At 32.1% G+C, this 72,089-nt stretch overlaps 1 protein-coding gene across 3 annotated transcripts; it reads left to right on the top strand.

Moving 5' to 3' along the window:
- The first annotated feature begins 38,074 nt into the window (after positions 1-38,074).
- On the top strand, positions 38,075-71,854 carry LOC148179471 (uncharacterized). 3 transcript variants are annotated; one of them, XM_088030811.1, is made up of 5 exons: positions 38,075-38,412; positions 59,792-59,924; positions 65,271-65,534; positions 68,874-69,028; positions 70,295-71,854. In XM_088030811.1, the coding sequence occupies exons 2-5, from the start codon at positions 59,840-59,842 to the stop codon at positions 70,895-70,897; spliced, it is 1,107 nt and encodes a 368-aa protein (XP_087886937.1). In that variant the 5' UTR covers positions 38,075-38,412; positions 59,792-59,839; the 3' UTR covers positions 70,898-71,854. The 3 variants fall into 3 exon arrangements, with proteins under 3 accessions (XP_087886937.1, XP_087886936.1, XP_087886938.1); XM_088030810.1 differs by having other exon boundaries at positions 68,856-69,028; XM_088030812.1 differs by lacking the exon at positions 59,792-59,924 and having other exon boundaries at positions 68,856-69,028.
- Positions 71,855-72,089: the final 235 nt, after the last annotated feature.

Raw genomic sequence — 72,089 nt, 5'->3', positions numbered from 1 at the left:
CTTGCCAAATTTGAAATCTATCGAACAAATAGTTTACAAGTTATGGCCAAAAATCAAAAAAATGAAAAATTTTTATCGTTTGAGTCGGAATTTTTTTTCGCGAAAAATCGACTATCGAATTTTGGGCTTTTGAGAACACTTTCTAACGTAAAATGAACCGAGAAAAAGAATGGCGCAAACCGCGTCTCAATATCTCAAATAGTTTCTGAGATATTTAACTTTGAAAATTACGAAAAATGAGAAAAAATGAAATTCAACTTTCCGAAACTTTGATCGGCCATAACTCAGTTATTTGTTGTCGGATCTGAATTTAAATTTCAGATTTGGAATCTGCGGAAAATTCTGCGTACAATGGTGTATAATAACTTAAGTTTACTCTAAAAAATAAGCGAGATATCGATATCAAAATTTTGGCATAGTTTTAGTTATGAAGTTTTGCGAAAATTTGCAAATTTCGACTGTAAAAAAATCAAAGAACTTTTTCTTACGTAAAAAATTGCGAGAAAAACGATGGCGCAAACCGCATCTCAATATCTGAAATAGTTTCCGAGATATCGAGCACGAATTGTTTTGAACCGTCAAAAATTTGGGCCTCTAGCGACAACCCAAAAATTCAAACGGCCATAACTCATTTATTTGTTGACGAAAATTTAAAAATTATCTTGTTTTTGAATTCAGCGTAAAATTCTGCGTAAAATGAAACCCAAATTTGTTAAGTTTGCTTAATAAATAAACCAAAACTGGCCAAAAACTGTTTTGAAAACATCATTTTAGGGTGATATTCAATCAATGTTTTCAAAATAACAACGACATTTAATAGCTTTGAATTTTCCATCAGTCGAAAGAGGAGCTCGAAATCTATCTACTTGCCAAATTTGAAATCTATCGGACAAATAGTTTACAAGTTATGGCCAAAAATCAAAAAAATGAAAAATTTTTATCGTTTGAGTCGGAATTTTTTTTCGCGAAAAATCGACTATAGAAATTTGGGCTTTTGAGAACATTTTCTAACGTAAAATGAGCCGAGAAAAAGAATGGCGCAAACCGCATCTCAATATCTCAAATAGTTTCTGAGATATTTAACTTTAAAAATTACGAAAAATGAGAAAAAGTGAAAATCAACTTTCCGAAACATTGATCGGCCATAACTCAGTTATTTGTTGTCGGATCTGAATTTAAATTCCAGATTTGGAATCTGCGGAAAATTCTGCGTATACTGGTGTATAATAACTTAAGTTTACTCTAAAAAATAAGCGAGATATCGATATCAAAATTTTGGCATAGTTTTAGTTATGAATTTTTGCGAAAATTTGCAAATTTCGACTGTAGAAAAATCAAAGAATTTTTTCTTACGTAAAAAATTGCGAGAAAAACGATGGCGCAAACCGCATCTCAATATCTGAAATAGTTTCCGAGATATCGAGCACGAATTGTTTTGAACCGTCAAAAATTTGGGCCTCTAGCGACAACCCAAAAATTCAAACGGCCATAACTCATTTATTTGTTGACGAAAATTTAAAAATTATCTTGTTTTTGAATTCAGCGTAAAATTCTGCGTAAAATGAAACCCAAATTTGTTAAGTTTGCTTAATAAATAAACGAGGTATTGGCCAAAAACTGTTTTGAAAACATCATTTTAGGGTGATATTCAATCAATGTTTTCAAAATAACAACGACATTTAATAGCTTTGAATTTTCCATCAGTCGAAAGAGGAGCTCGAAATCTATCTACTTGCCAAATTTGAAATCTATCGGACAAATAGTTTACAAGTTATGGCCAAAAATCAAAAAAATGAAAAATTTTTATCGTTTGAGTCGGAATTTTTTTTCGCGAAAAATCGACTATCGAAATTTGGGCTTTTGAGAACATTTTCTAACGTAAAATGAGCCGAGAAAAAGAATGGCGCAAACCGCATCTCAATATCTCAAATAGTTTCTGAGATATTTAACTTTAAAAATTACGAAAAATGAGAAAAAGTGAAAATCAACTTTCCGAAACATTGATCGGCCATAACTCAGTTATTTGTTGTCGGATCTGAATTTAAATTCCAGATTTGGAATCTGCGGAAAATTCTGCGTATACTGGTGTATAATAACTTAAGTTTACTCTAAAAAATAAGCGAGATATCGATATCAAAATTTTGGCATAGTTTTAGTTATGAATTTTTGCGAAAATTTGCAAATTTCGACTGTAGAAAAATCAAAGAACTTTTTCTTATGTAAAAAATTGCGAGAAAAACGATGGCGCAAACCGCATCTCAAAATCTGAAATAGTTTCCGAGATATTGAGCACGAATTGTTTTGAACCGTCAAAAATTTGGGCCTCTGGCGACAACCCAAAAATTCAAACGGCCATAACTCATTTATTTGTTGACGAAAATTTAAAAATTATCTTGTTTTTGAATTCAGCGTAAAATTCTGCGTAAAATGAAACCCAAATTTGTTAAGTTTGCTTAATAAATAAACGAGGTATTGGCCAAAAACTGTTTTGAAAACATCATTTTAGGGTGATATTCAATCAATGTTTTCAAAATAACAACGACATTTAATAGCTTTGAATTTTCCATCAGTCGAAAGAGGAGCTCGAAATCTATCTACTTGCCAAATTTGAAATCTATCGGACAAATAGTTTACAAGTTATGGCCAAAAATCAAAAAAATGAAAAATTTTTATCGTTTGAGTCGGAATTTTTTTTCGCGAAAAATCGACTATCGAAATTTGGGCTTTTGAGAACATTTTCTAACGTAAAATGAGCCGAGAAAAAGAATGGCGCAAACCGCATCTCAATATCTCAAATAGTTTCTGAGATATTTAACTTTAAAAATTACGAAAAATGAGAAAAAGTGAAAATCAACTTTCCGAAACATTGATCGGCCATAACTCAGTTATTTGTTGTCGGATCTGAATTTAAATTCCAGATTTGGAATCTGCGGAAAATTCTGCGTATACTGGTGTATAATAACTTAAGTTTACTCTAAAAAATAAGCGAGATATCGATATCAAAATTTTGGCATAGTTTTAGTTATGAATTTTTGCGAAAATTTGCAAATTTCGACTGTAGAAAAATCAAAGAACTTTTTCTTACGTAAAAAATTGCGAGAAAAACGATGGCGCAAACCGCATCTCAATATCTGAAATAGTTTCCGAGATGTCGAGCACGAACTGTTTTGAACCGTCAAAAATTTGGGCCTCTGGCGACAACCCAAAAATTCAAACGGCCATAACTCAGTTATTTGTCGACGAAAATTTAAAAATTATCTTGTTTTTGAATTCAGCGTAAAATTCTGCGTAAAATGAAACCCAAATTTGTTAAGTTTGCTTAATAAATAAACGAGGTATTGGCCAAAAACTGTTTTGAAAACATCATTTTAGGGTGATATTCAATCAATGTTTTCAAAATAACAACGACATTTAATAGCTTTGAATTTTCCATCAGTCGAAAGAGGAGCTCGAAATCTATCTACTTGCCAAATTTGAAATCTATCGGACAAATAGTTTACAAGTTATGGCCAAAAATCAAAAAAATGAAAAATTTTTATCGTTTGAGTCGGAATTTTTTTTCGCGAAAAATCGACTATCGAAATTTGGGCTTTTGAGAACATTTTCCAACGTAAAATGAGCCGAGAAAAAGAATGGCGCAAACCGCATCTCAATATCTCAAATAGTTTCTGAGATATTTAACTTTAAAAATTACGAAAAATGAGAAAAAATGAAAATCAACTTTCCGAAACTTTGATCGGCCATGACTCAGTTATTTGTTGTCGGATCTGAATTTAAATTCTAGATGTGGAATCTGCGGAAAATTCTGCGTACAATGGTGTATAATAACTTAAGTTTACTCTAAAAAATAAGCGAGTTATCGATATCAAAATTTTGGCATAGTTTTAGTTATGAATTTTTGCGAAAATTTGCAAATTTCGACTGTAGAAAAATCAAAAAACTTTTTCTTATGTAAAAAATTGCGAGAAAAACGATGGCGCAAACCGCATCTCAAAATCTGAAATAGTTTCCGAGATATTGAGCACGAATTGTTTTGAACCGTCAAAAATTTGGGCCTCTGGCGACAACCCAAAAATTCAAACGGCCATAACTCATTTATTTGTTGACGAAAATTTAAAAATTATCTTGTTTTTGAATTCAGCGTAAAATTCTGCGTAAAATGAAACCCAAATTTGTTAAGTTTGCTTAATAAATAAACGAGGTATTGGCCAAAAACTGTTTTGAAAACATCATTTTAGGGTGATATTCAATCAATGTTTTCAAAATAACAACGACATTTAATAGCTTTGAATTTTCCATCAGTCGAAAGAGGAGCTCGAAATCTATCTACTTGCCAAATTTGAAATCTATCGAACAAATAGTTTACAAGTTATGGCCAAAAATCAAAAAAATGAAAAATTTTTATCGTTTGAGTCGGAATTTTTTTTCGCGAAAAATCGACTATCGAAATTTGGGCTTTTGAGAACATTTTCTAACGTAAAATGAGCCGAGAAAAAGAATGGCGCAAACCGCATCTCAATATCTCAAATAGTTTCTGAGATATTTAACTTTAAAAATTACAAAAAATGAGAAAAAATGAAAATCAACTTTCCGAAACTTTGATCGGCCATAACTCAGTTATTTGTTGTCGGATCTGAATTTAAATTCTAGATTTGGAATCTGCGGAAAATTCTGCGTACAATGGTGTATAATAACTTAAGTTCACTCTAAAAAATAAGCGAGATATCGATATCAAAATTTTGGCATAGTTTTAGTTATGAATTTTTGCGAAAATTGCAAATTTCGACTGTAGAAAAATCAAAAAACTTTTTCTTATGTAAAAAATTGCGAGAAAAACGATGGCGCAAACCGCATCTCAAAATCTGAAATAGTTTCCGAGATATTGAGCACGAATTGTTTTGAACCGTCAAAAATTTGGGCCTCTGGCGACAACCCAAAAATTCAAACGGCCATAACTCATTTATTTGTTGACGAAAATTTAAAAATTATCTTGTTTTTGAATTCAGCGTAAAATTCTGCGTAAAATGAAACCCAAATTTGTTAAGTTTGCTTGATAAATAAACGAGGTATTGGCCAAAAACTGTTTTGAAAACATCATTTTAGGGTGATATTCAATCAATGTTTTCAAAATAAAAACGATATTTAATAGCTTTGAATTTTCCATCAGTCGAAAGAGGAGCTCGAAATCTATCTACTTGCCAAATTTGAAATCTATCGGACAAATAGTTTACAAGTTATGGCCAAAAATCAAAAAAATGAAAAATTTTTATCGTTTGAGTCGGAATTTTTTTTCGCGAAAAATCGACTATCGAAATTTGGGCTTTTGAGAACATTTTCTAACGTAAAATGAGCCGAGAAAAAGAATGGCGCAAACCGCATCTCAATATCTCAAATAGTTTCTGAGATATTTAACTTTAAAAATTACGAAAAATGAGAAAAAATGAAAATCAACTTTCCGAAACTTTGATCGGCCATAACTCAGTTATTTGTTGTCGGATCTGAATTTAAATTCTAGATGTGGAATCTGCGGAAAATTCTGCGTACAATGGTGTATAATAACTTAAGTTTACTCTAAAAAATAAGCGAGTTATCGATATCAAAATTTTGGCATAGTTTTAGTTATGAATTTTTGCGAAAATTTGCAAATTTCGACTGTAGAAAAATCAAAAAACTTTTTCTTATGTAAAAAATTGCGAGAAAAACGATGGCGCAAACCGCATCTCAAAATCTGAAATAGTTTCCGAGATATTGAGCACGAATTGTTTTGAACCGTCAAAAATTTGGGCCTCTGGCGACAACCCAAAAATTCAAACGGCCATAACTCATTTATTTGTTGACGAAAATTTAAAAATTATCTTGTTTTTGAATTCAGCGTAAAATTCTGCGTAAAATGAAACCCAAATTTGTTAAGTTTGCTTAATAAATAAACGAGGTATTGGCCAAAAACTGTTTTGAAAACATCATTTTAGGGTGATATTCAATCAATGTTTTCAAAATAAAAACGATATTTAATAGCTTTGAATTTTCCATCAGTCGAAAGAGGAGCTCGAAATCTATCTACTTGCCAAATTTGAAATCTATCGGACAAATAGTTTACAAGTTATGGCCAAAAATCAAAAAAATGAAAAATTTTTATCGTTTGAGTCGGAATTTTTTTTCGCGAAAAATCGACTATCGAAATTTGGGCTTTTGAGAACATTTTCTAACGTAAAATGAGCCGAGAAAAAGAATGGCGCAAACCGCATCTCAATATCTCAAATAGTTTCTGAGATATTTAACTTTAAAAATTACAAAAAATGAGAAAAAATGAAAATCAACTTTCCGAAACTTTGATCGGCCATAACTCAGTTATTTGTTGTCGGATCTGAATTTAAATTCTAGATTTGGAATCTGCGGAAAATTCTGCGTACAATGGTGTATAATAACTTAAGTTCACTCTAAAAAATAAGCGAGATATCGATATCAAAATTTTGGCATAGTTTTAGTTATGAATTTTTGCGAAAATTGCAAATTTCGACTGTAGAAAAATCAAAAAACTTTTTCTTATGTAAAAAATTGCGAGAAAAACGATGGCGCAAACCGCATCTCAAAATCTGAAATAGTTTCCGAGATATTGAGCACGAATTGTTTTGAACCGTCAAAAATTTGGGCCTCTGGCGACAACCCAAAAATTCAAACGGCCATAACTCATTTATTTGTTGACGAAAATTTAAAAATTATCTTGTTTTTGAATTCAGCGTAAAATTCTGCGTAAAATGAAACCCAAATTTGTTAAGTTTGCTTGATAAATAAACGAGGTATTGGCCAAAAACTGTTTTGAAAACATCATTTTAGGGTGATATTCAATCAATGTTTTCAAAATAAAAACGATATTTAATAGCTTTGAATTTTCCATCAGTCGAAAGAGGAGCTCGAAATCTATCTACTTGCCAAATTTGAAATCTATCGGACAAATAGTTTACAAGTTATGGCCAAAAATCAAAAAAATGAAAAATTTTTATCGTTTGAGTCGGAATTTTTTTTCGCGAAAAATCGACTATCGAAATTTGGGCTTTTGAGAACATTTTCTAACGTAAAATGAGCCGAGAAAAAGAATGGCGCAAACCGCATCTCAATATCTCAAATAGTTTCTGAGATATTTAACTTTAAAAATTACGAAAAATGAGAAAAAATGAAAATCAACTTTCCGAAACTTTGATCGGCCATAACTCAGTTATTTGTTGTCGGATCTGAATTTAAATTCTAGATGTGGAATCTGCGGAAAATTCTGCGTACAATGGTGTATAATAACTTAAGTTTACTCTAAAAAATAAGCGAGTTATCGATATCAAAATTTTGGCATAGTTTTAGTTATGAATTTTTGCGAAAATTTGCAAATTTCGACTGTAGAAAAATCAAAAAACTTTTTCTTATGTAAAAAATTGCGAGAAAAACGATGGCGCAAACCGCATCTCAAAATCTGAAATAGTTTCCGAGATATTGAGCACGAATTGTTTTGAACCGTCAAAAATTTGGGCCTCTGGCGACAACCCAAAAATTCAAACGGCCATAACTCATTTATTTGTTGACGAAAATTTAAAAATTATCTTGTTTTTGAATTCAGCGTAAAATTCTGCGTAAAATGAAACCCAAATTTGTTAAGTTTGCTTAATAAATAAACGAGGTATTGGCCAAAAACTGTTTTGAAAACATCATTTTAGGGTGATATTCAATCAATGTTTTCAAAATAACAACGACATTTAATAGCTTTGAATTTTCCATCAGTCGAAAGAGGAGCTCGAAATCTATCTACTTGCCAAATTTGAAATCTATCGAACAAATAGTTTACAAGTTATGGCCAAAAATCAAAAAAATGAAAAATTTTTATCGTTTGAGTCGGAATTTTTTTTCGCGAAAAATCGACTATCGAATTTTGGGCTTTTGAGAACACTTTCTAACGTAAAATGAACCGAGAAAAAGAATGGCGCAAACCGCGTCTCAATATCTCAAATAGTTTCTGAGATATTTAACTTTGAAAATTACGAAAAATGAGAAAAAATGAAATTCAACTTTCCGAAACTTTGATCGGCCATAACTCAGTTATTTGTTGTCGGATCTGAATTTAAATTTCAGATTTGGAATCTGCGGAAAATTCTGCGTACAATGGTGTATAATAACTTAAGTTTACTCTAAAAAATAAGCGAGATATCGATATCAAAATTTTGGCATGGTTTTAGTTATGAATTTTTGCGAAAATTTGCAAATTTCGACTGCAGAAAAATCAAAAAACTTTTTCTTATGTAAAAAATTGCGAGAAAAACGATGGCGCAAACCGCATCTCAAAATCTGAAATAGTTTCCGAGATATTGAGCACGAATTGTTTTGAACCGTCAAAAATTTGGGCCTCTGGCGACAACCCAAAAATTCAAACGGCCGTAACTCATTTATTTGTTGACGAAAATTTAAAAATTATCTTGTTTTTGAATTCAGCGTAAAATTCTGCGTAAAATGAAACCCAAATTTGTTAAGTTTGCTTAATAAATAAACGAGGTATTGGCCAAAAACTGTTTTGAAAACATCATTTTAGGGTGATATTCAATCAATGTTTTCAAAATAACAACGACATTTAATAGCTTTGAATTTTCCATCAGTCGAAAGAGGAGCTCGAAATTTATCTACTTGCCAAATTTGAAATCTATCGAACAAATAGTTTACAAGTTATGGCCAAAAATCAAAAAAATGAAAAATTTTTATCGTTTGAGTTGGAATTTTTTTTCGCGAAAAATCGACTATCGAATTTTGGGCTTTTGAGAACACTTTCTAACGTAAAATGAACCGAGAAAAAGAATGGCGCAAACCGCGTCTCAATATCTCAAATAGTTTCTGAGATATTTAACTTTGAAAATTACGAAAAATGAGAAAAAATGAAATTCAACTTTCCGAAACTTTGATCGGCCATAACTCAGTTATTTGTTGTCGGATCTGAATTTAAATTTCAGATTTGGAATCTGCGGAAAATTCTGCGTACAATGGTGTATAATAACTTAAGTTTACTCTAAAAAATAAGCGAGATATCGATATCAAAATTTTGGCATAGTTTTAGTTATGAACTTTTGCGAAAATTTGCAAATTTCGACTGTAAAAAAATCAAAGAACTTTTTCTTACGTAAAAAATTGCGAGAAAAACGATGGCGCAAACCGCATCTCAATATCTGAAATAGTTTCCGAGATATCGAGCACGAATTGTTTTGAACCGTCAAAAATTTGGGCCTCTAGCGACAACCCAAAAATTCAAACGGCCATAACTAATTTATTTGTTGACGAAAATTTAAAAATTATCTTGTTTTTGAATTCAGCGTAAAATTCTGCGTAAAATGAAACCCAAATTTGTTAAGTTTGCTTAATAAATAAACCAAAACTGGCCAAAAACTGTTTTGAAAACATCATTTTAGGGTGATATTCAATCAATGTTTTCAAAATAACAACGACATTTAATAGCTTTGAATTTTCCATCAGTCGAAAGAGGAGCTCGAAATCTATCTACTTGCCAAATTTGAAATCTATCGGACAAATAGTTTACAAGTTATGGCCAAAAATCAAAAAAATGAAAAATTTTTATCGTTTGAGTCGGAATTTTTTTTCGCGAAAAATCGACTATCGAAATTTGGGCTTTTGAGAACATTTTCTAACGTAAAATGAGCCGAGAAAAAGAATGGCGCAAACCGCATCTCAATATCTCAAATAGTTTCTGAGATATTTAACTTTAAAAATTACGAAAAATGAGAAAAAGTGAAAATCAACTTTCCGAAACATTGATCGGCCATAACTCAGTTATTTGTTGTCGGATCTGAATTTAAATTCCAGATTTGGAATCTGCGGAAAATTCTGCGTATACTGGTGTATAATAACTTAAGTTTACTCTAAAAAATAAGCGAGATATCGATATCAAAATTTTGGCATAGTTTTAGTTATGAATTTTTGCGAAAATTTGCAAATTTCGACTGTAGAAAAATCAAAGAACTTTTTCTTACGTAAAAAATTGCGAGAAAAACGATGGCGCAAACCGCATCTCAATATCTGAAATAGTTTCCGAGATGTCGAGCACGAATTGTTTTGAACCGTCAAAAATTTGGGCCTCTGGCGACAACCCAAAAATTCAAACGGCCATAACTCAGTTATTTGTCGACGAAAATTTAAAAATTATCTTGTTTTTGAATTCAGCGTAAAATTCTGCGTAAAATGAAACCCAAATTTGTTAAGTTTGCTTGATAAATAAACGAGGTATTGGCCAAAAACTGTTTTGAAAACATCATTTTAGGGTGATATTCAATCAATGTTTTCAAAATAAAAACGATATTTAATAGCTTTGAATTTTCCATCAGTCGAAAGAGGAGCTCGAAATCTATCTACTTGCCAAATTTGAAATCTATCGGACAAATAGTTTACAAGTTATGGCCAAAAATCAAAAAAATGAAAAATTTTTATCGTTTGAGTCGGAATTTTTTTTCGCGAAAAATCGACTATCGAAATTTGGGCTTTTGAGAACATTTTCTAACGTAAAATGAGCCGAGAAAAAGAATGGCGCAAACCGCATCTCAATATCTCAAATAGTTTCTGAGATATTTAACTTTAAAAATTACAAAAAATGAGAAAAAATGAAAATCAACTTTCCGAAACTTTGATCGGCCATAACTCAGTTATTTGTTGTCGGATCTGAATTTAAATTCTAGATTTGGAATCTGCGGAAAATTCTGCGTACAATGGTGTATAATAACTTAAGTTCACTCTAAAAAATAAGCGAGATATCGATATCAAAATTTTGGCATAGTTTTAGTTATGAATTTTTGCGAAAATTGCAAATTTCGACTGTAGAAAAATCAAAAAACTTTTTCTTATGTAAAAAATTGCGAGAAAAACGATGGCGCAAACCGCATCTCAAAATCTGAAATAGTTTCCGAGATATTGAGCACGAATTGTTTTGAACCGTCAAAAATTTGGGCCTCTGGCGACAACCCAAAAATTCAAACGGCCATAACTCATTTATTTGTTGACGAAAATTTAAAAATTATCTTGTTTTTGAATTCAGCGTAAAATTCTGCGTAAAATGAAACCCAAATTTGTTAAGTTTGCTTAATAAATAAACGAGGTATTGGCCAAAAACTGTTTTGAAAACATCATTTTAGGGTGATATTCAATCAATGTTTTCAAAATAACAACGACATTTAATAGCTTTGAATTTTCCATCAGTCGAAAGAGGAGCTCGAAATCTATCTACTTGCCAAATTTGAAATCTATCGAACAAATAGTTTACAAGTTATGGCCAAAAATCAAAAAAATGAAAAATTTTTATCGTTTGAGTCGGAATTTTTTTTCGCGAAAAATCGACTATCGAATTTTGGGCTTTTGAGAACACTTTCTAACGTAAAATGAACCGAGAAAAAGAATGGCGCAAACCGCGTCTCAATATCTCAAATAGTTTCTGAGATATTTAACTTTGAAAATTACGAAAAATGAGAAAAAATGAAATTCAACTTTCCGAAACTTTGATCGGCCATAACTCAGTTATTTGTTGTCGGATCTGAATTTAAATTTCAGATTTGGAATCTGCGGAAAATTCTGCGTACAATGGTGTATAATAACTTAAGTTTACTCTAAAAAATAAGCGAGATATCGATATCAAAATTTTGGCATGGTTTTAGTTATGAATTTTTGCGAAAATTTGCAAATTTCGACTGCAGAAAAATCAAAAAACTTTTTCTTATGTAAAAAATTGCGAGAAAAACGATGGCGCAAACCGCATCTCAAAATCTGAAATAGTTTCCGAGATATTGAGCACGAATTGTTTTGAACCGTCAAAAATTTGGGCCTCTGGCGACAACCCAAAAATTCAAACGGCCGTAACTCATTTATTTGTTGACGAAAATTTAAAAATTATCTTGTTTTTGAATTCAGCGTAAAATTCTGCGTAAAATGAAACCCAAATTTGTTAAGTTTGCTTAATAAATAAACGAGGTATTGGCCAAAAACTGTTTTGAAAACATCATTTTAGGGTGATATTCAATCAATGTTTTCAAAATAACAACGACATTTAATAGCTTTGAATTTTCCATCAGTCGAAAGAGGAGCTCGAAATTTATCTACTTGCCAAATTTGAAATCTATCGAACAAATAGTTTACAAGTTATGGCCAAAAATCAAAAAAATGAAAAATTTTTATCGTTTGAGTTGGAATTTTTTTTCGCGAAAAATCGACTATCGAATTTTGGGCTTTTGAGAACACTTTCTAACGTAAAATGAACCGAGAAAAAGAATGGCGCAAACCGCGTCTCAATATCTCAAATAGTTTCTGAGATATTTAACTTTGAAAATTACGAAAAATGAGAAAAAATGAAATTCAACTTTCCGAAACTTTGATCGGCCATAACTCAGTTATTTGTTGTCGGATCTGAATTTAAATTTCAGATTTGGAATCTGCGGAAAATTCTGCGTACAATGGTGTATAATAACTTAAGTTTACTCTAAAAAATAAGCGAGATATCGATATCAAAATTTTGGCATAGTTTTAGTTATGAACTTTTGCGAAAATTTGCAAATTTCGACTGTAAAAAAATCAAAGAACTTTTTCTTACGTAAAAAATTGCGAGAAAAACGATGGCGCAAACCGCATCTCAATATCTGAAATAGTTTCCGAGATATCGAGCACGAATTGTTTTGAACCGTCAAAAATTTGGGCCTCTAGCGACAACCCAAAAATTCAAACGGCCATAACTAATTTATTTGTTGACGAAAATTTAAAAATTATCTTGTTTTTGAATTCAGCGTAAAATTCTGCGTAAAATGAAACCCAAATTTGTTAAGTTTGCTTAATAAATAAACCAAAACTGGCCAAAAACTGTTTTGAAAACATCATTTTAGGGTGATATTCAATCAATGTTTTCAAAATAACAACGACATTTAATAGCTTTGAATTTTCCATCAGTCGAAAGAGGAGCTCGAAATCTATCTACTTGCCAAATTTGAAATCTATCGGACAAATAGTTTACAAGTTATGGCCAAAAATCAAAAAAATGAAAAATTTTTATCGTTTGAGTCGGAATTTTTTTTCGCGAAAAATCGACTATCGAAATTTGGGCTTTTGAGAACATTTTCTAACGTAAAATGAGCCGAGAAAAAGAATGGCGCAAACCGCATCTCAATATCTCAAATAGTTTCTGAGATATTTAACTTTAAAAATTACGAAAAATGAGAAAAAGTGAAAATCAACTTTCCGAAACATTGATCGGCCATAACTCAGTTATTTGTTGTCGGATCTGAATTTAAATTCCAGATTTGGAATCTGCGGAAAATTCTGCGTATACTGGTGTATAATAACTTAAGTTTACTCTAAAAAATAAGCGAGATATCGATATCAAAATTTTGGCATAGTTTTAGTTATGAATTTTTGCGAAAATTTGCAAATTTCGACTGTAGAAAAATCAAAGAACTTTTTCTTACGTAAAAAATTGCGAGAAAAACGATGGCGCAAACCGCATCTCAATATCTGAAATAGTTTCCGAGATGTCGAGCACGAATTGTTTTGAACCGTCAAAAATTTGGGCCTCTGGCGACAACCCAAAAATTCAAACGGCCATAACTCAGTTATTTGTCGACGAAAATTTAAAAATTATCTTGTTTTTGAATTCAGCGTAAAATTCTGCGTAAAATGAAACCCAAATTTGTTAAGTTTGCTTAATAAATAAACGAGGTATTGGCCAAAAACTGTTTTGAAAACATCATTTTAGGGTGATATTCAATCAATGTTTTCAAAATAACAACGACATTTAATAGCTTTGAATTTTCCATCAGTCGAAAGAGGAGCTCGAAATCTATCTACTTGCCAAATTTGAAATCTATCGGACAAATAGTTTACAAGTTATGGCCAAAAATCAAAAAAATGAAAAATTTTTATCGTTTGAGTCGGAATTTTTTTTCGCGAAAAATCGACTATCGAAATTTGGGCTTTTGAGAACATTTTCTAACGTAAAATGAGCCGAGAAAAAGAATGGCGCAAACCGCATCTCAATATCTCAAATAGTTTCTGAGATATTTAACTTTAAAAATTACGAAAAATGAGAAAAAATGAAAATCAACTTTCCGAAACTTTGATCGGCCATGACTCAGTTATTTGTTGTCGGATCTGAATTTAAATTCTAGATGTGGAATCTGCGGAAAATTCTGCGTACAATGGTGTATAATAACTTAAGTTTACTCTAAAAAATAAGCGAGTTATCGATATCAAAATTTTGGCATAGTTTTAGTTATGAATTTTTGCGAAAATTTGCAAATTTCGACTGTAGAAAAATCAAAAAACTTTTTCTTATGTAAAAAATTGCGAGAAAAACGATGGCGCAAACCGCATCTCAAAATCTGAAATAGTTTCCGAGATATTGAGCACGAATTGTTTTGAACCGTCAAAAATTTGGGCCTCTGGCGACAACCCAAAAATTCAAACGGCCATAACTCATTTATTTGTTGACGAAAATTTAAAAATTATCTTGTTTTTGAATTCAGCGTAAAATTCTGCGTAAAATGAAACCCAAATTTGTTAAGTTTGCTTAATAAATAAACGAGGTATTGGCCAAAAACTGTTTTGAAAACATCATTTTAGGGTGATATTCAATCAATGTTTTCAAAATAACAACGACATTTAATAGCTTTGAATTTTCCATCAGTCGAAAGAGGAGCTCGAAATCTATCTACTTGCCAAATTTGAAATCTATCGAACAAATAGTTTACAAGTTATGGCCAAAAATCAAAAAAATGAAAAATTTTTATCGTTTGAGTCGGAATTTTTTTTCGCGAAAAATCGACTATCGAAATTTGGGCTTTTGAGAACATTTTCTAACGTAAAATGAGCCGAGAAAAAGAATGGCGCAAACCGCATCTCAATATCTCAAATAGTTTCTGAGATATTTAACTTTAAAAATTACGAAAAATGAGAAAAAGTGAAAATCAACTTTCCGAAACATTGATCGGCCATAACTCAGTTATTTGTTGTCGGATCTGAATTTAAATTCCAGATTTGGAATCTGCGGAAAATTCTGCGTATACTGGTGTATAATAACTTAAGTTTACTCTAAAAAATAAGCGAGATATCGATATCAAAATTTTGGCATAGTTTTAGTTATGAATTTTTGCGAAAATTTGCAAATTTCGACTGTAGAAAAATCAAAGAACTTTTTCTTACGTAAAAAATTGCGAGAAAAACGATGGCGCAAACCGCATCTCAATATCTGAAATAGTTTCCGAGATGTCGAGCACGAATTGTTTTGAACCGTCAAAAATTTGGGCCTCTGGCGACAACCCAAAAATTCAAACGGCCATAACTCAGTTATTTGTCGACGAAAATTTAAAAATTATCTTGTTTTTGAATTCAGCGTAAAATTCTGCGTAAAATGAAACCCAAATTTGTTAAGTTTGCTTAATAAATAAACGAGGTATTGGCCAAAAACTGTTTTGAAAACATCATTTTAGGGTGATATTCAATCAATGTTTTCAAAATAACAACGACATTTAATAGCTTTGAATTTTCCATCAGTCGAAAGAGGAGCTCGAAATCTATCTACTTGCCAAATTTGAAATCTATCGGACAAATAGTTTACAAGTTATGGCCAAAAATCAAAAAAATGAAAAATTTTTATCGTTTGAGTCGGAATTTTTTTTCGCGAAAAATCGACTATCGAAATTTGGGCTTTTGAGAACATTTTCTAACGTAAAATGAGCCGAGAAAAAGAATGGCGCAAACCGCATCTCAATATCTCAAATAGTTTCTGAGATATTTAACTTTAAAAATTACGAAAAATGAGAAAAAATGAAAATCAACTTTCCGAAACTTTGATCGGCCATAACTCAGTTATTTGTTGTCGGATCTGAATTTAAATTCTAGATGTGGAATCTGCGGAAAATTCTGCGTACAATGGTGTATAATAACTTAAGTTTACTTTAAAAAATAAGCGAGTTATCGATATCAAAATTTTGGCATAGTTTTAGTTATGAATTTTTGCGAAAATTTGCAAATTTCGACTGTAGAAAAATCAAAAAACTTTTTCTTATGTAAAAAATTGCGAGAAAAACGATGGCGCAAACCGCATCTCAAAATCTGAAATAGTTTCCGAGATATTGAGCACGAATTGTTTTGAACCGTCAAAAATTTGGGCCTCTGGCGACAACCCAAAAATTCAAACGGCCATAACTCATTTATTTGTTGACGAAAATTTAAAAATTATCTTGTTTTTGAATTCAGCGTAAAATTCTGCGTAAAATGAAACCCAAATTTGTTAAGTTTGCTTAATAAATAAACGAGGTATTGGCCAAAAACTGTTTTGAAAACATCATTTTAGGGTGATATTCAATCAATGTTTTCAAAATAACAACGACATTTAATAGCTTTGAATTTCCTATCAGTCGAAAGAGGAGCTCGAAATCTATCTACTTGCCAAATTTGAAATCTATCGAACAAATAGTTTACAAGTTATGGCCAAAAATCAAAAAAATGAAAAATTTTTATCGTTTGAGTCGGAATTTTTTTTCGCGAAAAATCGACTATCGAAATTTGGGCTTTTGAGAACATTTTCTAACGTAAAATGAGCCGAGAAATAGAATGGCGCAAACCGCATCTCAATATCTCAAATAGTTTCTGAGATATTTAACTTTAAAAATTACAAAAAATGAGAAAAAATGAAAATCAACTTTCCGAAACTTTGATCGGCCATAACTCAGTTATTTGTTGTCGGATCTGAATTTAAATTCTAGATTTGGAATCTGCGGAAAATTCTGCGTACACTGGTGTATAATAACTTAAGTTCACTCTAAAAAATAAGCGAGATATCGATATCAAAATTTTGGCATAGTTTTAGTTATGAATTTTTGCAAAAATTTGCAAATTTCGACTGTAGAAAAATCAGAGAACTTTTTCTTACGTAAAAAATTGCGAGAAAAACGATGGCGCAAACCGCATCTCAATATCTGAAATAGTTTCCGAGATGTCGAGCACGAATTGTTTTGAACCGTCAAAAATTTGGGCCTCTGGCGACAACCCAAAAATTCAAACGGCCATAACTCAGTTATTTGTCGACGAAAATTTAAAAATTATCTTGTTTTTGAATTCAGCGTAAAATTCTGCGTAAAATGAAACCCAAATTTGTTAAGTTTGCTTAATAAATAAACGAGGTATTGGCCAAAAACTGTTTTGAAAACATCATTTTAGGGTGATATTCAATCAATGTTTTCAAAATAACAACGACATTTAATAGCTTTGAATTTTCCATCAGTCGAAAGAGGAGCTCGAAATCTATCTACTTGCCAAATTTGAAATCTATCGGACAAATAGTTTACAAGTTATGGCCAAAAATCAAAAAAATGAAAAATTTTTATCGTTTGAGTCGGAATTTTTTTTCGCGAAAAATCGACTATCGAAATTTGGGCTTTTGAGAACATTTTCTAACGTAAAATGAGCCGAGAAAAAGAATGGCGCAAACCGCATCTCAATATCTCAAATAGTTTCTGAGATATTTAACTTTAAAAATTACGAAAAATGAGAAAAAGTGAAAATCAACTTTCCGAAACATTGATCGGCCATAACTCAGTTATTTGTTGTCGGATCTGAATTTAAATTCCAGATTTGGAATCTGCGGAAAATTCTGCGTATACTGGTGTATAATAACTTAAGTTTACTCTAAAAAATAAGCGAGATATCGATATCAAAATTTTGGCATAGTTTTAGTTATGAATTTTTGCGAAAATTTGCAAATTTCGACTGTAGAAAAATCAAAGAACTTTTTCTTACGTAAAAAATTGCGAGAAAAACGATGGCGCAAACCGCATCTCAATATCTGAAATAGTTTCCGAGATGTCGAGCACGAATTGTTTTGAACCGTCAAAAATTTGGGCCTCTGGCGACAACCCAAAAATTCAAACGGCCATAACTCAGTTATTTGTCGACGAAAATTTAAAAATTATCTTGTTTTTGAATTCAGCGTAAAATTCTGCGTAAAATGAAACCCAAATTTGTTAAGTTTGCTTAATAAATAAACGAGGTATTGGCCAAAAACTGTTTTGAAAACATCATTTTAGGGTGATATTCAATCAATGTTTTCAAAATAACAACGACATTTAATAGCTTTGAATTTTCCATCAGTCGAAAGAGGAGCTCGAAATCTATCTACTTGCCAAATTTGAAATCTATCGGACAAATAGTTTACAAGTTATGGCCAAAAATCAAAAAAATGAAAAATTTTTATCGTTTGAGTCGGAATTTTTTTTCGCGAAAAATCGACTATCGAAATTTGGGCTTTTGAGAACATTTTCTAACGTAAAATGAGCCGAGAAAAAGAATGGCGCAAACCGCATCTCAATATCTCAAATAGTTTCTGAGATATTTAACTTTAAAAATTACGAAAAATGAGAAAAAATGAAAATCAACTTTCCGAAACTTTGATCGGCCATAACTCAGTTATTTGTTGTCGGATCTGAATTTAAATTCTAGATGTGGAATCTGCGGAAAATTCTGCGTACAATGGTGTATAATAACTTAAGTTTACTTTAAAAAATAAGCGAGTTATCGATATCAAAATTTTGGCATAGTTTTAGTTATGAATTTTTGCGAAAATTTGCAAATTTCGACTGTAGAAAAATCAAAAAACTTTTTCTTATGTAAAAAATTGCGAGAAAAACGATGGCGCAAACCGCATCTCAAAATCTGAAATAGTTTCCGAGATATTGAGCACGAATTGTTTTGAACCGTCAAAAATTTGGGCCTCTGGCGACAACCCAAAAATTCAAACGGCCATAACTCATTTATTTGTTGACGAAAATTTAAAAATTATCTTGTTTTTGAATTCAGCGTAAAATTCTGCGTAAAATGAAACCCAAATTTGTTAAGTTTGCTTAATAAATAAACGAGGTATTGGCCAAAAACTGTTTTGAAAACATCATTTTAGGGTGATATTCAATCAATGTTTTCAAAATAACAACGACATTTAATAGCTTTGAATTTCCTATCAGTCGAAAGAGGAGCTCGAAATCTATCTACTTGCCAAATTTGAAATCTATCGAACAAATAGTTTACAAGTTATGGCCAAAAATCAAAAAAATGAAAAATTTTTATCGTTTGAGTCGGAATTTTTTTTCGCGAAAAATCGACTATCGAAATTTGGGCTTTTGAGAACATTTTCTAACGTAAAATGAGCCGAGAAATAGAATGGCGCAAACCGCATCTCAATATCTCAAATAGTTTCTGAGATATTTAACTTTAAAAATTACAAAAAATGAGAAAAAATGAAAATCAACTTTCCGAAACTTTGATCGGCCATAACTCAGTTATTTGTTGTCGGATCTGAATTTAAATTCTAGATTTGGAATCTGCGGAAAATTCTGCGTACACTGGTGTATAATAACTTAAGTTCACTCTAAAAAATAAGCGAGATATCGATATCCAAATTTTGGCATAGTTTTAGTTATGAATTTTTGCGAAAATTGCAAATTTCGACTGTAGAAAAATCAAAAAACTTTTTCTTATGTAAAAAATTGCGAGAAAAACGATGGCGCAAACCGCATCTCAAAATCTGAAATAGTTTCCGAGATATTGAGCACGAATTGTTTTGAACCGTCAAAAATTTGGGCCTCTGGCGTCAACCCAAAAATTCAAACGGCCATAACTCATTTATTTGTTGACGAAAATTTAAAAATTATCTTGTTTTTGAATTCAACGTAAAATTCTGCGTAAAATGAAACCCAAATTTGTTAAGTTTGCTTGATAAATAAACGAGGTATTGGCCAAAAACTGTTTTGAAAACATCATTTTAGGGTGATATTCAATCAATGTTTTCAAAATAAAAACGATATTTAATAGCTTTGAATTTTACATCAGTCGAAAGAGGAGCTCGAAATCTATCTACTTGCCAAATTTGAAATCTATCGGACAAATAGTTTACAAGTTATGGCCAAAAATCAAAAAAATTAAAAATTTTCATCGTTTGAGTCGGAATTTTTTTTCGCGAAAAATCGACTATCGAATTTTGGGCTTTTGAGAACACTTTCTAACGTAAAATGAACCGAGAAAAAGAATGGCGCAAACCGCGTCTCAATATCTCAAATAGTTTCTGAGATATTTAACTTTGAAAATTACGAAAAATGAGAAAAAATGAAAATCAACTTTCCGAAACTTTGATCGGCCATAACTCAGTTATTTGTTGTCGGATCTGAATTTAAATTTCAGATTTGGAATCTGCGGAAAATTCTGCGTACAATGGTGTATAATAACTTAAGTTTACTCTAAAAAATAAGCGAGATATCGATATCAAAATTTTGGCATAGTTTTAGTTATGAAGTTTTGCGAAAATTTGCAAATTTCGACTGTAGAAAAATCAAAGAACTTTTTCTTACGTAAAAAATTGCGAGAAAAACGATGGCGCAAACCGCATCTCAATATCTGAAATAGTTTCCGAGATATCGAGCACGAATTGTTTTGAACCGTCAAAAATTTGGGCCTCTGGCGACAACCCAAAAATTCAAACGGCCATAACTCAGTTATTTGTTGACGAAAATTTAAAAATTATCTTGTTTTTGAATTCTGCGTAAAATTCTGCGTAAAATGAAACCCAAATTTGTTAAGTTTGCTTAATAAATAATCGAGGTATTGGCCAAAAACTGTTTTGAAAACATCATTTTAGGGTGATATTCAATCAATGTTTTCAAAATAAAAACGACATTTAATAGCTTTGAATTTTCCATCAGTCGAAAGAGGAGCTCGAAATCTATCTACTTGCCAAATTTGAAATCTATCGGACAAATAGTTTACAAGTTATGGCCAAAAATCAAAAAAATGAAAAATTTTTATCGTTTGAGTCGGAATTTTTTTTCGCGAAAAATCGACTATCGAAATTTGGGCTTTTGAGAACATTTTCTAACGTAAAATGAGCCGAGAAAAAGAATGGCGCAAACCGCATCTCAATATCTCAAATAGTTTCTGAGATATTTAACTTTAAAAATTACGAAAAATGAGAAAAAATGAAAATCAACTTTCCGAAACTTTGATCGGCCATAACTCAGTTATTTGTTGTCGGATCTGAATTTAAATTCCAGATGTGGAATCTGCGGAAAATTTTGCGTACACTGGTGTATAATAACTTAAGTTTACTCTAAAAAATAAGCGAGATATCGATATCAAAACTTTGGCATAGTTTTAGTTATGAATTTTTGCGAAAATTTGCAAATTTCGACTGTTGAAAAATCAAAAAACTTTTTTTTATGTAAAAAATTGCGAGAAAAACGATAGCGCAAACCGCATCTCAAAATCTGAAATAGTTTCCGAGATATTGAGCACGAATTGTTTTGAACCGTCAAAAATTTGGGCCTCTGGCGACAACCCAAAAATTCAAACGGCCATAACTCATTTATTTGTTGACGAAAATTTAAAAATTATCTTGTTTTTGAATTCAGCGTAAAATTCTGCGTAAAATGAAACCCAAATTTGTTAAGTTTAATAAATAAACGAGGTATTGGCCAAAAACTGTTTTGAAAACATCATTTTAGGGTGATATTCAATCAATGTTTTCAAAATAACAACGACATTTAATAGCTTTGAATTTTCCATCAGTCGAAAGAGGAGCTCGAAATCTATCTACTTGCCAAATTTGAAATCTATCGGACAAATAGTTTACAAGTTATGGCCAAAAATCAAAAAAATGAAAAATTTTTATCGTTTGAGTCGGAATTTTTTTTCGCGAAAAATCGACTATCGAAATTTGGGCTTTTGAGAACATTTTCTAACGTAAAATGAGCCGAGAAAAAGAATGGCGCAAACCGCATCTCAATATCTCAAATAGTTTCTGAGATATTTAACTTTAAAAATTACGAAAAATGAGAAAAAATGAAAATCAACTTTCCGAAACTTTGATCGGCCATAACTCAGTTATTTGTTGTCGGATCTGAATTTAAATTCTAGATTTGGAATCTGCGGAAAATTCTGCGTACACTGGTGTATAATAACTTAAGTTCACTCTAAAAAATAAGCGAGATATCGATATCAAAATTTTGGCATAGTTTTAGTTATGAATTTTTGCAAAAATTTGCAAATTTCGACTGTAGAAAAATCAGAGAACTTTTTCTTACGTAAAAAATTGCGAGAAAAACGATGGCGCAAACCGCATCTCAATATCTGAAATAGTTTCCGAGATGTCGAGCACGAATTGTTTTGAACCGTCAAAAATTTGGGCCTCTGGCGACAACCCAAAAATTCAAACGGCCATAACTCAGTTATTTGTCGACGAAAATTTAAAAATTATCTTGTTTTTGAATTCAGCGTAAAATTCTGCGTAAAATGAAACCCAAATTTGTTAAGTTTGCTTAATAAATAAACGAGGTATTGGCCAAAAACTGTTTTGAAAACATCATTTTAGGGTGATATTCAATCAATGTTTTCAAAATAACAACGACATTTAATAGCTTTGAATTTTCCATCAGTCGAAAGAGGAGCTCGAAATCTATCTACTTGCCAAATTTGAAATCTATCGAACAAATAGTTTACAAGTTATGGCCAAAAATCAAAGAAATGAAAAATTTTTATCGTTTGAGTCGGAATTTTTTTTCGCGAAAAATCGACTATCGAAATTTGGGCTTTTGAGAACATTTTCTAACGTAAAATGAGCCGAGAAAAAGAATGGCGCAAACCGCATCTCAATATCTCAAATAGTTTCTGAGATATTTAACTTTAAAAATTACAAAAAATGAGAAAAAATGAAAATCAACTTTCCGAAACTTTGATCGGCCATAACTCAGTTATTTGTTGTCGGATCTGAATTTAAATTCTAGATTTGGAATCTGCGGAAAATTCTGCGTACACTGGTGTATAATAACTTAAGTTCACTCTAAAAAATAAGCGAGATATCGATATCAAAATTTTGGCATAGTTTTAGTTATGAATTTTTGCGAAAATTGCAAATTTCGACTGTAGAAAAATCAAAAAACTTTTTCTTATGTAAAAAATTGCGAGAAAAACGATGGCGCAAACCGCATCTCAAAATCTGAAATAGTTTCCGAGATATTGAGCACGAATTGTTTTGAACCGTCAAAAATTTGGGCCTCTGGCGTCAACCCAAAAATTCAAACGGCCATAACTCATTTATTTGTTGACGAAAATTTAAAAATTATCTTGTTTTTGAATTCAGCGTAAAATTCTGCGTAAAATGAAACCCAAATTTGTTAAGTTTGCTTGATAAATAAACGAGGTATTGGCCAAAAACTGTTTTGAAAACATCATTTTAGGGTGATATTCAATCAATGTTTTCAAAATAAAAACGATATTTAATAGCTTTGAATTTTACATCAGTCGAAAGAGGAGCTCGAAATCTATCTACTTGCCAAATTTGAAATCTATCGGACAAATAGTTTACAAGTTATGGCCAAAAATCAAAAAAATTAAAAATTTTCATCGTTTGAGTCGGAATTTTTTTTCGCGAAAAATCGACTATCGAATTTTGGGCTTTTGAGAACACTTTCTAACGTAAAATGAACCGAGAAAAAGAATGGCGCAAACCGCGTCTCAATATCTCAAATAGTTTCTGAGATATTTAACTTTGAAAATTACGAAAAATGAGAAAAAATGAAAATCAACTTTCCGAAACTTTGATCGGCCATAACTCAGTTATTTGTTGTCGGATCTGAATTTAAATTTCAGATTTGGAATCTGCGGAAAATTCTGCGTACAATGGTGTATAATAACTTAAGTTTACTCTAAAAAATAAGCGAGATATCGATATCAAAATTTTGGCATAGTTTTAGTTATGAAGTTTTGCGAAAATTTGCAAATTTCGACTGTAGAAAAATCAAAGAACTTTTTCTTACGTAAAAAATTGCGAGAAAAACGATGGCGCAAACCGCATCTCAATATCTGAAATAGTTTCCGAGATATCGAGCACGAATTGTTTTGAACCGTCAAAAATTTGGGCCTCTGGCGACAACCCAAAAATTCAAACGGCCATAACTCAGTTATTTGTTGACGAAAATTTAAAAATTATCTTGTTTTTGAATTCTGCGTAAAATTCTGCGTAAAATGAAACCCAAATTTGTTAAGTTTGCTTAATAAATAATCGAGGTATTGGCCAAAAACTGTTTTGAAAACATCATTTTAGGGTGATATTCAATCAATGTTTTCAAAATAAAAACGACATTTAATAGCTTTGAATTTTCCATCAGTCGAAAGAGGAGCTCGAAATCTATCTACTTGCCAAATTTGAAATCTATCGGACAAATAGTTTACAAGTTATGGCCAAAAATCAAAAAAATGAAAAATTTTTATCGTTTGAGTCGGAATTTTTTTTCGCGAAAAATCGACTATCGAAATTTGGGCTTTTGAGAACATTTTCTAACGTAAAATGAGCCGAGAAAAAGAATGGCGCAAACCGCATCTCAATATCTCAAATAGTTTCTGAGATATTTAACTTTAAAAATTACGAAAAATGAGAAAAAATGAAAATCAACTTTCCGAAACTTTGTTCGGCCATAACTCAGTTATTTGTTGTCGGATCTGAATTTAAATTCCAGATGTGGAATCTGCGGAAAATTTTGCGTACACTGGTGTATAATAACTTAAGTTTACTCTAAAAAATAAGCGAGATATCGATATCAAAATTTTGGCATAGTTTTAGTTATGAATTTTTGCGAAAATTTGCAAATTTCGACTGTAGAAAAATCAAAAAACTTTTTCTTGTGTAAAAAATTGCGAGAAAAACGATGGCGCAAACCGCATCTCAAAATCTGAAATAGTTTCCGAGATATTGAGCACGAATTGTTTTGAACCGTCAAAAATTTGGGCCTCTGGCGACAACCCAAAAATTCAAACGGCCATAACTCATTTATTTGTTGACGAAAATTTAAAAATTATCTTGTTTTTGAATTCAGCGTAAAATTCTGCGTAAAATGAAACCCAAATTTGTTAAGTTTGCTTGATAAATAAACGAGGTATTGGCCAAAAACTGTTTTGAAAACATCATTTTAGGGTGATATTCAATCAATGTTTTCAAAATAAAAACGATATTTAATCGCTTTGAATTTTACATCAGTCGAAAGAGGAGCTCGAAATCTATCTACTTGCCAAATTTGAAATCTATCGGACAAATAGTTTACAAGTTATGGCCAAAAATCAAAAAAATGAAAAATTTTTATCGTTTGAGTCGGAATTTTTTTTCGCGAAAAATCGACTATCGAAATTTGGGCTTTTGAGAACATTTTCTAACGTAAAATGAGCCGAGAAAAAGAATGGCGCAAACCGCATCTCAATATCTCAAATAGTTTCTGAGATATTTAACTTTAAAAATTACGAAAAATGAGAAAAAATGAAAATCAACTTTCCGAAACTTTGATCGGCCATAACTCAGTTATTTGTTGTCGGATCTGAATTTAAATTCCAGATGTGGAATCTGCGGAAAATTTTGCGTACACTGGTGTATAATAACTTAAGTTTACTCTAAAAAATAAGCGAGATATCGATATCAAAACTTTGGCATAGTTTTAGTTATGAATTTTTGCGAAAATTTGCAAATTTCGACTGTTGAAAAATCAAAAAACTTTTTTTTATGTAAAAAATTGCGAGAAAAACGATAGCGCAAACCGCATCTCAAAATCTGAAATAGTTTCCGAGATATTGAGCACGAATTGTTTTGAACCGTCAAAAATTTGGGCCTCTGGCGACAACCCAAAAATTCAAACGGCCATAACTCATTTATTTGTTGACGAAAATTTAAAAATTATCTTGTTTTTGAATTCAGCGTAAAATTCTGCGTAAAATGAAACCCAAATTTGTTAAGTTTAATAAATAAACGAGGTATTGGCCAAAAACTGTTTTAAAAACATCATTTTAGGGTGATATTCAATCAATGTTTTCAAAATAAAAACGACATTTAATAGCTTTGAATTTTCCATCAGTCGAAAGAGGAGCTCGAAATCTATCTACTTGCTAAATTTGAAATTTATCGGACAAATAGTTTACAAGTTATGGCCAAAAATCAAAAAAATGAAAAATTTTTATCGTTTGAGTCGGAATTTTTTTTCGCAAAAAATCGACTATCGAAATTTGGGCTTTTGAGAACATTTTCTAAAGTAAAATGAGCCGAGAAAAAGAATGGCGCAAACCGCATCTCAATATCTCAAATAGTTTCTGAGATATTTAACTTTAAAAATTACGAAAAATAAGAAAAAATGAAAATCAACTTTCCGAAACTTTGATCGGCCATAACTCAGTTATCTGTTGTCGGATCTGAATTTAAATTCCAGATTTGGAATCTGCGGAAAATTTTGCGTACACTGATGTATAATAACTTAAGTTTACTCTAAAAATAAGCGAGATATCGATATCAAAATTTTGGCATAGTTTTAGTTATGAATTTTTGCGAAAATTTGCAAATTTCGACTGTAGAAAAATCAAAAAACTTTTTCTTGTGTAAAAAATTGCGAGAAAAACGATGGCGCAAACCGCATCTCAAAATCTGAAATAGTTTCCGAGATATTGAGCACGAATTGTTTTGAACCGTCAAAAATTTGGGCCTCTGGCGACAACCCAAAACTTCAAACGGCCATAACTCATTTATTTGTTGACGAAAATTTAAAAATTATCTTGTTTTTGAATTCAGCGTAAAATTCTGCGTAAAATGAAACCCAAATTTGTTAAGTTTGCTTGATAAATAAACGAGGTATTGCCAAGAACTGTTTTGAAAACATCATTTTAGGGTGATATTCAATCAATGTTTTCAAAATAAAAACGATATTTAATAGCTTTGAATTTTACATCAGTCGAAAGAGGAGCTCGAAATCTATCTACTTGCCAAATTTGAAATCTATCGGACAATTAGTTTCCAAGTTATGGCCAAAAATCAAAAAAATTAAAAATTTTCATCGTTTGAGTCGGAATTTTTTTTCGCGAAAAATAGACTATCGAATTTTGGGCTTTTGAGAACACTTTCTAACGTAAAATGAGCCGAGAAAAAAAATGGCGCAAACCGCATCTCAATATCTCAAATAGTTTCTGAGATATTTAACTTTAAAAATTACGAAAAATGAGGAAAAATGAAAATCAACTTTCCGAAACTTTGATCGGCCATAACTCAGTTATTTGTTGTCGGATCTGAATTTAAATTCCAGATTTGGAATCTGCGGAAAATTCTGCGTACACTGGTGTATAATAACTTAAGTTTACTCTAAAAAATAAGCGAGATATCGATATCAAAATTTTGGCATAGTTTTAGTTATGAATTTTTGCGAAAATTTGCAAATTTCGACTGTAGAAAAATCAAAGAACTTTTTCTTACGTAAAAAATTGCGAGAAAAACGATGGCGCAAACCGCATCTCAATATCTGAGATAGTTTCCGAGATATCGAGCACGAATTGTTTTGAACCGTCAAAAATTTGGGCTTCTGGCGACAACCCAAAAATTCAAACGGCCATAACTCAGTTATTTGTTGACGAAAATTTAAAAATTATCTTGTTTTTGAATTCAGCGTGAAATTCTGCGTAAAATGAAACCCAAATTTGTTAAGTTTGCTTAATAAATAAACGAGGTATTGGCCAAAAACTGTTTTGAAAACATCATTTTAGGGTGATATTCAATCAATGTTTTCAAAATAAAAACGACATTTAATAGCTTTGAATTTTCCATCAGTCGAAAGAGGAGCTCGAAATCTATCTACTTGCCAAATTTGAAATTTATCGGACAAATAGTTTACAAGTTATGGCCAAAAATCAAAAAAATGAAAAATTTTTATCGTTTGAGTCGGAATTTTTTTTCGCGAAAAATCGACTATAGAAATTTGGGCTTTTGAGAACATTTTCTAACGTAAAATGAGCCGAGAAAAAGAATGGCGCAAACCGCATCTCAATATCTCAAATAGTTTCTGAGATATTTAACTTTAAAAATTACGAAAAATGAGAAAAAATGAAAATCAACTTTCCGAAACTTTGATCGGCCATAACTCAGTTATTAGTTGTCGGATCTGAATTTAAATTCCAGATTTGGAATCTGCGGAAAATTCTGCGTATACTGGTGTATAATAACTTAAGTTTACTCTAAAAAATAAGCGAGATATCGATATCAAAATTTTGGCATAGTTTTAGTTATGAATTTTTGCGAGAATTTGCAAATTTCGACTGTAGAAAAATCAAAGAATTTTTTCTTATGTAAAAAATTGCGAGAAAAACGATGGCGCAAACCGCATCTCAAAATCTGAAATAGTTTCCGAGATATCGAGCACGAATTGTTTTGAACCGTCAAAAATTTGGGCCTCTGGCGACAACCCAAAAATTCAAACGGCCATAACTCAGTTATTTGTTGACGAAAATTTAAAAATTATCTTGTTTTTGAATTCAGCGTGAAATTCTGCGTAAAATGAAACCCAAATTTGTTAAGTTTGCTTGATAAATAAACGAGGTATTGGCCAAAAACTGTTTTGAAAACATCATTTTAGGGTGATATTCAATCAATGTTTTCAAAATAAAAACGACATTTAATAGCTTTGAATTTTACATCAGTCGAAAGAGGAGCTCGAAATCTATCTACTTGCCAAATTTGAAATCTATCGGACAAATAGTTTACAAGTTATGGCCAAAAATCAAAAAAATTAAAAATTTTCATCGTTTGAGACGGAATTTTTTTTCGCGAAAAATAGACTATCGAGTTTTGGGCTTTTGAGAACACTTTCTAACGTAAAATGAGCCGAGAAAAAAAATGGCGCAAACCGCATCTCAATATCTCAAATAGTTTCTGAGATATTTAACTTTAAAAATTACGAAAAATGAGAAAAAATGAAAATCAACTTTCCGAAACTTTGATCGGCCATAACTCAGTTATTTGTTGTCGGATCTGAATTTAAATTCCAGATTTGGAATCTGCGGAAAATTCTGCGTATACTGGTGTATAATAACTTAAGTTTACTCTAAAAAATAAGCGAGATATCGATATCAAAATTTTGGCATAGTTTTAGTTATGAATTTTTGCGAAAATTTGCAAATTTCGACTGTAGAAAAATCAAAAAACTTTTTCTTGTGTAAAAAATTGCGAGAAAAACGATGGCGCAAACCGCATCTCAAAATCTGAAATAGTTTCCGAGATATTGAGCACGAATTGTTTTGAACCGTCAAAAATTTGGGCCTCTGGCGACAACCCAAAAATTCAAACGGCCATAACTCAGTTATTTGTTGACGAAAATTTAAAAATTATCTTGTTTTTGAATTCAGCGTAAAATTCTGCGTAAAATGAAACCCAAATTTGTTAAGTTTGCTTGATAAATAAACGAGGTATTGGCCAAAAACTGTTTTGAAAACATCATTTTAGGGTGATATTCAATCAATGTTTTCAAAATAAAAACGATATTTAATAGCTTTGAATTTTACATCAGTCGAAAGAGGAGCTCGAAATCTATCTACTTGCCAAATTTGAAATCTATCGGACAAATAGTTTACAAGTTATGGCCAAAAATCAAAAAAATGAAAAATTTTTATCGTTTGAGTCTTTTCGCGAAAAATCGACTATCGAAATTTGGGCTTTTGAGAACATTTTCTAACGTAAAATGAGCCGAGAAAAAGAATGGCGCAAACCGCATCTCAATATTTCAAATAGTTTCTGAGATATTTAACTTTAAAAATTACGAAAAATGAGAAAAAATGAAAATCAACTTTCCGAAACTTTGATCGGCCATAACTCAGTTATTTGTTGTCGGATCTGAATTTAAATTCCAGATGTGGAATCTGCGGAAAATTTTGCGTACACTGGTGTATAATAACTTAAGTTTACTCTAAAAAATAAGCGAGATATCGATATCAAAATTTTGGCATAGTTTTAGTTATGAATTTTTGCGAAAATTTGCAAATTTCGACTGTTGAAAAATCAAAAAACTTTTTTTTATGTAAAAAATTGCGAGAAAAACGATGGCGCAAACCGCATCTCAATATCTGAAATAGTTTCCGAGATATCGAACACGAATTGTTTTGAACCGTCAAAAATTTGGGCCTCTGGCGACAACCCAAAACTTCAAACGGCCATAACTCATTTATTTGTTGACGAAAATTTAAAAATTATCTTGTTTTTGAATTCAGCGTAAAATTCTGCGTAAAATGAAACCCAAATTTGTTAAGTTTGCTTGATAAATAAACGAGGTATTGGCCAAAAACTGTTTTGAAAACATCATTTTAGGGTGATATTCAATCAATGTTTTCAAAATAAAAACGATATTTAATAGCTTTGAATTTTCCATCAGTCGAAGGAGCAGCTCGAAATCTATCTACTTGCCAAATTTGAAATCTATCGGGCAATTAGTTTCCAAGTTATGGCCAAAAATCAAAAAAATTAAAAATTTTCATCGTTTGAGTCGGAATTTTTTTTCGCGAAAAATAGACTATCGAATTTTGGGCTTTTGAGAACACTTTCTAACGTAAAATGAGCCGAGAAAAAAAATGGCGCAAACCGCATCTCAATATCTCAAATAGTTTCTGAGATATTTAACTTTAAAAATTACGAAAAATGAGGAAAAATGAAAATCAACTTTCCGAAACTTTGATCGGCCATAACTCAGTTATTTGTTGTCGGATCTGAATTTAAATTCCAGATTTGGAATCTGCGGAAAATTCTGCGTACACTGGTGTATAATAACTTAAGTTTACTCTAAAAAATAAGCGAGATATCGATATCAAAATTTTGGCATAGTTTTAGTTATGAATTTTTGCGAAAATTTGCAAATTTCGACTGTAGAAAAATCAAAGAACTTTTTCTTACGTAAAAAATTTCGAGAAAAACGATGGCGCAAACCGCATCTCAATATCTGAAATAGTTTCCGAGATATCGAGCACGAATTGTTTTGAACCGTCAAAAATTTGGGCCTCTGGCGACAACCCAAAAATTCAAACGGCCATAACTCAGTTATTTGTTGACGAAAATTTAAAAATTATCTTGTTTTTGAATTCAGCGTAAAATTCTGCGTAAAATGAAACCCAAATTTGTTAAGTTTGCTTGATAAATAAACGAGGTATTGGCCAAAAACTGTTTTGAAAACATCATTTTAGGGTGATATTCAATCAATGTTTTCAAAATATCAACGACATTTAATAGCTTTGAATTTTCCATCAGTCGAAGGAGCAGCTCGAAATCTATCTACTTGCCAAATTTGAAATTTATCGGACAAATAGTTTACAAGTTATGGCCAAAAATCAAAAAAATGAAATATTTTTATCGTTTGAGTCGGAATTTTTTTTCGCGAAAAATCGACTATAGAAATTTGGGCTTTTGAGAACATTTTCTAACGTAAAATGAGCCGAGAAAAAGAATGGCGCAAACCGCATCTCAATATCTCAAATAGTTTCTGAGATATTTAACTTTAAAAATTACGAAAAATGAGAAAAAATGAAAATCAACTTTCCGAAACTTTGATCGGCCATAACTCAGTTATTTGTTGTCGGATCTGAATTTAAATTCCAGATTTGGAATCTGCGGAAAATTCTGCGTATACTGGTGTATAATAACTTAAGTTTACTCTAAAAAATAAGCGAGATATCGATATCAAAATTTTGGCATAGTTTTAGTTATGAATTTTTGCGAAAATTTGCAAATTTCGACTGTAGAAAAATCAAAGAACTTTTTCTTACGTAAAAAATTGCGAGAAAAGCGATGGCGCAAACCGCATCTCAATATCTGAAATAGTTTCCGAGATATCGAGCACGAATTGTTTTGAACCGTCAAAAATTTGGGCCTCTGGCGACAACCCAAAACTTCAAACGGCCATAACTCATTTATTTGTTGACGAAAATTTAAAAATTATCTTGTTTTTGAATTCAGCGTAAAATTCTGCGTAAAATGAAACCCAAATTTGTTAAGTTTGCTTGATAAATAAACGAGGTATTGGCCAAAAACTGTTTTGAAAACATCATTTTAGGGTGATATTCAATCAATGTTTTCAAAATATCAACGACATTTAATAGCTTTGAATTTTCCATCAGTCGAAGGAGGAGCTCGAAATCTATCTACTTGCCAAATTTGAAATTTATCGGACAAATAGTTTACAAGTTATGGCCAAAAATCAAAAAAATGAAAAATTTTTATCGTTTGAGTCGGAATTTTTTTTCGCGAAAAATCGACTATCGAAATTTGGGCTTTTGAGAACATTTTCTAACGTAAAATCAGCCGAGAAAAAGAATGGCGCAAACCGCATCTCAATATTTCAAATAGTTTCTGAGATATTTAACTTTAAAAATTACGAAAAATGAGAAAAAATGAAAATCAACTTTCCGAAACTTTGATCGGCCATAACTCAGTTATTTGTTGTCGGATCTGAATTTAAATTCCAGATGTGGAATCTGCGGAAAATTTTGCGTACACTGGTGTATAATAACTTAAGTTTACTCTAAAAAATAAGCGAGATATCGATATCAAAATTTTGGCATAGTTTTAGTTATGAATTTTTGCGAAAATTTGCAAATTTTGACTGTAGAAAAATCAAAAAACTTTTTCTTGTGTAAAAAATTGCGAGAAAAACGATGGCGCAAACCGCATCTCAAAATCTGAAATAGTTTCCGAGATATTGAGCACGAATTGTTTTGAACCGTCAAAAATTTGGGCCTCTGGCGACAACCCAAAAATTCAAACGGCCATAACTCATTTATTTGTTGACGAAAATTTAAAAATTATCTTGTTTTTGAATTCAGCGTAAAATTCTGCGTAAAATGAAACCCAAATTTGTTAAGTTTGCTTGATAAATAAACGAGGTATTGGCCAAAAACTGTTTTGAAAACATCATTTTAGGGTGATATTCAATCAATGTTTTCAAAATAAAAACGATATTTAATAGCTTTGAATTTTACATCAGTCGAAAGAGGAGCTCGAAATCTATCTACTTGCCAAATTTGAAATCTATCGGACAAATAGTTTACAAGTTATGGCCAAAAATCAAAAAAATGAAAAATTTTTATCGTTTGAGTCGGAATTTTTTTTCGCGAAAAATCGACTATCGAAATTTGGGCTTTTGAGAACATTTTCTAACGTAAAATGAGCCGAGAAAAAGAATGGCGCAAACCGCATCTCAATATCTCAAATAGTTTCTGAGATATTTAACTTTAAAAATTACGAAAAATGAGAAAAAATGAAAATCAACTTTCCGAAACTTTGATCGGCCATAACTCAGTTATTTGTTGTCGGATCTGAATTTAAATTCCAGATGTGGAATCTGCGGAAAATTCTGCGTATACTGGTGTATAATAACTTAAGTTTACTCTAAAAAATAAGCGAGATATCGATATCAAAATTTTGGCATAGTTTTAGTTATGAATTTTTGCGAAAATTTGCAAATTTCGACTGTAGAAAAATCAAAAAACTTTTTCTTATGTAAAAAATTGCGAGAAAAACGATGGCGCAAACCGCATCTCAAAATCTGAAACAGTTTCCGAGATATTGAGCACGAATTGTTTTGAACCGTCAAAAATTTGGGCCTCTGGCGACAACCCAAAACTTCAAACGGCCATAACTCATTTATTTGTTGACGAAAATTTAAAAATTATCTTGTTTTTGAAGTCAGCGTAAAATTCTGCGTAAAATGAAACCCAAATTTGTTAAGTTTGCTTGATAAATAAACGAGGTATTGGCCAAAAACTGTTTTGAAAACATCATTTTAGGGTGATATTCAATCAATGTTTTCAAAATAAAAACGATATTTAATAGCTTTGAGTTTTATATCAGTCGAAACAGGAGCTCGAAATCTATCTACTTGCCAAATTTGAAATTTATCGGACAAATAGTTTACAAGTTATGGCCAAAAATCAAAAAAATGAAAAATTTTTATCGTTTGAGTCGGAATTTTTTTTCGCGAAAAATCGACTATCGAAATTTGGGCTTTTGAGAACATTTTCTAACGTAAAATGAGCCGAGAAAAAGAATAGCGCAAACCGCATCTCAATATCTCAAATAGTTTCTGAGATATTTAACTTTAAAAATTACGAAAAATGAGAAAAAATGAAAATCAACTTTCCGAAACTTTGATCGGCCATAACTCAGTTATTTGTTGTCGGATCTGAATTTAAATTCCAGATTTGGAATCTGCGGAAAATTTTGCGTACACTGGTGTATAATAACTTAAGTTTACTCTAAAAAATAAGCGAGATATCGATATCAAAATTTTGGCATAGTTTTAGTTATGAATTTTTGCGAAAATTTGCAAATTTCGACTGTAAAAAAATCAAAAAACTTTTTCTTGTGTAAAAAATTGCGAGAAAAACGATGGCGCAAACCGCATCTCAAAATCTGAAACAGTTTCCGAGATATTGAGCACGAATTGTTTTGAACCGTCAAAAATTTGGGCCTCTGGCGACAACCCAAAAATTCAAACGGCCATAACTCATTTATTTGTTGACGAAAATTTAAAAATTATCTTGTTTTTGAATTCAGCGTAAAATTCTGCGTAAAATGAAACCCAAATTTGTTAAGTTTGCTTGATAAATAAACGAGGTATTGGCCAAAAACTGTTTTGAAAACATCATTTTAGGGTGATATTCAATCAATGTTTTCAAAATAAAAACGACATTTAATAGCTTTGAATTTTCCATCAGTCGAAAGAGGAGCTCGAAATCTATCTACTTGCCAAATTTGAAATTTATCGGACAAATAGTTTACAAGTTATGGCCAAAAATCAAAAAAATGAAAAATTTTTATCGTTTGAGTCGGAATTTTTTTTCGCGAAAAATCGACTATCGAAATTTGGGCTTTTGAGAACATTTTCTAACGTAAAATGAGCCGAGAAAAAGAATGGCGCAAACCGCATCTCAATATCTCAATTAGTTTCTGAGATATTTAACTTTAAAAATTACGAAAAATGAGAAAAAATGAAAATCAACTTTCCGAAACTTTGATCGGCCATAACTCAGTTATTTGTTGTCGGATCTGAATTTAAATTCCAGATTTGGAATCTGCGGAAAATTCTGCGTACACTGGTGTATAATAACTTAAGTTTACTCTAAAAAATAAGCGAGATATCAATATCAGAACTTTAGCATAGTTTTAGTCATGAATTTTTGCGAAAAATTCTAACTTTAAACTTTTGAAAAATCTAAGAACGCGTCTTTATCTAAAAATTTGCGGGAAAATCAAGGGCTTAAAGCGTTTCTTAAAATCTGTCGTAGTTTCTGAGATATTGAGCACGGATTGTTTAAAAAAGTTGGACCTCTGGCGTTAAACCTAAAATTCTGAAAGACATGACTCAGTTATTTGTTGACAAAAATTAAATTTTTTTTCGGTTTTTAATTCAGGAGGACATTCTATCAATTGAAAAAATGTTTTAGTTTTAGTTGAGAATCTTTTTTTTTTCGAAAAACTTTAATTTTAATTTCCGGAAACATCTGCAAGCAAAAAAAAATATTTAGAAACATTTGAACTTTTGGGAGCCACTGCTACTTTGTTTGAGAGATTTCTGAACAAGGAGCTCATTGAGCTTTGTCCACTCCGCAAAAGATGTCGCACGATCAGTCGGTGCTGAATATTTTTTGAAATGTTCGTTATACTATGTATTTTTAATAAAGAAGCATGACTAACAAATACGCGGATAGGTCTTGCTAAATCCGCAAAAATATAAACTGTTATTGTTATTAGTATATTAAAGATGAAATAATTCATCGCCATCTGGAAGTTTCGGTACATTTTTTTCATCGCCAAACGTAGTTAATAAAATTGATGAAAACATCTATCTTCACAAACAGTATTTATTTCGTAAAATACTACCAGTCAGTGCTATAAAACAGACATATCAGTTAACATCAGAAAAAACGAGGCGGTCGCAACGACCGTTTATTGAATATCAATAACCATATTTGTATCGCAAACCCAACACCTCGAGGCTTCTTTCCTTTATGAAACGCAGGTATAAGTAGCTACCTACGAAATACGAGCCCTCAAAAAAGCACGATTTCTATGAATTCTATTTGAACCGAAAGCATGATATTACATTCCAATGTAAAAACAAACAATTAGTCCAATTACAATTATAAATGCTTAAAAATGGGCACCTCCAGATGTGTCACGCATACATTCCTTCCAAATACATACATCTAGTGTCGTTTTATTGTATAACATCTCAGTTATATTTCTGAGGTACGAATGAATGGTGGATTGTTTGTAGACAAGGTCTGACAGGGGTTTTCGCTCTGCTGTCAATCAGTGCGGTTCTGACCATGTTCGAAATAGAAAATAGATATATCCACCGAACGACCAAAACGTATTGTTATAAGGACGGGCTATGAGATGTGTTTGTATACAGAAATACTATTATCGAACCAATTGTAAATATAGAAGTGACAATTGATACCGCTAGGCATTGTTATCGAATTCCATATGAACAGAATCACGCCAGTTTCTAGTTTTTTTTTGTTGGTGACGAATAAAATAACATGAAATGGAGTTGAAGAAGAGATCATTTTGACAGAAAAAACTCCATAAACGCGAATTTAGTTTCAGCGATCTAACACATTATTTAATTAGAAGTATGTTTTAGTAGGATTTATTCAAAACTGGACTATTACTGACAAAATTGTATGAATATGGACGTATGTATTGTGTATGTGCATTCTATTGTCTATTGTTGCTTTCAGATAGAAATTATTTGATTATTTTAAAAGTGGGGATCCATTAATCCTTTATTTCATAATTTATTTATAATAATGGTATAGTTATCAGTGTGTTAAACATGGCGCATCCAAATTGTAACAAACATATTTTATAGTCTTTTTATGTGTGTAAATTTGCTGAAACTAGATTTAAATGTTGATGTTAATAGTGTTACAAATAAAAGTTGTATTCTTTAAGCCTCGTCACACCTCTTTATGTATCTAAATTATTACTAAATTATATCTAAATCTTTGAAAATGGCACTCATAAAATTTAAATACAATTTGCATTAAACAAATAAATTAAAATCTCTAACTGGAAATGTAGGTGCAATTTTAACTGGATTATCTTAAAAACGCAAAACTTAATGAAAAATGTAACTTTATTAAATTATTGTTTGTAAGATGTCCTGTAGGTAGTTGCTAAGAAGTTAAAGCTGGTTTGTTTTTTTTTCAGACATTTCTGAAGCATTTTATGTTGTTAATTAGAATTATCCTCCTGGTTTTTCTCGTAATCGCCGTTTAATTTAAAAGGAAAAATCTAAGAGAGTCCGTTACAAACAAGACGTGTTCTTTGTATTCTAATGAATATGTTTATTCTGTATATTTATATGGAAATAATTACGCTGATTGAACAACATTGATTTTTATACCAAATCAGTTTTAGAGCTTTTCCGGAGTTTCCGGATAGTTAAGAATTTTTTTTATTAATGTTAATATTAACTTTGTTATACAATGAGCCACTTTGAATAACTAACCATTCTATTTCGTTTCATATTTGTTGTACGGAAAACAATAAAAACATCGTGTGTCCTCTAGACGGATCAGCATTATTTTTATTTAGTGAGGAATAAATTTGGCAAAATTTATAACTTGCGGTTTTTTTTTTATTCGAAAAGACAAGCTTCTGCAATATATTACAACGTAGATGTCTCAGAAGCTGTCGTTTCTAATAAACTTGCTTTTATTTGAAACACCTAAAAAAAGTTAAATCTACACCAAATTTAATCAAGAAAATTTTGGGTGAATTTATTAGATAATTATTTATTTGATAGCGACAATTCAGAATATATCTTGAAAAATCGAACTCTCGATTACAGTCGTCTCACCACCCTCTTGGTACCCCTCTGCGTTCACAATCTTAAAAGAAACAATGAAACTCATAAAGTAATTGTAACTAAAATTGCCATCATGAAGAGGCGTCTATGGTATAAGATATCAGCCTATATTTAATATTTTATTTGGAAGACGAAAAAACCAAAGCAACACCAAATTTACATACTGAAAGGATCAACCCCACCCATAAGCAAACAATAAGCTCTGAAAAATCGTGTGACACGCCCATTTTATCTCGTTTAACCAATGGGAAGAGAGCTTCAGCCGCCATCTTGAATAGAAGATCAGGACAACGGATGCAGCGCCGCACTGGTAAAAAGTGAAACTAAATACACAGCTTTCATGTGTATTATAAGAATACACGCATTTCGTCGTGTCTCGCTTAAAAAATCACGTAAATCAATAGGATAATCGATTAAAACTTTGTATTGTTGTAAATCATGTGCATTATTGTCTAGTCTGCATCGACTGATGAGGAAACGGTTCTTGTTGTGAAGCTATTCAAATATTCACGCGCTCATTAATTTTAATTAGAGTAGTGAAGACTGTTGTGTAATCTCAGCGGGATTTTAAACGGAGGACATTAGTGACTGTTTTATCGGACTTTATTGTGAAAAGTGCATTGTTCTTTAATCAACAAATATTCATGTTATGATACTTTTGGTACGTATAATTTTTATTTATTTTTTAATGTAAGCATGTGTTTAATTACATTGGTATCAACTAGTAAACACATGTAATCGATCCAATTCCTGACTATTAAAGCATTATCATACTACTGAAGTACAAGTCGGTACCAATTAGTTCTATCTTTGTTGAACAAGTTTAATACAAGGTTCGCGACGCACCAGTAATTTCAATGTTTATGTGATAACACTGATTACAAGACTATTTTTTATACACATGCTTACATAATTTTGTTTTCATTCTTCCATTGTGGGGTACTGTATTGGCTTGTTAGTTATAAGAGCAGAGGCATTAATAAAAATGACCAAGCACAATTTCGGGCAATCATTTTAAAATAAACAGACGTTCTGTATAGCAGTAAAGCTAATTTATGAAGAATGGTTTTCAATACATTCTGGACACTTGATAAAATGTATAATGCCAATGCAAAAATCAGAAAATATTGAAACAAATTATTAAACTTGAAGAAAAATAAAATAACAGACAAGTTTTACTGCCCTGCATAAAACCGTACAATAATGCGTGACGAAGCTTTTTTGTCTTTACCTAAAAGGTTTAAGTACCAGAAAGACTATTGATATCAATAATCAAATCACATATTAAATAAATACGTTATTGTTTATCGACACGTAGGTATATTGTTAAGACAACAATAGACCGAGCATGTTTAGCGAGAATTGTCCTACTTCTCAGATAAAACTTAATGAATGATTGATAAACGGATTAACTCTGAAAAATGACGATAAAATTGTGAGGTTTTGAATATCGTGTGAGTTAGCTGAACTTGCTAAAGAAGTCAATTTTCTTTATGCAAAGATAATTTACAACTAATTTTAATGTTTATTATGATGGTAAAGATGAAACTGCGTACTTCCCGATTTTATCGTTTTAATAGGTAGGTACTTTAAACAATATAAATACAATGTACGATTTAACGGCAAGAAGTTATTTTTGTTCAATGTTAATTTTTCTGTTTTTTGAGACATGGAAATTATGGGAGTTACCAAATAACAAACTAAACTTCTAATATTAATCTCATTCAACGAAAGAGATGGCACAAGTTTATAAAAAGCAATAAAATAATCTAAACTGCAACGGTTGAAAACTAAAACAGTAATAAAATAATGATTAAATCAACGTTAATTGGCAGTGAAGTTCAAAAAATGTAAGCACTAAAAATGAAAATGTGCAATCATTTAAAAAATAAACTGCCAGAAATAATAAGACATTGAGAAATTCGAAATTAAATCGATAAATTAAAAATATATTTGGCATAACCAAAATTACAAATTAAGATTATGGGAAATTTAGGCATTTTTTAATTACATACTGTCTACTTCCATAAATTTTGGAAACTAAACATTCTTTAGGTAAATAAGAGAAAATTTCTTTTGTTCATAATCATAACAGATCAAGAAACTTTCATGGCAATTATTAATACCTGTAAGGTTATTTTGCCATTAAATGCATACTTTAATTGAATAAAACGGATTAGTGTGATTTATATCACTTCTATTACCACATGCTGAATCAAAATAAAATTCTAATTTTTTATTTTACAAAGTTTTCTTTGTTTCGAAATGAATTATTGTTTCTACTTCTGACTTTTGACCGATCGACAAAATTACAACAAACAATTTTTAATTAAGGTTGTTTATTCGTTTACTTTTATACCGTTCTCCAATCTTCAAAACTTGGTATTTTGTGTTTATTAAAATTTTTAAATTATCTAAATACCTACAAAAGTAGCATTTTTATGTAGGTGCTCTGTTTAAGAGCCTAGAAAAATCGGAGCAATGTATACAATCTAAAGTTAACCAATGCATTAATCATTATTAATAATCAAAAATAGAGAGTTAGTTAGTGATCCTTACAAAAGACATTTGATGTACAAGCTTTGAAACAAAAATTAAAGCAAACGTGTGTTTTTGGCATATTAATAACACAAAACGAACTAAAACCATAAATGAAGATTGGCTATTCTCGTTTTTATTTAATTCATTCGAATATTTTGCGAAGATTTTATTTAAAATAATATAACTGGGTGATTCAACGTTAAGAGGTAAGTTTGATGGCAACGCCAAAAAATGCAAAAATATTGAAAATATAATAATTGCAATCGGAAGACATTTAAGTAGATTTTTACACTTTACAAGAACCACTATAATTTATACACATTATTTTGAAAACATTTTTAAAAAATAAAGTTTTAGTGAACAAAACTTCTGTGCTCTAGCGTGTCCCTCACACATATTCTGGAATTGATAATTAGCCAAACCTCCCATTGTGATAAAATCACGAAAGTGTAAACTAATATGGTGTATAAACAAACTTTTGATGATGAAAAACATTCTGACGGCGACGTCGTATTTTTAAAAAATGGATTTGGGGGCGGTTTAAAATTTTTAAATATTTTTTCTGGTCATAACTTTGTATTTTTTAACCTATTTTATTTGTTATTAGGGCTTTTGATGAAAGACAAGATTCTCTAGATCTCATATCGATCAAATTTTGATAGTCCTTCTCTTAAAGATCATCATGAGGCACGAATTAAAAACGTATTAAAAATTCAAATTTTAACCGGTTTTTTAAAATGCTAGAATTATAAGTGTTCAAAGTAAAGTATTCAATATAAACTAAAAAAAAAAATAAACTTGACGTTTTTATATTTTTGGAATTTGTCAAGATACCGAAACTTCTTAACGTAGAATCACTAAAATATTTTTTAAAGCTACGTATCCCCACATTTTGTTGAATTTCTCCAAAGCTACTATAAGTTATGGTGATAAACAAAGCATATATCTAGTAAAAAAAATATCAGTAATTAGCTTTATTAATTTATTGTGATTATTGTTCCAAAGTATTCTTAGTCGGGACGGAATTAGTCAAAATGAAGAAGGGATAATTAGGATTCCAATGATGAGGTAGATATTTATACATACATAGTATAAAAATTATTTTTGACTTCCAATCAAAAGATCTAGGTACAGTTTGAATATAAACCTTATTATTGATTTAAAAACAATTTATGATAACGATGAATCAACATTTTAAGTGTATACCTGAATTATTTAACACGTCACTATAAAGAATTTTGTATAGCAGTTTGTCTGACCCTCCTGCGATGGATACTAAGATAACATCAGGTAACAGCAAAAACCTCTCAATTATCGATTTCCGATCTGACTAGCCCAATGGCCTCCTCTATTAAAAGTAAACAAAAATTAGCATCATCAACGGTGTCATCCCGATATTCTGTTATTCAAAATATCAAAGTGACTAAAACGAATTCCAGAATACGTAATTTGGTTAAAAGAGGAAATCCCCTTCAAAAACCTGTCAAAGTATACTGAAAGAAGGACACTATCGACATTATCAATCGAGCTAACTCGGTCTGAATTCGTTATAGTTTACTGATCTTATCGCTTACAAATCCATTTATATTGAGATTCATATTTTTGTTATGTCATTTTCGCTGACTCGACTCTACGCTCATGAATTTCAGGTTTGCCATCAATACAAATGGTGAAATGTAAAGAAGGATATGACTACTGACTCTTTTATTGTCTAATATCGTTAAATTGTATTTATGACTGTTGGTTAAAGGTAATTTCACATAAAAGAAAAGCGGAGGTGGGCACTTGAGATTTTTGTTTTTATTACAACATTACAAAACTTTTGAGGAGTTAGGATGATGTAATGTTGCCAACATAATTTCTAGTATACGGGCCACCTAGTACGATGATTGATTGTGCGTAATATTTTCTCAAAACTCATTGTAATGAAGAAAAAGAAATTTAATTTTCTTGACACGATCTTTAAAGAATTTAATCAATATCAATCATGCAAATATTTGTAATATCACTAGCCAAATACGGCTACAACTATTTTTGTTTTATTTTTCATGTTCTTGAACTTGTTTAACAAGATTCAGCCACCTCTTTTTTATTTATAGGTATAGAAAATAATGATCAGATAATTATTACCTACATTAATACACCTAGCTTTAAACTTTTGCTAGTATTTTTAATTATTATTATTAAACACGAAGTTGAAATGAAAAATCTGGGTTAGCACAACATTGCATTGTTTAAATTGTAGACCACTTTCTTTATCTCCAAACGCAGAACTGTCAGTATAAAATGTCATCAAACAGGAATCAGAGCCGTCACCATCAATCGAGAAAGTCTTTTAATTTTTTTAAAGCTTGTGGACGTTTTTTTTTTCGGGCCAACGACACTAGAATAATTAATACAAGAAGCGGGTTGGGACCATTGTGACCAGTTTGATTTGTATTTATTTCCTGAAGGTTTTTGTACGGCTGTCAGTCAGCGGGTAATTTGGCGGAACTGGACGTGTCTATTGGAGAGCGACAATTAGTGAGCGATGTGTTGGATTGTGTGCCGATCACGATTTAAGAACCTTGTTAGCTGGCCTGGCGTAATGTGGTAGTAATAAGGCGTCAACTTGATTAATGGTTATATTTCAATTTGCTTCGTTACTGACTTCTTCTCATTTCATTCTAAACGAACTTCACATCAGTCGAATCTTTTATAAATTGACTGGGTCATCATAATAAGAAAATGAGTACAAATGAGGAGAATTTCTGGAGTTTCATGTTTTCTCAGATGATTTGCTTATCCAACGGTAGCTGGTAAGCTGCTTAACTGATATAATACCAAGTATTTTGTTCTTAATTGGGTATATAGATAAGGGTACACCTACATGTACGTGTGCAGAATGTGTGTTATTTACAACAGTAGTGAGATTATTATATTGATAAGTTCACTTTTAATTAAGTTGTAGGTACGTAATGAGAAAATGGATAAAATCGTTTCTTTTTTAGACTTTTTGCTGTAATTTCATATTCCAGTTCCAGTTCCAGTTCCAGTTGAATCTACAGTCATTATTTTATCACGAGAAATGGCGAGTGTATTTCATTTTTTTAGTCAATGTGTCACAAAGCTTAAAAGCTTTCGGAATCGCTTCTCAATTTGATTATTTCTACATAATTAGATATATTTTATTCGAACAAAACTAAAACAATTCACTAGAGGTAAAAGACAAGATTTTTTTTTTAATTATTTTGTTTGAAATTTTAGTCGCTATCCCCACATTTTTATCCATCAATTTTATATATGTTACCTTGCCAAGTTTAGTTTTGCAACTACTTTCAACAATTGAAGATTATAACTAAAGGATCTAAGTGCCAAAAAATATTTTTGTCTACAGCATTTCAAATTATTTTTTTTCTATTTCGCGTTCATAATGAAGATATTTCTTTCGATACGCGTTTGAGCGTATTTCGGTATCGTAATGAACCAATCCCGTGCCAATATTTCCAGGAACATATATTTTTCTTAGGTTGCAGCAGACAAACCGTCAACCTGCCGTCAACGTTGACAATTTAGATTTTGGTTTTGTAAAGCCTTGATAAATCGATCAATACATTATTATTTCTTGTTGTACTAGGTTTTTTTAAAGAACAACTCTTTGGATGCAAGAGAACCATCATGATCATAATCAACATCTTCGCTCTCTTGGCTCCCTTGCGCTCCGGTAACCTCAAAACGTCACACCTACAATATTGTGTCACACCTGTCAAACTGACATTGGATTTGGCTACTTCGAATTTTTTTCCCGAACATTTTGCAAATGCCAACTACCCTAAAATTCCCTAGATTTCGAAATCAAGTTTTTTCGTTTAAAATAAGGCGAAATAGAAAAAATAGCGTATGATACTTGTTCGCTGCGCTCGTCGTGTTCTAAAAACGTGCGTGCGGCAAAATGTTCATTATGAAGCGCGTTTCATAATATACTATTTCCTAATTTGTATCTTAAACATTCCCAAGTTGCTATGGAAACAAAGCTATTCTAACATTCCGTATCGAAATGGATATTCTAGCACTGAAAACGAATTGGAAAATAGCGAAAATAGCTCTGTTACAAGAACAAATTAGGAAAAATAATATAAAAACCTCGTTCATAAGGCCATTTAGGCTCTCATCCATTATAAAACTCGCGGCTTTGCCGCTCGTTTTATAAACTTGGATTCGTGCCTAAAAAATTGCCTTATGAAACTCGGTGTTTTAATATACTATTTTCTATTTCGCGTTCATAATGAAGATATTTCGATACGCGTTTGAGCGTATTTCTGTATCGTAATGGACCAATCCCGTGCCAATATTTCCAGGAACTTATATTTTTCTTAGGTTTGCAGCAGACAAACCGTCAACCTGCCGTCAACGTTGACAATTTAGATTTTGGTTTTGATAAACCTTGATAAATCGATCAATACACTATTATTTCTTGTTGTACTTGGCTTAATAATTCATCGGAGAAAAACTGTTTGGATGCAAGAGAACCATCATGATCATGATCAACATCTTTGCTCTCTTGGCTCCCTTGCGCTCCGGTAACCTCAAAACGTCACACCTGTCAAACTGACTGAAATTGGATTTGGCTACTTGAAATTTTTTTCCCGAACATTTTGCTAATGCCAACTACCCTAAAATTCCCTAGATTTCGAAATCAAGTTTTTTCGTTTAAAATAAGACAAAATAGAAAAAATAGCGTATGATACTTGTTCATAATGCATTTTGCCGCAGTTACTACTTTATTAAAAACGTGCGTGCGGCAAAATGTTCATTATGAAACGCGTTTCATAATATACTAATTTTGTAAAGTAGATTCAAATTATATGAAATGCTGTTGCTATATCTATAGCTAACATAAATGTTAATTTAATAATATAATAAATATGCAATTTCAGTTAACAGTTGTTTAGAGTTTCGCATACATATTGTTATACAGGGTGATAAAAAAAAGATGCTCATGCTACCTATCATGTTGCAGCTAATTCTTTCCTGAGCCCAAAATTGAAAACTAAAACTAAATTTATGCTTTTTAACTAAGATGGAAGCTTTCATTTATAAACGATCAAACTCTATTTAGATAAACATTTTATAACAATTTCATTATTAGACATCATATTTTTACGGTGATTTTACGGTACAAAAAAATAACAAAAAGTGCTTTAAACCCAGTTTCATAAACTTTTAAAAGTACCTACCTACATACCACTTTTGGCATTGTAGAAAAATTTTCAATGTTGCAACAGAGTTGAGCAGCATTGCCAAGTTTTTTTTTTGAAAAAAATCCATAGGATTAAAAAAAAGAAATAGGTTGAGATTAATTTTGCTTTAATGGCACATGGTACTTCCCAGTCATAGGCGCCTTTTTTTCATCGTCCTCTGTATTTGAATATTTCTTTTTGTTAAATTTGGCCCTTTAGAAGTTATACTCTTCAATTCAAATTTTCCGATTATTCAAACTAAACGCTCAGTCCCTTGTATAATTTGAACAAAACCTCTGAATTTATGACTTGTTAAAACGAGTTTTTCTTTGAGGCGAGATTTAACGTGAACGTTCGCTAAAATTGAACAAAAACTTTTTCACGGTTCTATAATTTGAATTTTTCTAACAAGCAGTAACAATTCTTGAATTTTGCCATATCTATTCTGCGAATTGTTTTGACGATTGCCGATGTTTATATTAGACTTTTACTTTGCTCTTTAGTAGGTAAGTACAATCTGTTATATTTAAAAGGAAAACTCATAACTCCTGCTATTAAATCAAACTATTCGGTGTCCATATTATATTTCCTTGAGATATAAAATAGCACGAGTCCTAATTAATTTGCTGTCGTCTCTTTTGTGTGTCCGTTTGTTAAATTTTTCGCTTATTTCAGTATCCTAATTCTGCTTCACTGCTAGTTGCTTTTTAGTTCCCGCACGTGCTGCCTTGTTCTTCAAAATATTCCGCCCACCTTTCTAAATTCCCTTCTTTATCGCTATTAAAGATCTTTCTTTGGTTTTTAAATTCATATACCCGGTGTCGAAATGATTGCAAAAAGTGAAAAGTTTCACAAAAAAAATTCACATTTAGTTCATGCATTTTTTGAAAAATTTCTGCCTGAAGAACAATTTTCTTAGATTTTTTATTTAGATATGCCATTTGTGTAATCATCTGCACTGTTAAAGAGTCCATACTCTAATATTGATGATTTTCTGTTATTAGAGTTCGGAACATTTGTAGTTTTATATAATTTCAATCAAGTTTTTCACCTTTCCCTTTTTCGTAAAATGTTCTTACTTTCTAGGAGGCAAGTTTCCATCTGTGGTTTCTCTGTTTCTGTTTATTTTCATATTTTTTTTTGAATTTCTTTCGAAATATGCCTACATATTTGCAAGTGTTTCTGTCTATTGTTGCTTAATATGCTCATATCAATCTTTTGTTTCTTTGAATTCCAATCTCTTCTATAGTCACTAATTGAATATGAAAGTGATTTCAGGTGTCGGTACAAGAAGAAAAGGCGATGTATTTAGTTGAAACAATGCATAACAATAATTATTATGCTTCATAAAAAAATTAATTAATTCCATCGCGTGTCTGTATGACTTGAACTTTGGATTTAGCGCAAACTTGTTTCACTGAACTAAAACCTTCTCACCTACTCTTTTTACGCGTAGAAATTAAAAAAATAAACTTTAGTTGAAAACCATAACAACATAAGACATAGATTGAATTACAGTGCGGGTAATTTAGACTAAGGATCTATTAGTTTTATCGTCCTCTTCCTTAATTGCTTCATAAATATACTCTTCTTTTTGTTAATTACATACATAAAGTAGTTTAATTTATCCAGCAGATCATTGCATATCATTTCGAGAAAGTAGAACCTTTGTTTATCGCAATTTAGGTTATCCAAAAGTAAATTTTTACACAATACAACGTGCATTAAGTGCTCTCATATATCAATTTATTGACGGGTGAAAACGCAATAATTGTCGCATTAATTTGAGTTATTGCATATTTGTGCAGTTTCGTCTTCATCGAATCTGTAAGATCTGTCAGACTTCACCTTGCTCTGGTACGTTACATCAAAAAACCGTTTCATTAGCATACTGTTAGCAATAAAATGTAATTGATGAATATTTATAAGAAATATATTAGCTGGAGCGAACTTGGTGAAAATGGAGTTGCTCAAGAAGCAAAAAAGCCACCTGTCTGTCAAATAAATTAATAAAATGAAACCATCATTGCATCCTCGACGTAAAAAGTGATCGTCGTAAATGTGTGCTACGTTAATTAAGTCATTACAACATAACTAAAAAATGTCTGCAGAAATGAAATCAGTTCAACGGTACCTACATGCATGTCAAACAATTTTTGTTTTCACATAAACATTTTTAAACATACATTTGCTATCATTTAATTTAAAGTTAATCTCTTTCAACGCGGCTAAATTGTTAACGTGTCACCGTTGATGTACAAACACGAAAAGCCGATTTTCACTTTAATATAAATATAAATGTAACGGTATTTAAAATTCTTAATTAGTGCCCTAAGCTAGGAATTTAACCAATTTATGTTATCACAACGTTGACAATGATATATGGACACTTAACATTCTTTATGTCTGCAGTACACCGTTTCGTGACTGCATTGTTTTTAACACAGGAATATGGAGATGCAAAATTTATCTGCTAATCTGAATGTATAATATTTATTATAAATAATAGTTATTTTATGTATCCTACAAGTAATTACACCCGTTATTGTCTGCAATTACTTGTGGTATTGGAGGATACTTACTTAGATAAAATATGAATTGCTTAATTAGTGCATGTGACTTTACAAATGTCTCCCGACGCTTTTTAAAAATTATCTATAAACAATTAATAAGGATCACTTCAGAAATTAGAGGATTTTAGATTTTATGGACAGCCGACACATTAATAAGAGATAATTACGCTTGAAAGTGATAGTTTACATAATTATTCACACGAGCGGTTTAACATTTTAGTTGGCAATTTAGTTGGAGATCTCAATGCCCGATGTCTGTGACACCTGGGTATGAAAGTAAAATTTAAATTTCGAAAATTGCATTGTTACATCGTCGCTTTTGTGTGTTTCGTCCACCCAACTCCCGTGTTTATCTTTCCACAAAATTTTGGTGTACACAGGCTCTAAACTTTCTGCACCAACTAAAGAAAACGTTGCTTTTATATTGTATTCTCACAATTGAAATCTCTGCAGTGTAAACAAATACAACATCTGTATTTATACACGTAAGAAAATATTTAATTGATTCGTCATGCTTGTCCATTAAAAGAAATATAGTTTGGCGAACCTTGAAAATTTCTCGAAATACCATTTGATGCAGGTAAAAGTTAAGTGTTGGCATACCTATACGCGGTTTATGAGTGTAGAGGTAATTACGGTTAAACGAACACCTCCTCACATGCTCGTTTAATTTAATTAGTTATCTAAATATGCGCCCATAATCTTCAACATTTTGATGATTAGTAGCTTATGAACTCATAAAAAAAGGTCGCGGTTGGATCAAAGGGTTCTCCAAGTTTTGTCAACGTTCGCTTCTGTCTTGTAGAGGAGGACTACCTTAATATTAATATTAAATTCCTTTTCTATACACACTTGACAGAACGAAAATAACTCAAAAAATCTTACGACATTTACCAGTTTTAATCAGTCGACCTTGCTCCTTATAGTTTGATCGTAGTGCAACCGAAGCGGCACACTTTGAAATTTCTTTTGTGTTATCTTTGAGTTTACATTTTCCGAACATTTCCATGTTATAGAACGAGTTTGCTAATTAATTATTCATGACATCTGTTTTACTTGATGTAATAGGCATTTATTATCTTAATAAATTACAAGTACCTTGCTCAGTGCATTATAATTATACACTTCTAACGCACCGACACGAACTTTCATCATATCGAGATTCTTACTTTTGCTCATGTTTGTGTTTTCGAGGTAACCTACCTGAAATTGTGGCAGGCACATTTTCAATAAATTATATTCACACAATTAGAGTTTATAGCTCCTCTCTTTTTGGTGAAACTGGCCGTGATGGCTTTTATAATTTATTAGGTTTGAATTCGGCAGCGACACTGTTTGCATCTTTTAGGTTTATTTGTGTTTACAAAAGTTGTAAGGCGGACGAAATCCGTGTAGGAAATGTTAACATTTTCACACGATAACATTATACAAGTCATTAATGTGCTATTTAGATGACTATCTCAATCGAAAAGAGCATTAATTTGCACTGGGACTTGGTAAATCACAAATTATGAAACTGCGTAATTGGAGTTTTGTTGTACTAAATGAATATAAAGGTAGTTTTATGACTGGTTAGGCTAATTGTAAGGTAAGTAACTGTTTGTACATTTAATAAGATGAGAAAATACGTGTTAATTGTACAAGTTAGAAGAACAATCTAAAATTATTATTATTAAGTATAATAATTAAAAGTACACATTACAGGAATAATATACATAATTACAATAATTAAAATTACGCCAAAAACCGTGGCTTTGCTATTTTTTTTTCTGAAAAATGTGTATTGTTTTGGTTCTTTTGGATTAAAGAAACGGACGACAGCTAGATGGAAGGAAACACTATAAATAATGTGAGATAAAGCTAAATAAGAAGAGTAAAACTAAAAAATAAGTATCATTTAATTATGCCATGTACAGCATTAAAGAAATAAACCAAAACTTCAAAATTCAAATTCTGTTGTATCTAAGTTTATTAGAAACTGTCGAATTACGAAACATATGAATCGTAATAAATCATTAAAATAGGAAACGTTTTAAAAGATAAACATTTTTTAGAAATTTATTCATACTACAATTTTTTATAGTATCCTATAAAAATTTGTAACTTTGGTATTTTTTATTTCAATGACATTTGCAGGTGATCCTACTTTAGATCAGATTTTTTAACCAGAAAAGATAATACCGAGCCATATAAAACGTTATGTTGTGGTAAAAACCAAAAACCATCTAAAGGTACTGCCTGCTCATTTTTTAAGGTATTTAAGGTAAATAAAATAAGAGAACTAACTTTTTATTTTATATGAAATTTACTTCGGAAAGTAACAATAAGTAATAATTTGTAAAAGACAATAACGAAAATTTTTGTATTGAAACAGTTCAAATTTATGAACAGTTATGTAGTCATTTTAAAAATAAAATCATACACTTACCTGATTTATAGAATTCGCTTACTATCGCGGAATCAAAATTTCGAACATCACTTTTTGACATGGCAATGTAAGTAAATCAAGCTTTATTGTCATTGTGACTGACATACAAAGTAAATTTCTGACACTTGCTGAGTCTTTTATAAATTTTTAGGTTATAAACACAACGGACAGTTTACAATTTTTAAACATTAATTAATTTGATGTTCGAAATTTTGTTTCCGCGATAGTATCTGTATCTAACACACGCACAAAACGCATACCTACACTTACACGCCGCGAAAAACGCAAACGCAACTCTGAAAGAGTAAACATTCCATCGCGAGGTCTATCGTCGTTCAAATCTCGACACCAGAAGAAAAAAATCCTACCTTGTTCGATCCAACGTCACCATCGTCTTCATACACGGACCTACTGCAATAGAAAATATTTATTAGAAATTTGTACCCAAACAGAGAGTTAACTTACCCTTTAATCCTGATCCCTAAGCTGCATCGTCGCGCTCCTACCGCTGCATTTCCCTCTAGGAACCAGGAACCAATGACCACCACTCACTCACTTTGTTTCAAAAACGATTTTTGTTTTACTTTCAAGACACTGTATGTTTATATTTGAAAAGCTGAAAATATCAATCTAAATTAGCTATAGGCAGTCGCGGCTAAGGTTTCTTTAAATTGAACATCTCTCAAAATGTCTAAATTGCAAAAAAAATTCTCAAAACGGCACTTTACAGCACACACGCCCGACACGGCCTTGTTCTCTAAAAGTCGAAACGCAACTGATTCCAATAAAGAGATTAATACTTACGTAAATTTCCTATATTATCACCTTTTTGTTGAGTTTTAAAAAAATATTTGGTGTCGCTATTGTTATGACCGAACGTAATGACAATTACATAAGTTTTCAGAACGTCCAGTTTCAACGATTTGTAGACGAAACTGATTTTGTTGCTATAAATAATACTCCCCTATTCGATAATTTAAAATTATTTTCACAAATGCAAGTTGATAAAGAAGTATGTATTGTTCTGATCTAAATTCGGATGTGTCAAGTTTAAAGTTTTCTTATTTGAGACTGCTCTTTGAAATCTAAGTCTTTGAATCGTCTACATCTCTAAATTTTTAGATTCTAGAATTTTTAATTTTTATTTTCAAAATTAATAGACATGGTATTATTTTTTTTAATTTTAGAAATGGTATTTTTGAAAGTCTATTCTCAAAAGTTCCATAACTTTTAATCTTCAATCTTTCGGTTTCAAAATCTCATATTTATTTATACGCCTTTGCCTAGCTTATAGCTCCAACAAAAATTTGAGTATTCTGTAACAAAACTTTAAAAGCCGAATGATTTGGAATAATTTTACTATTCTGCTAGGCATTAAAAATAAAAAGATGCCCTCATATAAAACCTAAATTAAAAACTGTCAGTTTTTGAAACTGTAGGTATAGTCTAATAAGAGTTGATTATATGTTATTTGATTTTAGGGCTATAATTTCTCTAAATTTTCAATATTAAACTCAATTTTCACCTGCTGATTCTTATAATAATTCTAGAGCAGTTTCTGAAGATCTAGATTCCCAAATTGTACTATTTATTTATCGTAAATATGGAACACTCATCTACTAGTAGTTTACTAGAAAAACATGATATTGATGATATATGATTTAAAGCGTGAATTTAAAACTAATTGTGAGCATATAATACCTTAGAAACTTTCTAAAAATTTTAATTTGGCGCTTTTTTTCTAATGAATCTCTAAGAATTCTCACCAAATTAAAAATATCCATGAAAAGGGATTCAAGATCGATATTAAAAATTTGCATGCCACGCATGAAGTACATATTTGAATTTTGCCATTGGTAGTATGTTTTGTGCCACAAAACACTGCATTGAAAATGCGATTTAGTCAAGTACAACACATTTTTTATTATGTAATAACTTTTTACAAAAACATTCATTTTATTTTACATATCTACATTTAAAAAGTAGGTAGTCTGGTCATATCTTCGATCGTGACATGTTGCCTCAGAATTTAAAAAACGTGTTTGCCTGACGTAAACATTAGAATATTTAGCTACTGTTCTCCTGCGCCAGTTTTTACCTGATGGTTTTTAGATAGCCGACGAATTTTTAGCACGCACTACTGGTTATATTCAGGTTCGATATTTCACACTTGGCGAGCCCACCATTCCTGTTGCTATCTTTTGAAAACAATTTTAGTTTGAAGTGCCTAATTGCCCGTTCCTGATTTATCAAAAACTGTCTTAATTAACTTGTTATTAATTAGATGTCGTTCCGAAGAGCAGGTGACATTTGTTGGTAAATGCATATTCGTTATACATTAATATCAATTAAGAAAGAGCAATTAAAGTCAACCGTAATTTTTCGACGTACATCTTGCAGAATATGTATCTGATCGAATCTGGCCTATAGAGGTGTGTAAGATGTACAGTGATAAGACCAGTCTTGGAAGACCGCAAAAGCGGTTGTCGTAAGTGCTGCACGCCCTGCGTTACATGCTGTGTCAACTTCATCACGTCATCGAACAGAGAATGTCTCCAGATAAAAGCAAAACGAGGTAGTGGAGGTAGCGGCGGCATCTGAAAAGTATGACTACCTGTAGGTTCTACAACACTATTATTTTAGTTTAGTGGTGACCAGCTGGAAAAGAAAACGAAAAGACAAACCAAGAAAAGATAAATGATTGAACTGTAATCAAACCGATACGTAAGACAAATCCGCCACCACCAAACCACATTCGGCTCGTTTCTAGTTCTACACTTTCCAGCTGAGTAGAAAATATAATCAACTTAATTTAAAAAATCACGTGTGTCATGCAGTTAAATCAGAGTCTTTGACAAGGCAGGCATCCATTTATGTCGCAGATATGTCGCCTTAACTAGAAAAAATATTCATAAAAGTAACCATAAAATTCTATATTCTTTTGGGTAGAGTTGTATTATTATTTCTGGTTGGTTGGCCGTATTATTTGTTAAATAACAGGGGTTGGACGCAGCGGCGTGGAAAATTATTTTGCGGGCGTTGTGTACCCGCCACATTGTTACATCTTCAGAGGGTGACAGACAAGTCTCTAATGTACTCGTAGATTCTGCACATCTGGGTTGGGCTTGATTTAATCTCTAGAAAAATATTTTGTTGGACGGGTGCTTCCTGCGCTAATCATGGTTTAATTAAAGGTTTTGTGTTATAAATATTACGTACTGCTAATTTCAGAAAGACATGCGATTATTAACGCCTGAAAATTAACGCTTGTTTTACTACTTATTATTAATAATTCTTGAGAGGTAAGGTAATAAGGAGATAAGAATCTAGTTATAAACATAGATTTAATTAGATTAGTATTGTTTTCTTCACATTAAACTTCGTCTTGAGAACGGTTGGTTTGATTCATAGGAAGGATTTTGCAGTTTCATTGCAATTTTGGAAATAATATCAACGAACTAAAAACACTAATTCGATCTGGGATCCTTGAAAGAGCTCAATCCTCTTGAATTAATCTCATATGTACTTGTGCTCTTCAGGATTCTTTAGAAGCTTTAGGATTTATTAAGTGCTGTGATTTTTTTGATTCTTTGGATTCTTTCGGTTTTTTTAGATTGATTTTTGATATTTTTAATTATACATATTTACTTTATTTTATATTACTCGTCTTGTTAGATTTTAGGTTTCTTTAGAAGTATCCACGATTTTTAAATATATATTTCATAAAACTTATTTGACTGTTGTGTTGTAGGGTGCGATTTTGTTTCTGAACGATACTAAACGAAATGATAAGTGACAAGAAAAAAAAAACCGATTTTAAATGCAGAAGACAAAGACGGCTATATTTTATCACTGCCGATATTTAACGTTTTGAGAAACAAAATCGCACCCCTTGTGTTTGCAAGAAATGTAGGCAACTCTAATCAAAGAAATTTAAAGAAAATTCTGAAAAAAACTAAAAATCATAAAAAAATCCAAAAATCACTAAAAATCTGAACACAATGGCAAATAGGGCAGTGTTTTAAAATAGGAAATAATTAATGTTTTAAAGAAGTAACAAAAAGATATAAGCAAGCAATCAGCAAAAGCAAAGCAAACAAGGAAAATGTTATTTTTGATAATGATGATAATGATAATAAACTTTACGGTTTGCGGGGCAGTGAGAATTAAATTTTAGATTATTTTTGACTTTTTCTGTAGTATTATCGTTTTACTGTTATTAATTTTTAAATTATTATTTATTATTATTAGTCAAAAAATACGTCTGATCTAAGAACTAGACTTTAATTTATTGAAATCAAACAACTCTAACTTGGAGCGATAGATCACAACCGTAATAGAATTGATCTAAAAAAATTGCGATTGAAGGCATTACGGTTTATTGTATTATTTTTTTATTGTTTTATCTATCGTTTGTTCTTCATTTCACATAACTGTGTTTGACAGAGAGAAAAACTGAATGCTAGTGAGCTAATGACCTTAATTAGCATACAATTTATGCACCTACATAATAAGATTAATAAGTAGGTATTATAGTGATTAAATGCGGATATATCTAAATTAATGTCCTACATTGTCAATAAACAATTATAGACAAATCCCTTATAATTGAATATAGCGCATCCAGTTAAAAAACGATATAAAATTGGTCCTAAAATCAAAATTACTTGAGGTGGTGGAACCCAAGCAGTGTTTTTAACTGGAAGCTGTCTAGATAAAAACACAATTGCTTATCACTCTCAAAGTTTTTAGTCAGTGAGTTTGTTTTCGCCGAAATAAAGCAGTTTTAGTGTGATGTGTTGTCCCAAGTGTGATTTTATTTTTTTGCAATTTCGTTCTACAACATGTATAAAGGTATGTACCTCCACTCACGTAAACATCTTTAATGCGAAAATGTTGCAAAAGGTTTGCGGTTAAATTTGTAGTAAAGTTTGTGGAAGGTTATTTCAGAATATTAAATTAAATAATATGTTGCATAAAATTTCATTTGATGATTCCGAAGCAGGTATAAAAAGGCAATAAAACTTAAATTATCGCCACTACGTCCACCTGTAGTCCAATGACCATTTCATTTTATTTTTTCCGACTACTGGTTTTATATAAAAAATGTCGCTACGTCTGCTTTAATTTAAAAACAGGATAATTTAATTCGAACTAAACTCTCTACAGGCGATGGTCTCAACTGATTGCCCGAATAGCGTGTCCTGCGTTGAAGAAAGATGCATCATATCTCGTGAAGTAAATAATCTTGTTTCGAGCAGGTCGGCTGCACTATTGTAAAGGGAAGGAACTGAAAAAAATCATAGGTCGTATATTTCCATACTAATACAACGGTATGATGAATATGCGAGGAGCACAGGTGTTTAGGTGGCCACTGAACGACACCATTTTATACGTTTTTTGAATGAGTCAAATTCTAATAAAAATAACAATATGTGAAATATGTGATGGAATTTCCGATGGGTCTTTCAGCGTTAGGCGGCAACCAAATCAAAAGACGGTTCTGGTTATGAAATATTTTTAATGTTCTGCTTCTGAACAATGATATCGCCCACTCCTCAACCTAGAGAAATTAATTATCTAGCACTGTACTAGAATTTTTTGCTGATAGATAGCTAGCTTTTGAAGCGCAGTTTACTCACGGCTGATTCATGCAGATTATGAATGAATCGAATGAATATGTATTTTATTCTACGAAAAAAGTACCTACGTTCAATTAAACGCTATAAATAATAGTTTCTTAAGTGTATTGAGATTGTTACTGTAGATAATTATAAACGTGTGTAAGGTACTTGAATCGCACGATATTATCATTTTTATAATTTTATATTATTATAAATTAAAAATAAATCAGCTAACTGTACGAGCTGACCTGTTATTGTGTATTAAACGAGAATAATTGCAAGCGATCTTGGGATTCGAGTCATTTTCGCATGAAAATATGTTCTGTTAACTTTGTTTTCTTTAATAAGGTGTGTCTCGTGGTAATAAATAAATTATTCGAAATGATTTTAACGTTGTATGGAAAAACGAACGAAAAGGTCAAAATGTCGTAAGCATTTTCTTCTTGAATTTTTGTTGTTTAGTATTCATTTTGTATTTTTAAGCTGTTTTGTAGCTTCATGGAATGCAATAAGGATAACGCTTCGTTACGATCATTTCTTCTAATAAACATAATTTAAAATATGTGTTAGGCGACACTATCTAAATATTCTTCCGAACTAACTGATTCAACACCTTTGTAAAGGAACCGCATTCCTCGCCGTTCAGACGGTGATAGAGGTAAATTTGAATATGGATATAAGCCATGAGGAAGCTTTGTCGCAACAATTTAATTTCTCAAAAATTGCCAACGAGGGAATAAATTAGCAGCAGTTCCACATTCTAATGATGTTTTGTTAATAAGCAATACAATAAATCATCGTAACAAATGGTAACGAGTTCGTTGATTTAATTATGTAAGTATAATAAACAGCTTTCGGAGTCATAATTTAAATTCTTGTTTTCATACATTTTCCAGAACCATTTATTTTCGATGAACTTAAAATTGAATGTGCCGGTGCACCATCATGTTGAAATTTTTTTTAGTTTATTTTTGTTGTAATGAGAATTTATTTTCACAATCTTCCTGCATCTGTAAAAACCTAATTGATAGTAGATCGATTAATCTACTTATGTTTAATTAGTGAGATTACAAGCACACCTCCGTGATAGAAACTATAAATAACTAGTTACCTACTTATAATTTTTCTAAAGTGTTGAGGTACACAAATAAAGAATTTTTCGTTGATCAATAAAAAAACCGAGATGAAAACTTAAAGAACGTCTTGGACCCACCAAAGTCATCCGACCGGCGAGCTGATGTTCGTATATAAATTCCAATAAATTCGGCTTATAAGGACAAGTAATCCACAGTAGCTGCGTCGGTAATACAGGAGAGTTGTGTTATCAGAAACAGTGACCTCTCTCTCCGACTTCTTCTCTATGTATAATACATATGTGTGTAACTGAAGGTTACACTGTGATTTATTGGTTACATTGTGAGGTTAGCCACGCTGTGGATAATTTTTTAATGTCACCGCACCTTCGCTTCTTATTCTACAAGAAGTTTCGAACCGCTTGTTTGCATAATGGTAGCTTCAAGACGGGTTATAAAACTTGATCATCAAAAGTAAATCATTTTTTTAAATATATAAAGGAGTTATAATAAAATACCAGAATACCACACACTTGTAGTTTACAATGGAGATGCTGTAATCCGCTACTGCAATAGTTGTAACGACAGACATAAACTTGTTTAAAAATTTAATTTAGTTTATTGTTTAGAAATGTTTACTTGGACGGAACTTATACGGCACGTGATATTTGCACAGTGTGATTGAACAGACACATTCTGCTACCTGTTTTACAAAGAAAGAAATGAGAAATAATTAACAAACTTGCAACGGAAATGAGAAAGGTACGGAATTTGGAGTCTTCAGCTTCGGATCTTTATGCTATGATTTTAGTGACGCAAGGAGAATTATGTAATTAAAGTTTGTACATTCAGCTAAATGTTTTATGTTACAAAACTCCCTTAAACTTTCAAATTCCTGTAACACGATTTTTTAGTGAATGATATTAAATTTTCTCAGAATTTACTGGATTGAGCTAAAATCTCTAATTGCAACAAAATCGTTGAAAAAAACTGATATTAAAATTTTCAAAATTTGTTTCTCACATACCTACCTACTACATCCTTTGAAACTACGAAAATGTATGTGCATTTTTTTTATTATTTTGATGTAAAAATTCCAAATTAAATAATTAGAAAACTCAAACCTTCAGAATTCTTAGATCCCTAATAAATCATAATTTTTTGAAAATGTATCAAAGGTATTAAAATGCAGCTATAAATAAGAAAAGAATAACATAAAGAAGATCTTTGAGAAGTACCGTTTTAGTAATTAGCTCTCAAAAATTAAGCAAATCTACTTGATGCGACTTTTGTATTTATCCCAATTTATTTTACTTTTAATTTGATATTAATTTGACGAAATTGTTATAAAACGATAAACTATATCTCCTTATCTTATACTCCTATTATATTACATTACATTTTCTTTCCTTTGTGTTTCTAATTAAATACAACTCCCATAAAACTAAAACTTTGCGACTATTAAGAAGTGCGCTTTTCTTGAAACCAAATCCTACATTATAATTTTAGTTCAATCTTAAAACCAGTAGCTTTAGATTTAATTTTCTGCATGTCATATGCCAAGCATATATTATAATTTTTGCACATCGATATTTATGTAAATAGGAAAGAAAGTAAAATTTAAAAGTAATAAAGTGTAGCGTACAATATTTATAACAGGTGCAAAAACCTGAAATAAATAAATGTCAGGAGTTACGAGCGTGAAAACTGGCGGTCAAGTGTGGTGAATTAAATCATTTATTATTTTTATTCGAATTCGGGTAGCAGCATATATCCAATTTGAAACGCCTTTCTTGGAATGGTGCTGTAAGAAATTTGGTTTATGTGTTACGATTTCTGAATATAACTTTCGTTGAGTAATATATGAAGTCTGAAATATATCGATCTTATATCCTGTCACTTTAGTTAGTGTTCACTAAGTTTTCCGCATTAATTACGTGCTCGGTCGGCATAGAAATCTGCATCTCAACGATATTGAAATCTGGTAATAATAAACGTGAATTGTGTATCAGTTTTGAGAGGAGAAACGTGATCATCAACGGGTTCCTATATATAGAAACGAAATTTACATAAGTTCATAAAAAGAGAATTTATTGTCGTCAAACTGGATTCGGTAGCAAGTCGGCAATATCTAACTGTTTCTTAATTATGAAGAAGTGTGTATAAATATATTTAGTTATGACGAGGAGGGAATCATTATTATCATGAATAATTCAGTCTGCGTAACTTTATTATAGCAATATTTTGTTTTTTCTATTAAAATTCTTCTCCCAAATTTTATATGATTTTTATGAGTATGTTAATTTGTTAAAATCTAATTGGGTGGCTGATTAATGGTGCAATTTACTAGTAATGAACTCGGAACGCAAAGCAATAATGTTCACATTACCTGGAAGTATACGAGAAAATTGGGCAATTTATTATTACAACATGGACATCGAAGAAATTCAATAAAGTAAAGTTCGCAGCAGATAATAAGAATTTTTTTATCGATCCGCAACCAATAATACACCATAAAATATTTGTAACATAAAAAATTAATAAATGAATTCTAGATTTTGATGATTTAATTTTCTGTACAGGATGGAAACAACAATAGGAATGCTTGAAGATTCAATGATCATGAAAAAATGTGGCCTCCAGAGGCAGTACATAGTTTGGAAAGGTTTTGTACGTATGGAAATGTGAATTATAGACAACGGCGATCTCAGCCATGTGAGTACTTTTTTGTTATATTTAAGGCAAAGTGTTATATGTGAATTATGAAATTTTACCTAAATCAGGAAGTCGGACAAAACCGCAAAACAATTACGTGCTTGTCATTTCATCGCTGTGATTTGTATAAAGGAATCATGCCGCGCCCCTAACTTATAGAAGGGTAGGATCTACCTACTTGTCACCTCAACTAGTTTCTATCGAAGGGCTGTTTCCGCTTTGGCCTGTCAAACGATATGAAATGTGCTTTTTATAAGCTTTCATCCCTACTCAACAACGACTTTCAAATTATATCTATGGATTTATAGGGCTCGATTTTTAAAGGATTTAACAACTGGAAAGTATTTCATTCAACTAAAAGTTTGCTGTATAAGAAACCATTTATGCTATTTATACGTAATTGTAATAGAAAATCGTCCAAGAAGTTCTGTGAAAATGGCATTGGTGCACTTTTTATTTGGATTAGCTACTCGTATCATGAAAGCTTTATTTTTCACCGCCAGTTTTAGTATCGCTTACCTTTCATTTTAAAATAAAATATTTTATGACTTGCTGTGTCATCTCTTTGCATGCTAATTTGAAGCGGTATTCGAGTTAATTTTCGTTTCATATTCGGAACGTCTAAAAGGTTTCTGCTCATGGGAGCTACAGATTTGGTTTTCGCATTTTATGTCGTTTTACTGGGCACAGTGGTTAAATTTTCGTTTTTTGTGTGTTCTAGAAAAAGCTTAGTTTATCATAATTTATGTAAGAATGGTTTTATTGAAAAAGAATTAACTTTTATTTCATACAAGATCGGAACATTTCGTTGTAGTGATGCCAAACTATACAATTTTTTATTAACAATTATCATGAATCGAATTAATTTACACGAGTTAGATGATTTTGAAATTTTACAATCAAGATTTCTTTAGATTCTATCTCATAAAGAATTCATAAAGGGTTTGAATATGAGTGTTGGAGATCTTGAAGAATCTGCATGTGTCTAGATGAGTAGGATGTAAATTTTTAGACTCCATTCTGTAAACTTTAAAAAATTGACTGCAAAAAATTGAAAAGCAAAAGCTTCACAAGATAAACTTAAAAAGTCCTAATTAATGATACATTTCTCGAAAAGTCTAGTTATTTTATCTTCTTTAAAAGTGAAAGAAATACAATATTTTTGCAGAATGCGATTTTCGGAATTTTAAGTGAATAGAAAATTTAATTTCATTTTTTAAATTATGTGAGTTCTTTAATGGAGCTTGCTGAAACTTCTAAAACTAAACTTCGACAAATGGTCTATAAATACTAATTTTAAAAATTTTATCGTTTCTACATGATTTGATGGGTGTAAAAATTCTGATAGCCAATAACTTGATCAAAATTAACTTAATTGCGTGTTAAAATTGACCATTTCTGAATTTTTATTAGCGGAAAACAGTCACATGCTATTTAACATAGAACTAAATATGTATAAACATATAATCTCAATTAAAAATTTTATTTAGCTTATTGTATATGCTGTGTTACTTTTGGAATTATAAAGCATGTGATTGTGACTTTGATCGTTGTCAATGTTGAGTAATGAGATGTCTTATACCAGACATGACTGTCTGTCTTTCATTCAAATTTTCAGAAAAATTTTAATTTTAATAATAGACTTTTAACGTTTGAAGCCTTCCGCTATGTAGTTAAAACAAATCTAAAAGAATTACTTTATTTTTTGAACTAAATTTGATCTGAAATATAAAATGTTATGCCTGTATTGATAAGTTTTAAGAACATAAGAATAAAAATAAGTCTTTATTTAAATGACCTCTTTGGAAATGCACGACGCAATATTTTGAAGAAAAACCGAATATTAGAAAATTTGAAAACGGTTCATACTGGCTGGTCATCTCCTGAAACAAGCAAAAACTTTTTTATAATACCTACCACGTGAGTGTGGCATTTAGCAAATTCAATCAATCAACACAAAAACCCGTTAGTTACAAACTTTACGTTTGATCCATTAAATGAAACTCTATGACAAAAAATCATCTTGTCGACAAAAAGACCAACTGCACATCAACGTCAAGGATACATTTCATCTCTCTTTGTTCCTTTATTGACAGGACAACCGCCAAAAAAAATCATTGCAGCTGTTCTGGGCGGAGCTTAAAGTATTAAGAGCGCGTGTGCCACATTAGGGCGTGTCTTGATCTTGGTGGGGAAAATAAGGACATGCCCACATGTACCATTGGTAACTTTAGATTGCTTTTTAATTTACTGAGAGCTAGCTGTCTTGTTAGGTAGCATTTTCTACCGAACATATAAACTGGCGTTTCCATGAATAAATTATTTGGATGAAATTTTAATTTAGTCTGATACCAAGAGCTCTAAAATCTGGAAACGACAACCTGCGTGTATTAATTATTTTAAATTGAAAGTTGGTTTTGAGATTTCTCGTTTGGGTATATATATGTCGTACGAAATCTTTTATTACGTTATTAAACCTGCCTACATATATGAATACATTATCCGCTTTACAACACTCGTAATTCGTTAAATTGAAATTTAAACACGTCTTGTTATGTTTAATTATACGTTGTCACTATTTAATTTATGAACATGTCAGTCAAGTTATTGGTACTTGTAGATAATAGCTGTAGCATTTAACTGCTGAACACGAGAAGTTTAAACATTGAATTGTACAAATCCCAGTTAAAAACCCATAAGCAAAGTCGTAATGTCAGATAATTCAATTACATAGTGGTTGGTTTAAAACCTCGTTAATCTCGAGTAAATCTCTTTTCGCATGGTAGCAAAATAGATAGATAGCATCGGAATCTGTGAACACCTAAAACGGGTCTCACACATTCTTACAGCCAGAGCCCGGCATAAGCAGGTTAGAGAAGTAATCGACATACATAAGCAGGATAATCGGAGCCTGTCTGCTTTGCCTCGGCTGGCACACGCTCTTCCTCTCTATTATTGGGTTATTTTATTACAGACTTCATCCTGATTATCCTGGATTATTCTCTACTATCTATTTGCGCTTTTTATTTATTCAATTGTCATTGTTGGTGTTTGGGGTCTCTTCTCAAATTAAATAGGCACAGAAGCGTGCCTTTTGTTACTTTTATCTGTTGAATTATGTTAAGTCACTTCCTTGGAAGGTAAAAGTAATCTGTCACAATATCTTAATTACTAGACCGCCCAGATTTGGGACCTTTGTAGAAATTCTGGCAAAGCAAGCAAACTGTTGAGACTAGTGTTTTAGTGTTTGTAATTTTTTTCTTACTTTCTGTAATACGAAGTAATTCATTGTTAGTTACCGATTTACGAAATTAGTTTTCTGGCTTCAAAAAATTTTTTGACCGACTGTGACTGAACGGTGAAAATCTATCTAATTCAAAAAGCTTTGTCTTCGTGACTGCACGACAAATTTTTTACGTTCAGAATGTCAACAAGTACAGGTAAAAGATCAATTTGCCTTTCTAGAAGCACCACGATAATATCTACAGTTTTCTAATATCCTGGGTTGTTTAGTCTTAAGCTTGAAAAGGTATTAAACAGGTAATCCAGTGCTGAAAATATTCAAATTGTCTACTTAGCCCCAGGTATTAATCTTCGCTCTTGCTCAGAACAATTTACGAGAAGGACTAATGACACTAAGATTATACCCCACTATCGTAAAAGTCATAATAGAACAAAGCAAGAAGGGAGTTCCACCTGCAACCACCATTTTCACTCGGCAGTAAATAAATCAAATTGTCAAAACTTGTCAACACTTGATTATATCTGCACCTCCCGAATTTCACAGAGAAAGTGCTTAGAGATTCTTGAAATAAAACAATGGTGGAGTAATGGCCTTCCGGGAATTTCAGAGTAGAAACACAATTTTCTGGAACATTTCAAAATTGCAATGATAGTTTTGATATATTTTCTATCATGCAGGCTTTAGTACGAAGATAACTGCAAACTCTCAAGTGTTGTAATCTCAAAATTTCGATGAAAGGCGTTAATGCGAGTACTTAGCTTAACGAAGAAACATTGATGATGTGCTAATTATTATATCCCTTATTATCCTATACATATAAGAAGTAATAATCCTGAAGCTGTAGGAAATTTATAAAAATTTCCAGTAAATGATTTACATAGATCTATGATTAGGGTTCAGCTGTACAGCTCGAAAGAAATTAATACTGAAATTCACCCACTTCCGCTCTATCATTTTTTGTCATGCTCTTCTTTTCCAAAATTGAAAGGTGGTACTAGAGATCATTCTCCAAAACGGCATATTCTCACGTCCGGCAAATTCGAGAAACAATGGTGAATACTGCACCACCCCACCCCATTCGACCCATCTCGTATGCCCCTCTCACTCATCCCCATTACGGTACCACCCCGGTGTGCATCCCCTACTGTACCTACAATGGTTTGTCTATAATACAACCCATCGAAGGTTTAGTCCTTGACGTTTACCCAGTAAAGTAAAATCGGTTATAGCGAACAGGTTAGTTTTCGTGATTTTGACATTTAAGTGCAATAAGGTGTTGTGAACCACTTACGGGGCTTCCGACGGGGCGGCGGTAGTGTAATATTGAAAGGTGTGTTTGTGTTTATACTAATCTTTTGGAATAACTCTAAATGCAACCTACAGGTTTGTGGCTCATTGTGGATTATTGTAGGCTAAATGAATTTATATTTATGCGGCTAAACGCGTGCCATAAAACACATATTGTGGTAAAAACAGAAGTTAATCCAAACAGTGTAGAATGACACGTGAAATGCCCGTCGCGAAAGAGACTATTTCCAGGAACGATATTTTTATTAAATCCATTTTATATAAGACAATAATACAATTAGCTTTCTCTCTTAGTATCCTCACCACGTTAAAAAATAATAATGAATTTCCAAAAATGTAGGTATCTTAAATAAATCAATTTTGACTCAGCCGTGATGTGGATTTATTATTTCAATTGAGATCTGTTTGTTGTCATAATTCAATACGACTAGTTGTTTTGTACCTATATCTAAATTTGGCATTACATTCTTATTCTCTTCCGCACGCAGCTAGATAAGGATAACGTACTTGTCCAATCAATTCTTGCAAACTCAAACGCCGTAAGGCAACTCGTTAAATATTTCCACTTCACTACCTGTTTTCACAGAACTAGTTTCCAAAAAACCTGATGTTTCACCACAAAATGTCGGCAGAAGATTCTACCAGATTATCTCTTTGTCCCGGCTTTTGAAAACCTTTAGAAAAGTGCAAACGCGGCAAACTTCAATATTTCCTTACTGAGAATTTCACCCATGCATCTTTTAAACATATCAACGTTAACAATTCTATTTTTACATGACATTTCATTCTTGCAGTAAAAATATCCTGCCTCAAACCGACCCCTCCACCAGAAGAAGATAACAGAGGGTGTACGGCAACGGCAAGTGTTGCTGACGGAAGTTTTTATCTCCCAATGAACATGCAAGGATTTGTTAAGCAACAATCGGCATCGCATGGGCCTCCATATGCGACGCACCCATCGTTGGGTTCCGGACTTGGTGGAGGATTGTCTGGGGTCCCAATGCCTGCACTGAGTTTTCCTCTTACGCATCCTTTGGATACGGTTCCTTTCCCGCAAGGTAAATATATACAATTAATCTTGAGGTGCATCTGGCAGAGGATTATGGATGAATATTTAAAAAGTCGCTAGTATTTGATGACAATAAAATATAGGTGTTGAAATGTATGTATTTTGCTGGATATAATGTATCCGTAAGGAAGCCTATTATTTCCAAGTGTCGAGTCACTTGTGCCGTTTGAAGGCTTCAGTATACGTATATGTTTACTGTGTGTTTACTGCTCGATGACCCCTTAAAAGTCACATCAATAATATCCGACGGATGCTTCTCTACATCATGCAAATTAGTATACAGAGACGTGGCCTTAATCAGAAGCTGATTGAAGTTTTAACAGGTTCTTACAAAATTAATTAAACTATTAAATGAGAAAGAAAGGCACAATACATTGAATTTATTTCTGCCGTGTCAGGACTTGAACTTCTCTCATTTATAAATTCAGATTCAGGTGACAGCAAGCTTTCATAAATTAATTTGTATTATCATTGTTACTTGACACGCATCATTCAAATCTGATTTCCATTTCATGTCACACCGTCCGACACTATCGTTAGTAATATTTCTCCCAAAATTGCAACTTTTTGGGTGTGCTCCGTCGATAACAAGAGTCACTCAACATTTTAAATCCGGATTAATCCGGGCTCCCGTGCCTACCTCGTCACTTTAAACAATGGTCTAGAACCATTGTTCATTCATATCCAGACGAAATGCACATATTTTTACATAGATGATCGACCGGATAATATCAGTTCCTTACTAATTTTCACTATCAGTTCGAATTTAGTCTGATATAATGTATGCAATAGGGCGCAAATGGCATTGTTCACGGTAGAACTCCGGCTAAATGGAATTTCTGCCTCGGTTTATAACCGCGTTTATGCAGTAGCTAAGTTAGTTTCGATTCGCAGTGAGAGCAATTCTGGTCGATGGGAACCACCACCTGGCCAATGAACGTTCTCTGGGGTGTCAAATTGAATCACTGATGTTTTATTGGGGTATTTTAACCGTGAATTATCTGCCCCTCGCACGTGCTGTTTCAACGTTGCAGATTTCAGACGCGGACTTGAATTGATAATGCCCGGAATCAACCGGAAACAGGCGGGATTCAGCTGGATGGGTCAGATCTGAATGCGGAATACTGCAATAATTAATTTCACAAATTTTATTTATCAGTGCACAGTTCCTACAAAGACTGCAATGCAATTTCAAACAGATTTATTTATGTACGAAAATTTTGTAACTAAATCTACGCGTTAATTGAACACAACCATAGAGAAAAAAGCAAACAAGGGTAGGCGCGTTAAAAAAACAAACTGTGCTCCCTTCTGCAAATAAAGTTAAAATGACAAATTGATTCAGGAAATGTATCTTTCCCGGCTGCATAACAAGTAACCATATGTTCTTATTCACAGTTGCAAATTCTACCACAATTAAGACCCTAGATTCCCTTTGTTCAGTACCTATTTTTTTTGAGAAAAATTATAGAAATAATTATCGCGAGCAAAAAAGTTTCTATTACCCATTTCTCCTTTGTTTACATTATCGTGTACCTCGACGACAAGGTCTCTCTTTCTGTAAATCAAGAGAAAGAGAGTTCTTGCAGGCATTGACTGCTACAACCGTCGCCATGCCAACGACCACCCACCACCCTGGTAATCGGCTCAGCTTCTGACACGGCACTTCTCTTTGGTTGCACCAGGAGCAACTCCACGTCCTGCTGCAGACCCTCTTTCTCTCAACTAGTGATGGAAAAAGGGACAGAGACTTATAAATAAAATTGCAACCGGAAAATCCACTATGTCGTATTTTCGATCCGACGGGCCCTAAGGGCCCGCTCTACTCAGACAGCATCATTTTCGTTTAAATTTAAATTAAGCACTTCACTCGTACATCGCAAATTGCATTTATAACCTGAATGTGAGATGATGTAAATACACCTATCCGTTGTGCTGAGCAGTAAAGAATTTGAGCGCCACAAGCTTACATGCCATTTTATCTGATTACTTTAGAATATGGATCATTAAAACGAAATTTAAATAATCCATTCATAGTTTTACATACAAAGCGGGATTAGTTTGATTAGAGTGTTGTGGGTTGGGACAAAGGAACGATTTTTCATTTGTAACTTCTTACCTTCAATCGCTTTGTTTGATAAACGTAATGACGACTTTTTCGCCTTCGGCTGTTGACAGTTACGAAAATATTTGTTTTAGAGTAATCCCGACACCCCTTATAGTAACGGGTGCACTCTTCGAATGCAAACACATTCGCTGATAAAATGCTAATCTGAATTAACACATGAGCTTCGTAATTGAAAATAAACCAAATAGGGGCGGGGATCAAAGATGTAACACCATCCGTCTGTGTTAAAAATCTCACGAAAACATTTTTGTTTTGCTGTTTGTAAAGAAATCGTCGCTTCCGATTCTATCTACTTTTTAAATCTTTTTCTTGAAATCCGAGCGGTGCGCCGTAAATTGTTTGGGTTATACGATTTCAGTGTTGAATATTTTACGTCCTTAATTCGGTACAGTGCCTCCTTAAGAGCGCCGTATCGAATTTCGCCCCTTGGAGAGTAGCCGTCGCATTGAGGGAGCCCCCGTATTTACAAATCTATTAGCACCCGATGTATTCATTGCAGTTGTAGACGGAAACCCCAAGTGGCAATAACTCCGGGAGAGTCCGAGTGCGGTTGTAGCCCGGAGCGTCGATTGTCGAGGTTATTGCGTTTTCGTGTATGAACATCGGCTGAATGTTTATTCGAGGGTGTAGGAGACACCAACTTGAAATTAATTTTGAAAATTAGAGAACGAATCATTGGGAGGTATTGATTTAACATAAAGGCAACCGTCCTCGAAGCAGCCACGTCGATATAATCCCCGATAAATGTCGGGAATAAAAAGGACTACATTGAGACCAGCTGGCTGAACAAGCGCGGTAATCCGGCAAGCACGCACATAAAGAGTTGAAAATGTAGACTGGAACAATTTAGATTTGATTCCACTCTTGCTACTAGTCTTGAGTTTTATATGAAACTCATCCAGAGGCATAATTTACCATATAAAGCGAGACAGCAGTCAGAAGAATAATTTCGATGATTTGTTAACTTGATTTTTCCAAGCGACTAGCTACTGGTTATAAATTCGAATGCAAATTAACGAATTTATGTCAGTCATTTGTGATAAATGGGTTATTCGGGTTTAAAATTAGAAAAAGGTCCGAGATGCTGCCAGGTGCGCCGCACTTTTATTTTTCAGTCCCGTCTGTGGACAATGTTTGAATAATTAATGTTTTCAAGTCTACTGGCAAAAGCATAATTCCCAGTTCATCCATATTTTGCAGGGGTCAACCCCAGAAAACAACGGCGAGAGCGGACGACATTCACCAGAGCACAGCTTGACCTTCTAGAAGGTCTCTTCGCCAAAACGCGGTATCCTGACATCTTCATGAGAGAAGAAGTTGCTGTTAAGATCAACCTCCCCGAGTCGAGAGTGCAGGTATGTTAATAACACAATCGTACTAACAGATTTTTTTCCAACTCCAAAACGTTGATGTATCTGTGTAGCTACTAAATCATCCCTTACTCCTCATAAAGTATAATTTCGGACGACGAATGTTTGTCGCCAAACACACCTTGGATATGTGTCCCACTGTTTAAAATCGGTAAACTCATGTTTAATAAATGTGTCTGCCGGAACGCGGCGACACAGTATGACTTATTGCCCAAAACCAATACACAAATTTGAAAAGCGATGACAGTTTTCGACACTGCAATGAAAAATGAGTTATGCGTTTACACGCTTTAACCAGCTATGTAAACAAATCCGTTACCGGCTTTCATGCCGTTATTTCTATCATTATTTCGTTTTTTTACTTAGCACAGGGCTTGATCCAGTTTATGGCACAAGAAAAGTGCATTGGATTTATCGATAAAAATGTTATAGAAAAATGTTTGTTTTTGTTGGATTCGTATAACATGCTGAGTTAAGGTTGCAACTTGCATTTGTGGTGTAGCGACGACAATGGTATAATACAAGGGGCGGAATGTTTGCCGTCCTCTAGGTAATGATTCAATTTGAAGGCTGGTTAGTCTTTTGACACAGCACAGCTGCTGTTTGCCTCGGCTTCGTCCAGATTGTTTGCCTCTAATGATATACAACGAATGATGTGATTTTAATTGAAGCGAAAACTGTCAACTTGGAAAAAAATACTTATTGTCATGAATATTAGAGGAAAGCTGCGAGATGATGCTGAGCTTCTAGAAATTAGTTAAAGTATCTGTTAGCAAGCGCTGTGTTTTAACTTTCCTTTTAGATGTGGGCGGAAAAAGACGTGTGTTTGAATCAAAAGTCCCTTCAATTATTTTGAAATTTTCGTCGCCCACGTTTGCAAGTGTTGCAGCGAGACAAATTTTCACATGGGCAATAACGACTTGACGACAGGGAGCGAATCAATTCCCCCCAACATCCAATCTGTGGACGCACCGCACTGGGATAACTGTATATATTTTATTCAATACAATAACACAATAGGTAGAACATGCAACGAGGGGGCAGTTTTCCATTAGTTCCCGGATTATGTGGGGTTGTTCCATGAAAACAGTCCGCCTCTTGCCTTTATAAACCTTCCCGTCGGCAAGCAACCTATAAAACATGTATTATCGACGAACAATTTTACGAGGGGGGAAATTCAAAATGTGCCGGAGACAGATACGAACGAAATAAAAATCGCCGTTGTTTTATAGCATTATTTGTTTGTTTCAGGTGTGGTTCAAAAATCGGCGGGCAAAATGCCGGCAACAGTTGCAACAGCAACATAATAAAACAACATCCCGTCGCTCGCCGCCAAAAGTCAAGGCTTGCAAGTCGTCTCCGACGCCCGCGGCCCAACCACCCAGAACCGCCTCCACCCCGACGGGGCCTGTTTTGCCCCCAGTGACGTCAACTTCGCCGCCCACGGTAAACGTGAAGAAAGAAGCGCCGCAGATGCAACCGTATAGACCTTCAGGGAATATCACGCCCCATGGAAGCAACACATCAAGTTTAATGACAACGCCGTCTCCTTCGAACTCCCCGTTGACGTACCAACAAGAGTACAACTTTAATTGGGCTGCAAATAGTCATGGGCATAACGCGACTTCGCATAACTACTATGCCCAGAATTATGCCCCCACGTATTACGGCCAAATGCAGCCCGATTATTTCAACTCGCAGTCGACGCAAAATCACATGCAAGCCATGAACAACATGGCAGGGACTTATCAAATGACGGGCTACAGTGCTATGGGAGTTACAGCACCGCATCATCAAAATTTTGGACCGAGGCATCCTTCGGACTGTAGTTTGGAATTTGCAAACATGGTTTAATCACCAGAAGTACAAATCGTTTTAAGTGTACATATCATCGCAATATTTTGTATGTGAGTGTGTTTGTGTAAAAGACGAACATTGCAAATTCGACAAAACTGAAATTGACATTCGTTAGTGGGATAAACGCGTTGTAAATATTTCCCATTGCACGAGATAAAATATTTGTGTGAGTGCGACTGTTTCCAAAACAAAAACGGCGTCTACGTTTAAAAATCAACATTATTGTCAGAAAAGTGTTGTTGATACAAAAAACAGTACTATGTTGTGAAATGTAAATATCGAATATTTCGTCCATGGGTTAAGCGTCATTAACCCAATGTGGTTCTTGTATGATATCGCGTAGGTAGGTAGATACTAGACAAATAGTTAGGCATTTGATATCAGGATAAGTGATAATGTGCATTTTACGTTTAGATTAAATTAGATTTATAACAAAATAATTACTTTCCTTAAAGTGATAGATGGAATTTTATCTTAAGCAACGAATCTTTTGTCGAATTCTAGCTTTTAAAAATTTATTTATGAAAACTCAAAATTGCTCTAACTGTAAAGTAATTTTATAAATGTCTCCTATTACATTTTATTTGTAAGTTTTTTTTTATATTAATCAGACTTCTAAAATACTTTTTAATGTTCTAAACATTTCTAATTCGTTTTTTGTCATTAACGAAAAACTTACAGATAAAATAATAGTATTTTTATTGACTTGAACCTATTAAAACACATTTCAAATAAATAAAATGTTTTTGTAACATTAAAGTGTAATTGTGGGATTGTTGACTTTATTTAACTTGGTTCAAAAATCTTCTGATAAAAATATTCAAGTTGTATGCGACTTTTATACTTGTAAAATCCGAGTCGAATACAACTTGAAATTTATATTGATAAGGAATATGTGTATGCCATCTTGTCTTTATTTGAAAATATATAAAAATAAACGAGTATTTATTTTTATTGTAATGTTTTATTTTCCTTTAACACTTTTAGACATTTGCAAGGTGAGTTTCCAATTAAACGAATTTTTATCTTAACATTTTTTACAATTAATTATGCTAATCAACGAAAAACAACAAAATTCAAAATTTAGAAAGTAAAAAAAAAATTTTGGCAGACAAAAACTTTAAAGTAACTTTTATTTAATCACAAGCAGCCCTATTTGACCTTCTCAACGTTCACATTTAAAAAGTTG

This window comes from Gnatocerus cornutus, chromosome 2 (genome assembly GCF_029298725.1).
Source record: "Gnatocerus cornutus isolate USDA-ARS CGAHR chromosome 2, icGnaCorn1.1, whole genome shotgun sequence".
NCBI classification, from domain to species: Eukaryota; Metazoa; Arthropoda; class Insecta; order Coleoptera; family Tenebrionidae; genus Gnatocerus; species Gnatocerus cornutus.
Note: the sequence above shows the minus strand (reverse complement) of the source record. Positions and strands in the feature narration are given on the sequence as shown.

What these genes read in the sequence shown, in the direction of transcription:
- LOC148179471 (XM_088030810.1), top strand. Translation starts at nt 59,840, where the DNA reads ATGTGGCCTCCAGAGGCAGTACATAGTTTGGAAAGGTTTTGTACGTAT. An exon ending in ACAACGGCGATCTCAGCCAT is followed by an intron (nt 59,925 to 65,270) that starts GTGAGTACTTTT and finishes TCATTCTTGCAG; the next exon opens with TAAAAATATCCTGCCTCAAA. An exon ending in TCCCCGAGTCGAGAGTGCAG is followed by an intron (nt 69,029 to 70,294) that starts GTATGTTAATAA and finishes TGTTTGTTTCAG; the next exon opens with GTGTGGTTCAAAAATCGGCG.